Source organism: Triticum dicoccoides, chromosome 1A (assembly GCF_002162155.2).
Source record: "Triticum dicoccoides isolate Atlit2015 ecotype Zavitan chromosome 1A, WEW_v2.0, whole genome shotgun sequence".
Classification (NCBI taxonomy): Eukaryota; Viridiplantae; Streptophyta; class Magnoliopsida; order Poales; family Poaceae; genus Triticum; species Triticum dicoccoides.
The window spans coordinates 573,049,080-573,113,424 of record NC_041380.1 but is presented as its reverse complement, the minus strand read 5'-3'; the positions used below and the strand labels follow the sequence as shown (position 1 = coordinate 573,113,424).

Sequence of the window (64,345 nt, the reverse complement as noted above, 5' to 3'; positions counted from 1 at the left end):
GTGGAGGCGTGCAGCGGCGATGTGGGCGTGGGGCGCGGACCAACAGCGTGGTGACACGTGGCGGCGGGGTGGAGATTCGGACGTGTCCGTCGGTGGTGGCTCTGTCCGGCGGCGCGCGATGATGATTTGGATCTAGGGTTTTTTTTCGGGGGAAGGAGAAGGAGATCTTCGGGGGGGTGTCTTTAAATAGGCATAGAGGGAGCTAGGAGTGTCCAAATGAGGTGCGGTTTTCGGCCACGCGATCATGATTGAACGCTCTAGATGATGGAGAGGGTTGGTGTGGGTATTGGTGCGGTTTTCGGCTGAAACACACACGAGGCCTTTTCGGTCCCTCGGTTAACCGTTGGAGCATCAAACGAAGTCCAAATGGTACGAAACTTGACAGGCGGTCTACCGGTAATAAACCAAGGCCGCTTGGCAAGTCTCGGTCCAATCCGGAAATGTTTAATCCCCACACATGAAAGAAAGATAGAAATGACCACCGGAGGAGAACGAAGCGCCGGAATGCAAAACGGACAACGGGGAAAATGCTCGAATGCATGAGATGAACACGTATGCAAATGCAATGCACATGATGACATGATATGAGATGCATGACAACGATAACGACACATGGAGACAAAACCCGAACCCAAGAAAATAAAATAACTTAAGGCCGGAAACGGCAAGAGTTGGAGTACATATTGGGTAAGTTACATCCGGGGTGTTACAATGATGTTCGCAGAACTCTCTCTGAAGAATATGCATCCCTAGATACTGATGATTGGAAGAGGCTCCAAAGTGAAATGGATTCCATTCTCACTAACGGAACATGGGAAATCTGTCCACGACCGATGGGTTGTAAACCTATTGGTTGCAAATGGATATTTAAAAGGAAGTTAAGACCTGATGGTACCATTGAAAAGTATAAGGCTAGACTCGTGGCCAAGGCTTTTACCCAAAAGGAAGGTGAGGATTTCTTTGATACATACTCGCCTTCTGCTAGGATGACTACAATTCGGGTGCTGATTGCTCTAGCAGCATCTTATAAATTCCTAATCCATCAAATGGATGTGAAGACGGCTTTCCTAAATGGAGATCTTGATGAGGAAATTTATATGCAGCAACCTGATGGTTTTGTAGCAACCGGGCAAGAGAACATGGTGTGTAGATTGAAGAAATCACTCTATGGCCTCAAGCAGGCGCCGAAGCAGTGGCATGAAAAATTTGACAAAACTCTCACTTCGGCAGGCTTTGTGGTGAATGAAGGAGACAAATGTGTGTACTATAAATATGGTGGGGGTAAGGGTGTAATCTTATGCTTATACGTTGATGACATATTAATTTTTGGGACCGATATGGATGTTATAAATGGTGTTAAATCCTTTCTGTCTCAAAACTTTGATATGAAAGATTTGGGAGAGGCGGATGTTATTTTAAACATAAAGCTGCAAATGAATGAGAATGGGATTACATTAAGTCAGTCTCATTATGTGGAGAAAATCCTGAGTCGATTTGGTTTTGAGGACTCTAGAACATCTCCAACTCCCTATGACCCAAGTCTAAAGCTTTGTAAGAACAGAGGACAAGGGGTTGAGCAACTAAAATACTCCCAAATAGTTGGTTCTCTCATGTACCTTGCTGCTGCAACTAGACCTGACATTTCATTTGCGGTTAGCAAATTGAGCCGGTTTAATTCAAATCCGAGAAATGATCACTGGATTGCGCTGGAACGAGTAATGAGGTATTTGAGAGGAACCACAACGTATGGGCTCCACTATACAGGGTACCCTCATGTACCAGAAGGGTATAGTGATGCTAACTGGATCTCAGATGCAGATGAGATCAAAGCCACTAGTGGATATATATTTACTTTTGGCGGTGCTGCAATCTCCTGGAGGTCTCGCAAGCAAACTATCTTGACGAGGTCTACTATGGAGGCTGAACTTGTAGCACTTGACTCAGCCACTGTTGAGGCAGAGTGGCTGCGTGAACTCTTGAGTGATTTGCCAATGGTTGAACAACCAATTCTGGCAATCCTTCTGAACTGTGATAACCAAACCGTGATCAGTAAGGTTAAAAGTTCGAAGGACAATCTGAAGTCATCAAGACATGTGCAACGGCGCATCAAATCCGTCAGGAATTTGAGACGTAAAGGAGTGATCGCCGTTGATTATATTAACACTACCAAAAACCTGGCGGATCCCTTTACAAAGGGGCTATCACGTTCAGTGATAGATGGAGCATCAAGGGAAATGGGCTTGAGACCCACCTGAGTTGCACAACTACAGAAACCCGGCCTATGTGATCGGAGATCCCGTTAATTAGGAAAAGGGAAAAACAAGTTGTTGGAGCAACAGGAGAGAGTACATATGTATCTTCCATTTCCCGCTGAGATGAGTACTCTAAGTACTGCATGGGAGGCTGACTTCTGTCTTAATATGTTCTAATGCCGAAACACTTCGGAAGGATACCGTCCTGCAGGGTATTCTTGAAAGAACACACCTATGTGAGCTTAGCTGTGAGGTCGCAGTACATGAGATTTGGGTGATCTCTAATGAGCTCACTAAAGGACTAGGGAGCACGACCGTAATTCTTCAAACCTTAGGCGTGGATCAAGGCGGCCTAGTATCAGTGATGCCTTCAGGTGAATCTCTTCTACACAAGACTGGCAATTCAAGGCAGTGTCCATTGCCTAGTTGTAAGAGGAGTGGATCATGGAGTGCTAGGTATAGTTCAACCCGAGACGGGTCTATACTTTTAAAACTGGTATATAAAAGCCAGATGAGAACAAATTGCAGACCTTGACTTCTTGGTGGGGATTGTTGGAATTAATGGGCTTTATACAGAGATTGGGCCCAAATTAATTTCAGATTTGGAGAGAAGTCAAGGGGGTGGACAGCCATGTGGGAGTTTAGTCCCACATCGCTAAGGGAGCAAGAGTTTTACCTGCTTATAAGGGGGCCTCTCATGGTTCCATTGATTGGGATGACTAAACATGCAAGTGTACACCACACGCGCACACACGCGCGCGCGCTCGCTCGCATTTCATATTTATTCGCGTTTAATTATGCGTGACTTGTGACTTTGGGCTTTGGCGAGGCGAGCGCGACCGTAGCCTAATAAAATGCATTTTTTGTTATTTTTATCACGCAGTTTTTACTCTTATCCACCCGCGTCTGTCTCACGCACGAACCGAGGATAGACTCGCACGTTTGCGTGCGGTTACAGGTTCGTTCGTGATGGAGATATCCCAGGGGGCGGATCCTAGGATATAGGCAAATCATGCTGCGTGGGGTTTATCCATCCGAGTCTATAAGAGGGAGACGTCCTTCTCGCCAGAGACACTCGAACAAAAACACAACCCTAACCCGTCCTCATCTGCGCCGCCGCCGTTGACCTTCGCCGATCCTCTCCCTGCCGTGCAGCAGGGCGAGGAGAGCAGTAGTCTCCGGACTTTCCCCGGCATCGGCGACCTGCACGGGTAGCCGGGCGATAAAGTTTCTGGACAGTACATCTGCACGGCTGCTCAATCTTCTTCGACTACGTCCGTCTGCACTGCGATCAGTTCATCATCAACTCTCCATCGACATCCCTGTCTTCACTGCGATCTCATCATCAACCCCGCTTTAAGATATCCTTTGTGATCGGTTATATTTATGTGATCTTGTTATGGGACTTCAGTCCATGTCGATTTCATTTACTCTGCTAGATTTCATCTAGGTGATTGCATGTATAAATCTTTTAGATCTGTCTTTGTCATCAGTCTCACATAAATTTGGAATTATATTAATTGTAATACCTGCCATATTTCCAACAGTCCAGAGACTTTATTACTGTGCAATGGCTGGACCAAGCGATGTGATGAAACCTGAGAGGTTTGGGGGTGAGAACTTCAACAGATGGCAGACCCGTGTGAAGTTTTGGCTTATGAGCATGAACTTGTGGTGGGTGATTTCACCCACTGTTGAGAGGCCACTCACGCAGGAACAACAGCGTGATTTTGAGGTGTCTTCAGACACGGCCATGGGTTGTCTTCTCTCCCTCATGACCGATTGGCTTTGTGACGTATATATGAACTTTGCTAGTCCTGCCCTTGTTTGGGAAGCGCTCGACAGGAAATATGGAGAGTCGGATGCTGGGCGTGAACTGTATGTTAATGAGCTGTATCACGATTTTAAGATGGCCGATAATAATTCGGTTATGACACAAGCCCATGAGATCCAGCTCCTGGTGGGGGAACTCGCTGGTTTTGGAGTCGTTCTGCCTGACAAGTTTGTGGTGGGGGGCATTATTGCCAAGTTACCTCCATCTTGGAGGAGCTTTTTCAACACTGTCAAACACAAGAGGGAGGTGATGACCGTGGAAAGTCTCATCGCCACTCTTGATGTTGAGGAAAAGGCCAGAGCGAAAGATGCGGAAAAAGTTCCTCCCCAGCCGGTTCTGAATGCCAATGTCATGCAAAGTGGGGCTGGCAGTTCCGGTGCAAAGAATTACAAGAACAAAGGGAAGGCAAAACAAACCACCGGCTTTAAGAAGAAGAAGAAAGAAAAGGGTGACTTCAACTGCTTCGTGTGTGGTGAGCCTGGGCACATAGCCAGGAAGTGCCGCATGCGCAAAGGCAGGAAGGAAGGAGGCCAGCCATCTGCGAATGTTGTCGTTAGCGAGGCAGGTGGAGGATCTAGGTATGTCCCTAGTGTCCTTCTTGCATGTCAATCCACTGATTGGTGGATAGATACTGGAGCTAATGTGCATGTTTGTGCTGACTACAACTTGTTTTCTTCTTATCAAGCTTGCAGCGGTTCCACCATCGTGATGGGGAACGAAACAAGGGCAACCGTTCGTGGAACCGGTAGAGTTGACCTGAGGCTTACCTCGGGGAAGACTTTGTCGCTGAAGAACATTTGGCATGTCCCAGGAATAAATAGGAACCTGCTTTCTGGTTCACTGTTGTGCCGTGATGGCTACAAGCTGGTGTTTGAGTCGAATAAGTTTGTTATTTCGAAATTTGGTTTGTTTATTGGAAAAGGCTATAACAACGGAGGCTTGTTCCGCCTTTCTATTCTAGACGACTGTAATGTCGTAAACAATCTATCTTGTTCTTCACATTCTGGAATAAATGTTGGAGATGTTGCTGTTTGGCACTCTCGTTTATGTCATATAAATTTTGATCGCATTATTTGGTTATGCAAGCTTAATTTAATTCCGAATTTCTCGATAGTCCATGGATCTAAGTGTCAGGCTTGTGTGCAAGCAAAGCAACCCCGAAAACCGTTTAAACCTATTCGGGAGAAAAGCCTTTCACCTCTAGATTTAATCCATTCAGATTTGTGTGAGATGAATGGAGTTTTGACTAAGGCAGGGAAAAGATATATGATGACATTGATAGATGATGCGACTAAGTGGTGTCATATTTATCTAGTGAAAACGAAAGATGAGGCATTGAACTGCTTTAAGACCTACAAAGCTGAGGTAGAAAACCAATTAGAGAAGAAGATCAAACGCTTAAGGTCTGACAGAGGGGGAGAGTATGTCTCACATGAGTTTGCTGAATTTTGTGCGGAGCATGGAATTATCCATGAGGTAACCCCTCCCTACTCGCCCCAATCAAATGGAGTGGCTGAACGCAAAAACCGAACACTTACGGACTTGGTAAATGCCATGTTGGACAGTGCCGGTTTAGCTAAGTCATGGTGGGGAGAGGCTGCGTTGGCTGCATGTTATGTTCTCAATAGAGTTCCTTCATCAAAAGGAGATACAACTCCACATGAAGGATGGAAAGGACACAAACCAACTCTGCGTTTCTTACGTGCTTGGGGCTGTTTAGCCAAGGTTAATGTACCTATATGCAAGAAACGAAAATTGGGACATAGGACTGTCGATTGTATCTTTCTAGGTTACGCACATAATAGCAATGCTTATACGTTCTTGCTAGTCGAGTCCGAGTTTTCTAATGTGCACACTAACACTGTGATAGAATCTCGAGACGCTACCTTCTTTGAGAACATCTTTCCAATGAAGGAAAATAGAGCATCCACTAGTTAACCAACTATACAAAGAGAATTTGAACCTGAGCCTTAACCGGAAAGTACTCCTTTTGTAACTCCGTATAATCCAACTGAGGAGGATGATAGCGAAGTAGCTCCCATAAGGAGCAAGAGACAACGGACTAAAAGGTCCTTTGGAGATGACTTCGCTGTGTACCTCGTGGATGATGTTCCCAGAAGTCTCTCTGAAGCATATGCATCCCTAGATGCTGATGATTGGAAGGAGGCAGTCCAAAGTGAAATGGATTCCATTCTCACTAACGGAACATGGGAAATCTGTCCATGACCGATGGGTTGTAAACCTATTGGTTGCAAATGGATATTTAAAAGGAAGTTAAGACCTGATGGTACCATTGAAAAGTATAAGGCTAGACTCGTGGCCAAGGCTTTTACCCAAAAGGAAGGTGAGGATTTCTTTGATACATACTCGCCTGCTGCTAGGATGACTACAATTCGAGTGCTGATTGCTCTAGCAGCATCTTATAAATTCCTAATCCATCAAATGGATGTGAAGACGGCTTTCCTAAATGGAGATCTTGATGAGGAAATTTATATGCAGCAACCAGATGGTTTTGTAGCAACCGGGCAAGAGAACATGGTGTGTAGATTGAAGAAATCACTCTATGGCCTCAAGCAGGCGCCGAAGCAGTGGCATGAAAAATTTGACAAAACTCTCACTTTGGCAGGCTTTGTGGTGAATGAAGGAGACAAATGTGTGTACTATAAATATGGTGGGGGTAAGCGTGTAATCTTATGCTTATACGTTGATGACATATTAATTTTTGGGACCGATATGGATGTTATAAATGATGTTAAATCCTTTCTGTCTCAAAACTTTGATATGAAAGATTTGGGAGAGGCGGATGTTATTTTAAACATAAAGCTGCAAATGAATGAGAATGGGATTACATTAAGTCAGTCTCATTATGTGGAGAAAATCCTGAGTCAGTTTGGTTTTGAGGACTCTAGAACATCTCCAACTCCCTATGACCCAAGTCTAAAGCTTCGTAAGAACAGAGGACAAGGGGTCGAGCAACTAAAATACTCCCAAATAGTTGGTTCTCTCATGTACCTTGCTGCTGCAACTAGACCTGACATTTCATTTGCGGTTAGCAAATTGAGCCCATTTAATTCAAATCCGAGAAATGATCACTGGATTGCGCTGGAATGAGTAATGAGGTATTTGAGAGGAACCACAACGTATGGGCTCCACTATACAGGGTACCCTCATGTACCAGAAGGGTATAGTGATGCTAACTGGATCTCAGATGCAGATGAGATGAAAGCCACTAGTGGATATATATTTACTTTTGGCGGTGCTGCAATCTCCTGGAGGTCTCGCAAGCAAACTATCTTGACGAGGTCTACTATGGAGGCTGAACTTGTAGCACTTGACTCAGCCACTGTTGAGGCAGAGTGGCTGCGTGAACTCTTGAGTGATTTGCCAATGGTTGAAAAACCAATTCTGGCAATCCTTCTGAACTGTGATAACCAAATCGTGATCAGTAAGGTTAAAAGTTCGAAGGACAATCTGAAGTCATCAAGACATGTGAAACGGCGCATCAAATCCGTCAGGAATTTGAGACATAAAGGAGTGATCGCCGTTGATTATATTAACACTACCAAAAACCTGGCGGATCCCTTTACAAAGGGGCTATCACGTTCAGTGATAGATGGAGCATCAATGGAAATGGGCTTGAGACCCACCTGAGTTGCACAACTACAGAAACCCGGCCTATGTGATCGGAGATCCCGTGAATTAGGAAAAGGGAAAAACAAGTTGTTGGAGCAACAGGAGAGAGTACATATGTTTCTTCCATTTCCCGCTGAGATGAGTACTCTAAGTACTGCATGGGAGGCTGACTTCTATCTTAATATGTTCTAATGCCGAAACACTTCGGAAAGATATCGTCCTGTAGGGTATTCTTGAAAGAACACACCTATGTGAGCTTAGCTGTGAGGTCGCGGTACATGAGATTTGGGTGATCTCTAATGAGCTCACTAAAGGACTAGGGAGCACGACCGTAACGCTCCAAACCTTAGGCGTGGATCAAGGCGGCCTAGTATCAGTGATGCCTTCAGGTGAATCTCTTCTACACAAGACTGGCAATTCAAGGCAGTGTCCATTGCCTAGTTGTAAGAGGAGTGGATCATGGAGTGCTAGGTATAGTTCAACCCGAGACGGGTCTATACTTTGAAAACTGGTATATAAAAGCCAGATGAGAACAAATTGCAGACCTTGACTTCTTGGTGGGGATTGTTGGAATTAATGGGCTTTATACAGAGATTGAGCCCAAATTAATTTCAGATTTGGAGAGAAGTCAAGGGGGTGGATAGCCATGTGGGAGTTTAGTCCCACATCTCTAAGGGAGCAAGAATTTTACCTGCTTATAAGGGGGCCTCTCATGGTTCCATTGATTGGGATGACTAAAGATGCAAGTGTACACCACACGCGCACACACGCGCGTGCGCGCTCGCTCGCATTTCGCATTTATTCGTGTTTAATTACGCGTGACTTGTGACTTTGGGCTTTGGCGAGGCGAGCGCGACCGTGGCCTAATAAAATGCATTTTTTGTTATTTTTATCGCGCAGTTTTTACTCTTATCCACCCGTGTCTGTCTCACGCACGAACCGAGGATAGACTCGCACTTTGCGTGCTGTTACAGGTTCGTTCGTGATGGAGATATCCCAGGGGGCAGATCCTAGGATATAGGCAAATCATGCTGCGTGGGGTTTATCCATCCGAGTCTATAAGAGGGAGACGTCCTTCTCGCCAGAGACACTCGATCAAAAACACAACCCTAACCCGTCCTCATCTGCGCCGCCACCGTCGACCTTCGCCGATCCTCTCCCTGCCGTGCAGCAGGGCGAGGAGAGCAGTAGTCTCCGGACTTTCCCCGGCATCGGCGACCTGCACGGGTAACCGGGCGATAAAGTTTCTGGGCAGTGCATCCGCACGGCTGCTCAATCTTCTTCGACTACGTCTATCTGCACTGCGATCAGTTCATCATCAACTCTCCATCGACATCCCTGTCTTCACTGCGATCTCATCATCAACCCCGCTGTAAGATATCCTTTGTGATCGGTTATATTTATGTGATCTTGTTATGGGACTTCAGTCCATGTCGATTTCATTTACTCTGCTAGATTTCATCTACGTGATTGCATGTATAAATCTGTTAGATCTGTCCTTGTCATCAGTCTCACATAAATTTGAAATTATATTAATTGTAATACCTGCCATATTTCCAACAATCCAGAAACTTTATTACTGTGCAATGGCTGGACCAAGCGATGTGATGAAACCTGAGAGGTTTGGGGGTGAGAACTTCAAAAGATGGCACCCCCGTGTGAAGTTCTGGCTTATGAGCATGAACTTGTGGTGGGTGATTTCATGCACCGTTGAGAGGCCACTCATGGAAGAACAACAGCGTGATTTTGAGGTGTCTTCAGACACGGCCATGGGTTGTCTTCTCTCCCTCATAACCGATCAGCTTTGTGACATATATATGAACTTTGCTAGTCCTGCCCTTGTTTGGGAAGCGCTCGACAGGAAATATGGAGAGTCGGATGCTGGGCGTGAACTGTATGTTAATGAGTTGTATCACGATTTTAAGATGGTCGATAATAATTCGGTTGTGACACAAGCCCATGAGATCCAGCTCCTGGTGGGGGAACTCGCTGGTTTTGGAGTCGTTCTGCCTGACAAGTTTGTGGTGGGGGCATTATTGCCAAGTTACCTCCATCTTGGAGGAGCTTTGGCACCACTCTCAAACACAAGAGGGAGGTGATGACCGTGGAAAGTCTCATCGCCACTCTTGATGTTGAGGAAAAGGCCAAAGAGAAATATGCGGAAAAAGTTCCTCCCTAGCCGGTTCTGAATGCCAATGTCGTGCAAAGTGGGGCCGGCAGTTCCGGTGCAAAGAATTACAAGAACAAAGGGAAGGCAAAACAAAGCACCGGCTTTAAGAAGAAGATGAAAGAAAAGGGTGACTTCAACTGCTTCATGTGTGGTGAGCCTGGGCACATAGCGAGGAAGTGCCGCATGCGCAAAGGCAGGAAGGAAGGAGGCCAGCCATCTGCGAATGTTGTCTTTAGCGAGGCAGGTGGAGGATCTAGGTATGTCCCTAGTGTCTTTCTTGCATGTCAATCCACTGATTGGTGGATAGATACTGGAGCTAATGTGCATGTTTGTGCTGACTACAACTTGTTTTCTTCTTATCAGGCTTGCAGCGGTTCCACCATCCTGATGGGGAACGAAACAAGGGCAACCGTTCGTGGAACCGGTAGAGTTGACCTGAGGCTTACCTCGGGGAAGACTTTGTCGCTGAAGAACGTCCGGCATGTCCCAGGAATAAATAGGAACCTGCTTTCTGGTTCACTGCTGTGCCGTGATGGCTACAAGCTGGTGTTTGAGTCGAATAAGTTTGTTATTAAAAAATTTGGTTTGTTTATTGGAAAAGGCTATAACAGCGGTGGCTTGTTCCGCCTTTCTATTCTAGACGACTGTAATGTCGTAAACAATCTATCTTGTTCTTCACATTCTGGAATAAATGTTGGAGATGTTGCTGTTTGGCACACTCGTTTATGTCATATAAATTTTGATCGCATTGTTCGGTTATGCAAGCTTAATTTAATTCCGAATGTCTCGGTAGTCCGTGGATCTAAGTGTCAGGCTTGTGTGCAAGCAAAGCAACCCCGAAAACCGTTTAAACCTATTGGGGAGAAAAGCCTTTCACCTCTAGATTTAATCCATTCAGATTTGTGTGAGATGAATGGAGTTTTGACTAAGGCGGGGAAAAGATATATGATGACATTGATAGATGATGCGACTAAGTGGTGTCATATTTATCTAGTAAAAATGAAAGATGAGGCATTGAACTGCTTTAAGATCTACAAAGATGAGGTAGAAAACCAATTAGAGAAGAAGATCAAACGCTTAAGGTCTGACAGAGGGGGAGGGTATGTCTCACATGAGTTTGCTGAATTTTGTGCGGAGCATGGAATTATCCATGAGGTAACCCCTCCCTACTCGCCCCAATCAAATGGAGTGGCTGAATGCAAAAACCGAACACTTACGGACTTGGTAAATGCCATGTTGGACAGTGCCGGCTTAGCTAAGTCATGGTGGGGAGAGACTGTGTTGGCTGCATGTTATGTTCTCAACAGAGTTCCTTCACAAAAAGGAGATACAACTCCATATGAAGGATGGAAAGGACACAAACCAACTCTGCATTTCTTACGTGCTTGGGGCTGTTTAGCCAAGGTTAATGTACCTGTATGCAAGAAACGAAAATTGGGACATAAGACTGTTGATTGTATCTTTCTAGGTTACGCACATAATAGCAACGCTTATAGGTTCTTGGTAGTCAAGTCCGAGTTTTCTGATGTGCACACTAACACTGTGATAGAATCTCGAGACGCTACCTTCTTTGAGAACATCTTTCCAATGAAGGAAAATAGAGCATCCACTAGTCAACCAACTATACAAAGAGAATTTGAACCCAAGCCTGAACCGGAAAGTACTCCTTTTGTAACTCTGTATAATCCAACTAAGGAGGGTGATAGCAAAGTAGCTCCCAGAAGGAGCAAGAGACAACGGACTAAAAGGTCCTTTGGAGATGACTTCGCTGTGTACCTCGTGGATGATGTTCCCAGAACTCTCTCTGAAGCATATGCATCCCTAGATGCTGATGATTGGAAGGAGGCAGTCCAAAGTGAAATGGATTCCATTCTCACTAACGGAACATGGGAAATCTTTCCACGACCGATGGGTTGTAACCCTATTGGTTGTAAATGGATATTTAAAAGGAAGTTAAGACCTGATGGTACCATTGAAAAGTATAAGGCTAGACTCGTGGCCAAGGGTTTTACCCAAAAGGAAGGTGAGGATTTCTTTGATACATACTCGCCTGTTGCTAGGATGACTACAATTCGGGTGCTGATTGCTCTAGCAGCATCTTATAAATTCCTAATCCATCAAATGGATGTGAAGACGACTTTCCTAAATGGAGAGCTTGATGAGGAAATTTATATGCAGCAACCTAATGGTTTTGTAGCAATCGAGCAAGAGAACATGGTGTGTAGATTGAAGAAAACACTCTATGGCCTCAAGCAGGCGTCGAAGCAGTGGCATGAAAAATTTGACAGAACTCTCACTTCGCAAGGCTTTGTGGTGAATGAAGGAGACAAAAGTGTGTACTATAAATATGGTGGGGGTAAGGGTGTAATCTTATGCTTATACCTTGATGACATATTAATTTTTGGGACCGATATGGATGTTATAAATGATGTTAAATCCTTTCTGTCTCAAAACTTTGATATGAAAGATTTGGGAGAGGCGGATGTTATTTTAAACATAAAGCTGCAAATGAATGAGAATGGGATTACATTAAGTCAGTCTCATTATGTGGAGAAAATCCTGAGTCGGTTTGGTTTTGAGGACTCTAGAACATCTCCAACTCCCTACGACCCAAGTCTAAAGCTTTGTAAGAACAGAGGACAAGGGGTCGAGCAACTAAAATACTCCCAAATAGTTGGTTCTCTCATGTACCTTGCTGCTGCAACTACACCTGACATTTCATTTGCGGTTAGCAAATTGAGCCGGTTTAATTCAAATCCGGGAAATGATCACTGGATTGCACTGGAACGAGTAATGAGGTATTTGAGAGGAACCACAACGTATGGGCTCCACTATACAGGGTACCCTGATGTACCAGAAGGGTATAGTGATGCTAACTGGATCTCAGATGCAGATGAGATCAAAGCCACTAGTGGATATATATTTACTTTTGGCGGTGCTGCAATCTCTTGGTTGTCTCGCAAGCAAACTATCTTGACGAGGTCTATTATGGAGGCTGAACTTGTAGCACTTGACTCAACCACTGTTGAGGCAGAGTGGCTGCGTGAACTCTTGAGTGATTTGCCAATGGTTGAAAAACCAATTTCGGCAATCCTTCTGAACTGTGATAACCAAACCGTGATCACTAAGGTTAAAAGTTCGAAGGACAATCTGAAGTCATCAAGACATGTGAAACGGCGCATCAAATCCGTCAGGAATTTGAGATGTAAAGGAGTGATCGCCGTTGATTATATTAACACTACCAAAAACCTGGCGGATCCCTTTACAAAGGGGCTATCACGTTCAGTGATAGATGGAGCATCAAGGGAAATGGGCTTGAGACCCACCTAAGTTGCACAACTACAAAAACCCGGCCTATGTGATCGGAGATCCCGTGAATTAGGAAAAGGGAAAAATAAGTTGTTGGAGCAACAGGAGAGAGTACATATGTATCTTCCATTTCCCGCTGAGATGAGTACTCTAAGTACTGCATGGGAGGCTGACTTCTGTCTTAATATGTTCTAATGCCGAAACACTTCGGAAAGATACCGTCCTGCAGGGTATTCTTGAAAGAACACACCTATGTGAGCTTAGCTGTGAGGTCGCAGTACATGAGGTTTGGGTGATCTCTAATGAGCTCACTAAGGGACTAGGGAGCACGACCATAACGCTCCAAACCTTAGGCGTGGATCAAGGCGGCCTAGTATCTTTGATGCTTTCAGGTGAATCTCTTCTACACAAGACTGGCAATTCAAGGCAGTGTCCATTGCCTATTTGTAAGAGGAGTGGGTCATGGAGTGCTAGGTATAGTTCAACCCGAGACGGGTCTATACTTTTAAAACTGGTATATAAAAGCCAGATGAGAACAAATTGCAGACCTTGACTTCTTGGTGGGGATTGTTGGAATTAATGGGCTTTATACAGAGATTGGGCCCAAATTAATTTCAGATTTGGAGAGAAATCAAGGGGGTGGACAGCCATGTGGGAGTTTAGTCCCACATCGCTAAGGGAGCAAGAGTTTTACCTGCTTATAAGGGGGCCTCTCATGGTTCCATTGATTGGGATGACTAAAGATGCAAGTGTACACCACACGCGCACACATGCGCGCGCTCGCTCGCATTTCGCATTTATTCGCGTTTAATTACGCGTGACTTGTGACTTTGGCGAGGCGAGCGCGACCGTGGCCTAATAAAATGCATTTTTTTGTTATTTTTATCGCGCAGTTTTTACTCTTATCCACCCGCGTCTGTCTCACGCACGAACCGAGGATAGACTCGCACGTTTGCGTGCGGTTACAGGTTCGTTCGTGATGGAGATATCCCAGGGGGCGGATCCTAGGATATAGGCAGATCGTGCTGCGCGGGGTTTATCCATCCGAGTCTATAAGAGGGAGACATCCTTCTCGCCAGAGACACTCGAACAAAAACACAACCCTAACCCGTTCTCATCTGCGCTGCTGCCGTCGACCTGCACGGGTAGCCGGGCGATAAAGTTTCTGGGCAGTGCATCCGCACGGCTGCTCAATCTTCTTCGACTACGTCCGTCTGCACTGCAATCAGTTCATCATCAACTCTCCATCGACATCCCCGTCTTCACTGCGATCTCATCATCAACCCCGCTGTAAGATATCCTTTGTGATCGGTTATATTTATGTGATCTTGTTATGAAACTTCAGTCCATGTCGATTTCATTTACTCTGCTAGATTTCATCCACGTGATTGCATGTATAAATCTGTTAGATCTGTCCTTGTCATCAGTCTCATATAAATTCAGAATTATATTAATTGCAATACCTGCCATATTTCCAACAGTGCATGTGTGCGGAAGCCGGCGAGGCGGCGGCCTGTCTTCCTCGCTCGTTTCCCTGTTTTGATCGATCGCCCAGTTAACCAGGCAAAAAAGACCAAATGGCAAAATCGTCCACGATATTATGACATGTAGCCCCATATCTGAGAATTGAGAAAAAAAGTCAGTTTGTGCCATTTTATCTAGCCATGAAGAAAAAGTGTGCCATCTAGCCAAATGAAAAGAAAGGTGTGCTATTTTATCAAGGTACGAGAAAAAACGTCCTATTTTATAAACTGGCAAAAATGCCCGTGCGTTGCAAAAATGCCCGTGCGTTATAACAGGAGAAAATTTAATTAAGTTCCCTAGTCTAGGCTAAAATATAAATCATTATTTGATTTATGACCCACAACAAATTTTCCCAAAATAGAAAAGAATGATGCTTTCAATCATGCTGTCTTTGCAAAATGATTACAGTTCAGTTTGCGACTTCGTGATTCCATTCTCACGTCCATGCCACGATCAATTGAAAAGAAAGAAAAGGATGTTTTGGAATAGGGCCATCTCAACCCATGTAGGGACGAAACAAAAACATATTATTTTTCGCTGATCCACAACTGAATCAAAGAAAGAAAAAAGTGTGGAGCAGCCTAGCTCGGCCCACGTGTAGGAGAAACAGAAATGTCTTATGGTCCATTGGGAGATAGATGATGGATGAAACTAAAATTGGAGGGAAGAATCATTCCTTCCTTTAATATTGATATATAATAATTAGTATATAATATTGATATATAATAATTACTATGTATGACGATTTTGAATCACCGAACATTTTTTGAACTGATGAACTTTTTTTCGTAATTCATGGTTATTTTTTCTAATTTTGTGAAGATTGTTTTAAAAATTCATGAACATGTTTTAAATTCGTGAAATCTTTGTTCAAATTCATGAACATTTTACTACTTCTGAAACATTTTTAAAATTTTACATTTTCTTTTGAAATTTGAAACATTTCTGAAATCCCAAATTATTTTCAAGAAGAAAACAATAAAAAGAAAAAACAAAATAATAAAACTGGTGTCGTCCCTCCCCGCTCATGGGCCAGCCTAACAGGGCTCATGGTTTTCTGAAGCATTTTCAAAATTCATATTCCCTTTTGAAAATTTTCTGAAATCGCAAATTATTTTAAATAAGGAAAAAATAACGAAAATGGAATAAGAAAATAGGGGCTCCCCGCTAATGGGCCGGCCCAATAGGGCGCGCGCTAAGAAAGCATGTAAATATAGAGCTTCCTACCTACTGTGTGCAGTATGTTTGGTACGTGGACTGGTTGGTGTTGTGCTGCTGAAACTAAGTGGACATGGTTCGAGTCCGATATAGAGTAATTTTTATTTTTTTAATGTAAAACGGTGACAGACGAAAAAATGTAAAACATTCTAAAAACATCTGATGGACCAAAAAAAGTGGAGAAACAATCCGTCCTTTCATATTAGGTAAAGAGGTAAAGATAAAGATAAAGATAAAGATAAAATTTGCTCCCCTTCCGCGCCCCGGCGCCCTGTTGGGCCGGCCCATGCGCGGGCCGGGGCACCCACTTTTATTTTCGTTTTCGTTTTTATTTTTCCTTTTTCCTTTTTCCTTTTTTATTATATATTAAAATAATACGGTATTGGTTCGAAAATTTAAAAACATTTTGAATTGTGTATTGCCAAAAAATTTCTTTGACTCAAAAAATGTTGGCGATTTAAAAGAATGAACTTTTTCAATTTTCACGAACAAATTTTTTATAATGATAAACATTTTTATATTTCAAGAACAAATTCTAAATTCAATGAGCATTTGGTTGAAATTTATGAACAAAAATTGTTTTCAAAAACATTTTTTTGGCAAAAATGGATGAAGAAATTTTCATTTCAATTAACTTTCTTTGAATTTGATGAGCATTTCGGAAAATCTATATAAAAATTGTAATTTGATGAACATTTTTGCAATTGAGTGAACAAATTTTGACTTTTAATGAACATGTTTTAAATCATCTGAACAAACAATGAATATGATGAACTCTTTTGAATTGTTGAACATTTTTTTACATTGATGAATATTTTTTTAAATTCAATGAACAAAAAATGTTCCCGAATTTCAAAACAAAATTCGCAAAATAGTGAAAAGTAAAATGTACGTAATTTCAAAAAATATCATGTGTATGAAAAACTGTTAATGATTTCAAAAGACTGTTCACAATTTCAAAAATTGTTTAAGAATTTGAAAAAATATATTTGCAAATTTAAAACGAAAAAGGGAAATAAAAAAGAAAAATATCACGAATTTAAAATATTTTCGCAAATTGAAAAAACAAGAATAAAAATGAAAAAGAAAAACAGAAAAAAAAAAGAAAATCAAAAGGAAAACAGAAAAATGAACAATAGAAAGACTAAAAAGATAGCAAAATCAAACTGACATGATTACCTTAAATAAGAACCAAATTTTATTGACTCCACCGACAACAATAATAATGCTTCGTCGGTGCTTCAAAAAAATTCTTAAGGCTTTTCCTATCTTTTTCTGCGTCTTGCAGAAATTTTGCCTAACAACTAATTATGGTCGCGCTTGGGTCTAAAATAATGCCAGGTTTTATGATAAGTCCGGCTGGCTGCATTGTTATCCGCTTCTGTCCGGGTTCAGGCCTTAAACCGCATCTATTTTGATTAAGAAATTATAGTATGTATGATCAATTATAGTATGTATGATCGATACATAGCGATGCACGGGGTACTATACTAGTAAAATATAATGTTGAGCTAGAGGTTCTGACATCACAGTGGACGCCAGAAGCAAAGTCCACTAGTGAAGCTTTTTCACAACAATTTAAAACATTCGTATGCAATACATCAAACATGGTGGGTTTTTTATTGTGACATATGATGGGTCTTTTGTAAACATGCTTGGAAAAGAGAAGTTTATTGAGGAATTTTTAGTATCTTCTCAATTGTGCTCTCAGCTAGACTTCTCCAAGAAAGCATGGAGCAAATTACAAATCTCAGCAAATCAACAAATTGTGTGGGAGAACCTACACCTTGAAAGATACGATGATATATAAGGAGAAAACTTTATTATAAGTTTCAAACTATTTTTTACAAAGTTTGTGCAGGACAAACATTTCTCAGCTCAAGCCCTCACATTATAGATCTTAGAAGGAAGTTATAGTGAAGGCAGAAAAATGAACTAAATCCATTGCTTCCTCCTCATAGTACCCATATATCAAGCATGATTAGGAATGGTGTCGACTGAAAAAACATTCAATACAAAAATATTTGTCAATCATATGAATTCAAAAGAGCATCTCTATATAACATGAAGAAATATGCATAAATCCAAATTGTATTATTTGAATATGGCTAACATAGCATTAATTTCACTTACTTCCACACTTGGATCCAGGCGTGAATGGCATCTTGCAATACTTGACGACAAACACAACCTTCTCCATGCATAATACCTTCATTTTATCCTTGTTGACATCTTTGCAAAGGCAAGGTACGCTTGCCCTCTGCCACATGGCGCAACATGCCTATGATGGGATGAGTTTTGGCTCAGCTGGCCATGTATGGTAGCGCCGACACTCCCGTTTCATGTCTATTCGGTCCTGCTCGCATTCGTCAGCAGATACGGTTACTGATACGATGGCAAGGACCAACATTATGCTTAGGAGTTTCGCCATTGCTATGTATAACTTTTCTCTTAGCGACACTAGCAGGGCTCTTGGATTTTTCAATTAATATAAAATTGGTAATGCAAGAGTTGTGTGCTTTTGGTGAATGTTTTAGGTGGGATATTAGAATTCTTATATAGGAGAAATATTGATAGATATCATAGCACACATAATTAACTGTCTGTTCATTAATTGCATTAGTGGCTTGAAGAGGACATCAATACCATTGTTACACCCACAACCCCTGCTGCTATACAAACTGGACCAACTACTAGAGCTCGCACACGCCAATTAAATTATCAGGTACTTCCGTTTCTTGGTAATGATTCTAATGTTCATGAGAATATGATGCTACCTAAATTGGATACATTTCTTTTGTTTACAAATGAAGGGCCTAGCTTGGAGAAGGATGAACATTGGAGTAAGTACAAGCATGGAGTTGATGGCATGCGCAAGGGAAACAAGAACGGAGTTTCAAGTGATGATTTCAGGACTTTGAAGCCACCATAATGAGTGCATGAAGCCTTGGACGAAATATACAATATGTCACTTCATAATTTTCGTCCAGAGGCTATTCTAGATGAGCGAGGACCATGTATTTTCGAAATACTTAAGTATATGCTGTTTTTAGAGTCTGTATGTGTGGGGAAACAAGAGTTAGGGTTGGTTTCGGAACCCTCCTCCAAGGGCCACGAAATTCCTCCCTCTTCCTCCATATATATAGCCCTTAGGGCGTCGTTTAGACTTTGAGTTTTGTTTAGATTAAAAGTTCGCCATAGCTGCAAGTTCCCGTACTTCGTTTGTGTTCAACGACCAGACAAAGGTGTCACAGAACCCCACCTTCATTAATAAAGTTTTTCTCTTATATTCGCAATATCCAGATTGCAATCTCAGTTTCTTGCTTATTCTTCGTTTGCTCGCAGGAAACAGACCCTCGTGGTTAGGTTAATCATGCTCCGGCGTGGTCAATAACCCCTCAAAAGTTGGTTTAGCGATTGCTAAGGCGCGATATCTCGTACATTCGTAGTCGGGTCGTCAAGGTCGACTCCCGCAGAAAACGATAGCCACCGTCTCATCAAAACATCAGGACACCTTCGCCTCTATCAAGTGGTAACAGATTTACAGGTTGCTTGGTGAGATTTTACAGTTTTTCGTAGTTTAGATCGAGTTTATTCTTTATACCTATAGTCCACGAAAAAGCCAAAAAAATTAGGGTTAGTTCATCCTATCCGAACCAATCTGAGCCTTTGCATAATGCTTTTCTGTATTTGCTTTGTTGAATTTGTGGTTGCATCGTCGTGTCAAGTTGCTGGTCTTAGCGTCTAGTCCTTTAGAGTTTCGAGTTCTGTTCACAGGTTTTCACGTTGCCGCTGCCATATATCACCACCGCATCATCATCATCATCACTGCTGTCGTATACCACCACCGCACCAACTTCATCGCCACTGCCATATAACACCACCACATATTCACCGCCAATCCGAGTCCATATACGCCACCACCTATTCGCTGCCATCACGCCAATCCGAGTCCACCTGCAACATATATCCGCCACCAGTCTGAGTTCCACCAGATTCATCGCCGCCACCAGTCCGAGTTCCACCAGATTCATCTCCGCCTTCAGTCCTAATCCGAGTCCAGTATTTTGTTACTCTGTTTTGGATTTTCATATCACGCCATACTCTGAGTCGTGACAAAGTAGGACTTTCTTGATACCCACAGTAGAAAAATAGTTCCAGTTTAAAAAAACTAAGTCTGAAAAACTCTGGCTAGGCAGTTTTGAGACCATTTGTAGACTTTTTCGAAAAAAAATTATTGCGGAGCAAAAAAAGGAAAAAAGAAGTGCAAAAAAAGTGAAAACAAGGAAAAAAATTCAGAGAGTGCTCCTCACTTGTTTACGTGCCGCGCTATGATTTTGTTCGTGTTCTAGGCTCGCGTCTCTGGTACGGTCTAGCCTAGGACCAACACAATACCGTCGTTGAGCGTTTATTCAACTTTTGCATCTCTGAATTGATTATTGCTGACCCTTTTTGCTACCATATTATAAGTCTTCCTAGCTCCACATACATCTACGTCGTGTGTTTGACTCTCCCTGGCAATCGCTCTATTCAAGCTTTTGAGAGTTTTGACTACAACGGTTGATGATCACCACCTGCTGCTTGGTAAGAACTGGTAAGATTTTGATATTTGCTTGACGGATTTGTGACACACCAGCACCACTTCCTAATAGTCTGTAGGATCATATTCTTGTGTGTTTCTATTGTTGCTAACCATGGCAGGATCACAAGCCGACGAGACTGACTGGGAGAACATGACGAACAAAGAGTTACATGATAAGTTTAAGCAAATGATGAGTGGACAGGTGGAAGATGTGCTAAATAGATTTGAAGAGGCCATGGAGAAGATAGATGGCATTGAGTAGGTGTTCGAAAGAAAGCTCGATAACAATTTTAATGAATTGCTTGCGCGTCTTCCACAACCACCGCCCGCTGCACCTGTCACACCTCTACAACAACAACAACAACAACAACAACAACAACAACAACAACAACAACGCCTTCCAAATCAAGTGGGACGAGCACAGCGCGTTCCCCTTGAGCCTGGTCAAACTTCTGGTGCCGCTGTACCTACTGTTAATTCTTTTGTAGCTCCTGCGGCTACTACATACGTGGAGGACCATTACGAGGATGAGGTTGATCAAAATCAGAATTATGTGCAACCACCAGCACCACCATCACCAGGTCATCCTCTTGCATATCATCGCAACGGTACGAGTGCACCACCTGAGGTACGAGATCATGACCATCTTCCTAAACTAAAATTGAATATTCCACCATTTGAGGGTAGATATGTTCCTGATATATATCTTACTTGGGAGTTAGAAACTGAACAACGATTTACATGTTTACTATATCCTGAGGAGAGACGTGTTCCTGCTGCTGTTTGTGCTTTCACTAGCTTTGCATGTGTTTGGTGGTCTGAAAATTGTAGATTATATCATATTCCAGCTACTTGGGCAGCTTTGAAAACCACTATGCGTACTCGTTGGGTTCCACCATATTATCAACGTGAATTACTTCAAAAATTGCAGCGTTTAAGACAAGGGAAAAATTCTGTAGAAGAATATTATCAGGAATTACAAACTGGCATGATTAGATGTGGTATTGTTGAGGATAATGAAGCTATACTTGCACGTTTTATGGGTGGATTAAATAAAGAGATTTAGACCATTCTATAGTATAAGGAGTATAATAATATCACTCATTTATTCCATCTTGCTTGTAAAAATGAACGTGAAGTGCAGGATCGACAAGCATTGGCACGAACTAACTTTTCTGCAGGTCGACCTTCATCATGGACACCGCGTGCATCCTTTACTTCCACACGTTCTGCTGCACCGGCGCCTCCGCCAGCTGCCACCGCCAACCATGATACAAGAAAGTAGGCATAACCATCACTATCTGCCAAGAGCACACCTTCTGGGCCTGCACAAAGCTCTTCTTCATCCATGGCATCAATAGGGCAAACACATGATATTATTTGTCGTTGTTGCACGGGTGGAGGTCATTATGCGAGACAATGCCCATCTAAGCGTGTGATGATTGTTACTGAGGATGGTGGGTATGAGTCCACTAGTGACTATGATGAGGAGACTTTGACTCTTATTACAAGTGAAGAACACAGTGGAGATGATTCTGATCATGAGACACAATACATGGCTACTAAAGATGCTGATAGGTATGAATGTTTAGTTGCTCAACGTGTTTTGAGTGTGCAGGTTACACAAGCTGAGCAAAATCAGAGGCATAATTTGTTCCATACAAAGGGAGTTGTGAAGGAACATTCTGTTCAAGTCACCATAGATGGAGGGAGCTGCAACAACTTGGCTAGCATGGAGATGGTGGAGAATCTATCTCTCACCACAAGACCACATAAACATCCTTACTACATCCAATGGTTCAACAACAGCGGCAAGGTTAAGGTAACACGTACTGTTGGTGTGCATTTTAGTATATCTACATATGTTGATTATGTTGATTGTGATGTGGTACCTATGCAAGCATGTTCCTTATTACTTGGTAGAACATGGCAATTTGATAAAAATCTTGTACACCATGGTAGAAACAATCATTATACTCTTGTTCATAAGGATAAAAATATTGCTTTGCTTCCTATGACTCCTGATTCCATTTTAAAAGATGATATTAATAGAGCTAATAAAGCAAAACATGAGAAAAAAAAGAGTGAAAATCAGATTGTGGCAAAAGAATTTGAGCAACACATGAAACCTGATAATAAACCATCTAGTGTTGTTTCTGAAATTAAATTTAAAAGTGCATGTTTACTTGCCACAAAATATAATACTGATGAGCTAGATTTCAGCATATTTATTTGCTATGCTTTTGTGTGCAAAGAGGCATTATTTTCATTCGATGACGTGCCTTCCTCTTTGCCCCCTATTGTTAGTAACATTTTGCAGGAGTTCGTTGACGTCTTTCCACAAGACTTGCCACCGGGATTATCACCTATTCAAGGGATTGAGCATCAAATTGACTTAATTCCCGGTGCATCACTACCAAACCGTGCACCATATTGTACCAAACCGAAGGAGATTATACGTCAAGTACAGGAGCTGCTCGACAAAGATTATATACGTGAATCTCTTAGTCGTTGTGCTGTTCCTATTATAATAGTTCCTAAAAGGATGGTACGTCGCGTATGTGTGTTGATTGTAGAGGCATTAATAATATTACTATTCGTTATCGTCATCCTATTCCTAGGCTAGATGATATGCTGGATGAATTGAGTGGCTCTACAATATTCTCCAAAGTTGATTTGCGTGGTGGATACCATCAAATTCATATGAAATTAGGAGATGAATGGAAAACAACATTTAAAACTAAGTTTGGTTTATATGAGTGGTTAGTCATGTCTTTTGGGTTAACTAATGCACCTAGTACTTTCATGAGACTAATGAACGAAGTTTTACGTGCTTTCATTGGACCATTTGTGGTAGTCTATTTTGATGATATATTTATTTATAGCAAATCTTTGGAAGAACATTTAGAACATTTACGTGCTGTTTTTATTGCTCTATGTGATGCATGTTTGTTTGGTAACCTTGGGAAGTGGACCTTTTGCACCGTCTGAGTATCTTTTCTTGGCTATGTTGTTATTCCACAAGGAATTGAAGTTGATAAAGTCAAGATTGAAGCTATTGAGAGTTGGCCGTAGCCCAAAACGGTCACACAACTCAGTAGTTTTCTTGGACTTGCTGGTTTCGATAGGTGTTTTGTGAGAGATTTTAGCACCATTGTTGCACCTCTCAATGAGCTTACAAAGAAGGATGTGTCTTTTGTTTGGGGTACCGCACAGGAAGAAGCATTCACGGTATTGAAAGATAAGTTGACCCATGCTCGTTTACTCAAACTTCTTGATTTTAATAAGACTTTTGAGCTTGAATGTGATGCTAGTGGAATTGGATTAGGAGTTGTGTTATTACAAGATGGCAAACCTATTGCATACTTTTCTGAAAAATTGAGTGGGCCTAGTTTGAACTATTCTACTTATGATAAAGAATTATATGCTCTTGTTCGGACCTTAGAAACATGGCAACATTATTTATGGCCCAAAGAATTTGTTATATATTCTGACCATGAATCTTTGAAACATATTAAAAGTCAAGCAAAACTGAACCGTAGACATGCTAAATGGGTTGAATTCATTGATACTTTCCCTTATGTCATTAAACACAAGAAGGGTAAAGAAAATGTTATTGCTGATGCATTATCTCGTCATTATACTATGCTTTCACAAATTGACTTTAAAATATTTGGTTTGGAGACCATCAAAGATCAATATGTGCATGATGCTGAATTTAAAGATGTGTTGCAGAATTGTAAAAAAGGTAGAACATGGAACAAGTTTGTCGTTAACGATGGATTTGTGTTTCGTGCTAACAAGCTATGCATTCCAGCTAGCTCTGTTCGTCTTTTGTTGTTGCAGGAGGCGCATGGAGGAGGATTAATGGGGCACTTTGGCATGAAGAAGACAGAGGTTATACTTGCTACACATTTCTTTTGGACAAAGATGAGACGAGATGTTGACCGTCTTGTTGCTCGCTGCAATACATGTCAAAAAGCTAAGTCGCGACTCAATCCTCATGGTTTATATATGCCTTTGCCTATACCTAGTGTTCCTTGGGAGGATATATCTATGGAATTTGTTTTAGGTTTACCTCGAACAAAGAAGGGGAGGGAAAGCATATTTGTTGTCGCCAAGGTAGTCAGAATCCCGACTCGACTCCTAGAATCCTACGACTTCACGACCCTACGGAACAATGTTGATCCAAGTCCCACTATGAATCCGGATCTGGTAGAATCCATGTTGAGTCACGATCCAAATCATAGAATCATGTACAAAACTGTAGAATCCCGACTGTTGTATGGACTATGCCCGATTCTACTAATTTATCTAAGCTGTTTGTTTAGTTGTAGCAGAATAGTATGCCATCATCCAAACCATTTTTGCATGCCTCATGGCCCTTTATTCCCCTCCCAAGCCCAAATGCTTAGGCGCCGACACCTTTGATCTGGCTCTCAAAACCTAGATCAAAATTTAGGATCAGACTTGTCGACAAATGGAATTGGCGTGGGAAGGAGGATGCATCAAGATTAATCAGAGAAGGAGAGCAAGACCCTTCAAGGTTAAGCACTACAGGGTGGATATACAAGTGATCGGCTATTCACGTATTGTAAAAAACTCGTAAGTAAATTTCATGCGTCAAAGATTTCAATGTTTTATATATTTGCCTCTCATATATGTTACATACATCCAAGCTAATAGTAGGTTAGCCATAAAAGAAGTGGAATAGAACTAGCATTGATGTGTACGTCTTTGCTCCATATTTAGTGTCAAAACTCTATAGAACCCATATAAATTTCTTCCGTGGATACAAAATATCTTATTTGAGTAAATCTAGTAGAATCCTCGATTCCACGACTCGATACTACGACTCGATTCTGTCTAAGGAAAATCGATCCGACTCCGAATCCCGACTCTGACTACCTTGATTGTCGCGGATAGATTCTCGAAAATGGCACACTTTATACCATGTCATAAAATTGATGATGCTGTTAATGTTGCTGATTTGTTCTTTCATGAAATTATTCGCTTGCATGGTGTGCAAAATACTATTGTTTCAGATCATGATACTAAATTTCTTAGCCACTTTTGGAGATGTTTATGGGCTAGGTTGGGGACTAAATTGCTTTTTAGTACTACTTGTCACCCCCAAACTGATGGCCAAACTGATGTAGTCAATAGAACATTGTCTACTATGCTTAGGACTGTTTTGAAGAATAATAAGAAAATGCGGGAAGAATGCTTACCTCATATTGAATTTGCTTATAATCATTCGTTGCATTCTACTACTATGATGTGCCCTTTTCAAATTGTGTATGGTTTCCTACCTCGTGCACCCATTGATTTGTTGCCTCTTCCATCTTCGGAGAAGGTTAATTTTGATGCTAAAAAATGTGATGAATTGTTCTTAAAAATGCATGAGTTAACTAAGGAAAACATTGAGCGTATGAATGCTAAATATAAACTTGTTGGAGAAAAGGATAGAAAACATGTTGTGTTTGCACCTGGAGATCTTATTTGGTTACATTTGCGTAAGGATAGATTTCCTAATTTGCGCAAATCAAAGCTAATACCACGTGCCGATGGTCCTTTTAAGGTGTTAGAGAAAATAAATGATAATGCATATAAACTTGAGCTGCCTGCAGATTTTGGGGTTAGTCCCACTTTTATAAATGCAGATTTGAAGCCTTATTTGGGTGAGGAAGATGAGCTTCCGTCGAGGACGACTTCATTTCAAGAAGGGGAGGATGATGAGGACATCAATACCATTGTTACACCCACATCCCCTGCTGCTATACATACTGAACCAATTACTAGAGCTCGCGCACGTCAATCAAATTATCAGGTACTTTCGTTTCTTGCTAATGATTCTAATGTTCATGAGAATATGATGTTGCCTAAATTGGATACATTTGTTTTGCTTACAAATGAAGGGCCTAGCTTGGAGAAGGATGATCATTGGAGCAAGAACAAGCATGGAGTTGATGGCTGCGCAAGGGAAACAAGAACGGAGTTTCAAGTGATGATTTCAGGTCATTGAAGCCACCATAATGAGTGCATGAAGCCTTGAACGAAATATACAAGATGCCACTTCATAATTTTCATTTCAGAGGCTATTCTAGGTGCTGCGTCAACTTATTATTGGGCCAGGCCCATGTATTTTCAAAATACTTAAGTATAGGCTGTTTTTAGAGTCCGTATGTGTGGGGAAACAAGAGTTAGGGTTGGTTTCGAACCCCTCCTCCAAGGGCCACGAAATTCCCCCCTCTTCTCCATATATACAACCCTTAGGGCGTCGTTTAGACTTTGAGTTTTGTTTAGATTAAAAGTTCGCCATAGCTGTAACTTCGCGTACTTCGTTTGTGTTCAACCACCAGACAAAGGCGTCACAGAACCCTACCTTCATTAATAAATCTTTCCTCTTATATTCGCAATATCCAGATTGGAATCTCAGTTTCTTGCCTGTTCTTCGTTTTCTCGCAGGAAACAGACCCTCGTGGTCAGGGTGATCGTGCTCCGGCGCGGTCAATAACCCCTCGGAAGTTGGTTTAGCGATTGCTAAGGCGCGATGTCTCGTACATTCGTAGCTGGATCGTCAAGGTCGACTCCAACAAAAAATGATAGCCACCGTCTCATCGAAACATCGGGGCACCTTCGCCTCTATCACGGCTTGATTTCTAAATTGATTTGATGTGAAAAATCCGTACTTAATATACTTAATTAGTTGCAGGTGTGATGAATTGTCTGCCTATTAATAGCATGAATGGCTTGATTTCCAGATTAATTTGATGGCCGATTTGCCGTGAAAAATCCCTACTTAAAAAGACTCAATTAATAGCACATGTAATTAATTTTCTGCCTATAATTGCATTAATGGCTTGATTGCCAAATTGACTTGATGTGATTTTTTACTTAAACATACTTAATTAATTGCATGTATAATTAATTAGCTACCTATTAATTGCATTAATCGCTTGATTTCAAAATTGATTTGGTGCTCGGTGGTGGGAGGAGTGGTGGAATGGTATTTTTATTGTTTCTAAAGAGATAAAACCAGTGGGAGGGGTGGTGTGAGGTGGGACGAAAATAAACCGTACCAGCCTACCAACTCCCCCTTTAGGAGCAGAGACTTCGGATCCTTGGTACTGTAGGACTTTGGCTTTGAAGATCCAACTTCTCATAGTTTATATTTTTGAACATCCAAAGCTTTTTCATGTGAAAAGGTTCTCAATTCAACTGAAATAACTCGGCAAAAATATATTTCTACTTCTATAAAAATTGGACTTGGTGAATGCTTAGTTCACACCCGACCAATCTGAACAGTTGATCTAATCAAATAGTTGTGTTGCTTCTGCACCGACAGGTGGAGCCCATGGTAGGCGGACCTGGCCGGGACAAGCTATCAGCTTGGGATTTCGGCCTTTATTTCTCTTTCCATGGAGGGATGGGGATCCGCGTGTGCTCACATGCCATGGAATATGGATGGGCATATTAAAAGGATCGAGAAGAGGTGTCTAGAGGGGGGGGTGATTAGACACTAAGTGCCAAAAGTTGCAGTTTTTAATTTCTTTAAGTTGAAGTGGAGTTTAGGCACTAGTTTAACAAACACAATACATATCAAGTAAGAATGCAAAGAGTATATGAGCAGCGGAAAGTAAAGCATGCAACTTGCAAGTATGTAAAGGGAAGGATTTGGAGAATTCAAACGCAATTGGAGACACGGATGTTTTTGTCGTGGTTCCGATAGGTGGTGCTATCGTACATCCACGTTGATGGAGACTTCAACCCACGGAGGGTAACGGTTGCGCGAGTCCACGGAGGGCTCCACCCACGAAGGGTCCACGAAGAAGCAACCTTGTCTATCCCATCATGGCCATCGCCCACGAAGGACTTGCCTCACTAGCGGTAGATCTTCACGAAGTAGGCGATCTCCTTGCCCTTACAAACTCCTTGGTTCAACTCCACAATCTTTGTCGGAGGCTCCCAAGTGTCACCTAGCCAATCTAGGAGACACCACTCTCCAAGAACTGACAAATGGTGTGTTGATGATGAACTCCTTGCCCTTGTGCTTCAAATGATAGTCTCCCCAACACTCAACTCTCTCTCACAGGATATGGATTTGGTGGAAAGATGATTTGAGTGGAAAGCAACTTGGGGAAGGCTAGAGATCAAGATTCATATGGTAGGAATGGAATATCTTGGCCTCAACACATGAGTAGGTGGTTCTTTCTCAGAAAATGTGTAGTGGAAGTGTAGGTATGTTCTGATGGCTCTCTCCATTAATGAAGAGTGGGTGGAGGGGTATATATAGCCTCCACACAAAAACTAATCGTTACACACAATTTACCAATCTCGGTGAGACCAAACTGAAAAACTCAGTCGGACCGATTTAGCAAACCTAGTGACCGTTAGGCTTTTCGGCGGGACCGACTGGATCAACTCGGTGGGACCGATGTGCTAGGGTTAGGGTAAATCCAAAACTTGGTTTGACCAATTACTCAAACTCGGTGGGATCGATTTGGGTAATAAGTGAAACAGAGAGTTGGCCAAGCAAACTCGGTGAGACCGAAAGTATTGCAATAGGTAACAGAGAGTTTGCAAGCCCATCTCGGTGAGACCGAGATCCCATCGGTGAGACCAAACTGATTAGGGTTTCTGGCAGTGGCTATGTCAACTGAACTCGGTGGCTCCGGATAGAAAGAATCGATGGGGCCGAGTTTGATTTTTGGTTTAGGACATATTTGGAAGTGATAAAGTGGTTGAGGGCTTTGGAGCATATCACTAAGCACTTTGAGCAAGCAAGCCATTAAGAAACACCTCATCCCTTCTTAATAGTATTGGCTTTCCTATAGACTCAATGTGATCTTGGATCACTAAAATATAAAATGTAGAGTCTTGAGCTTGGAGCTTGGGCCAATCCTTTGTCCTTAGCATTTTGAAGGGGTTCCACATCCTGTAGTCCATGCCACTTCATTGTTGAACTTTATCTGAAACATACTAGGTAAAAGTGTTAGTCCAACAAGAGATATGTTGTCATTAATTACCAAAATCACCCAGGGAGCACTTGTGCTTTCACATATCCAGGAAATTATTGGGTTGTAGGTTGCTACGGTGTCACATAGCAGGATTACAAGGCCCCGTCATGTCCCTTATCTGGCTACGATGTGATACAACCACAAGCACTAGTATGTACGCATCTTGTCACGCTCACAATTGTAGGCTTGGGACGACGTCTATCCCAAAACCAAAGAACTTAAAAAAGCTAGAATGAAAAGCAGGGTTAATGAAAAGATCAAAGCCAAAGTGCAAGCACGACTAGTCCTCACAGTAGATGCAAGGGTAGACGCAGCAGTTCAGAAGAACTTAGCTGAACTATTTCCACACGGCACACCGAGTCCTCCCCAAATGGCCAGGCAGTCTAGTAACGGTTAACAGTCACCAACATCACAATATATCTCATGGTGGTTGTTTGCCAAGGTGGATGGTGTGACGACAAGGATTCCCAGGGGCAAGTCATCCCGTTTACAGATGGTACTAGAATGATGCACGGGGTTGCTCGACCACTACGCATGACGAGGGTCCAGGTGCTAAAGGTAATCATGGGCTTTGAATCATGGACGTTGCCTCAACCCCCCCCCCCCCAAGAGGATGTCATTACATTAGAACAAGTGGCCCCACAGGTCCACCTACTTAAGTGGCCACTTATTGATATAGAGGAGATTACCCGCAGATTGTCTGCTAATGATGGCGGTCCCGGCTTCACGAACCTTGACCCTATTCTCATCCTTGCCGCGCCACAAACATAGTCGAAGATATTCCGCCATCATTGGAGAAGGATCAGCTTGACAATTCTAGACCATCCATAGACAAACCATTTGTGCCTATTGTCGTCTATGAAAGGCGCACATGGAATGTGTATAAGCCCGGTGAAGTGAGCCTATCAGACTCTATGTTGTAGAACCTCTCGACCGAACTTCATGTTCTACGCAAAGACGTTTTAGATAAGTCAAAAGAAGGTACACAAAGTTACACAACCAAGGTTATAAATGGTTATAGTTTTGTTGTGGAGTTTCCGACCAATACGCTTGATCTGCCCTTTAATGAGGTGATCCATGCAAATATCTTCTATGTCGGCGTAGTCTCCCTGCAGTTAACAATGCTTTGGGAACTTCATCGAGCTTTAGATCCCCTACTCTGGCATGCTAACGTGGCCTTACCTCATCCTTTTTACATGCATTGTCACAACATGGAATCCACAACAAGCCAGAACCTCATCGCAGACTACCTGTTCCCATGCATGACTATGAATCATCCGCATAAGGACGCATATCTCGTGCCATACTACGAGAAGTAAATCTTTAGCGTTCACTCCTTTATTCTAAAACATATACATGACCTTGTGGTATGATCTCATTCATGTTGATTTCTTCTACATTCTTCGCAGGGACTGCCAATGGATCATAATCGCACTAATGCCGACGCAAGGGTTGGCTTATTTATTTGACTTGAACAGAGACCCTCAAAAGTGTTGGAACATATTGAAGGAGAGTCTGAATGATGATCTATGCAAGTGTAAGAAGTTCAAAGAAACGTTCACACATCATTCAGAATTCAAGTTCATCACTAGCGCTTATTGTCATCAAGAGCCAAATGTTAAAACCTGCCAAAGGTCTGGCTACTGTGCCATGGCCATCATGGACGACATTTTGAAGAAAAGCCAACATTTGTGTAATCATAGACAGATCATAAAGTGGTTCGAGGAGATGGAGAGGTACATGGACATATGGGAATTATTAAGAGAGCATGAACACCTCCAAAAGGTGTGGGCCAAAATCATCAACAAGGAGGTTGTAAATGAGGACGTGAAGTTTCACTGCTAGGCAGAGCCATACGAAGAACGACTTCACCAAGTCGAAGACATATTTTGGTCATCGATTGCCAGCAACTAGCCAAGTTGGTAGATACACTGCTTTGAAACAACTTGTGAAACTATTCATCATGTGTTGAGACGTGCATGTTTATTGCCCTGCACTTCTTATACTATATGTTTCCTTCACTAGTACTCTTAATTATTTTATTGACGTTGTAATGCAATGTGATGATCAAGTACAAAATGTTGCAACCGCGTCATTAAAATGTTGCCACGGTAGCAAAAAATGATGTTGCGGTAGGAATTCTTCTATAGGCCTAGATCACTACCGGTGACGGGCGCCAAAAGTGTCTGCCCCTGCTGCTACACACAGTGGGAAATGCAGCAATTGCTAGCTACAGTTGTTGTGGCGGGCGCTAAACTTCATCCGCCACTACAATAGACCCATGCGCTCGCCGCTGATGGTATGTTAGCAGTGGTGGGAGGTTAGTGGCGGGCACCCCTGAGAGCCTGGCCTGCCACTGTTTGGCATTTTCATCCCGCCACTACTGTTCATTCCCAAAGTAGTGCGGGAATCATGTGGAAGATGGCATTTTACATGTTTATCTCAATTGCGGTGTCGTACTGGGCAAACAACGTGGTTAGCCTCGACCTCGTCGGTAAGTGTGTGAGATTTGTGCTCCACAACTTCATCTGGCCAGAATATGGGTGCTATTGTTACGCAATCTCGGGTCCGTTAACACCAGCGTTTCCGACCCACCTGCGTCATCAGGTCCAACCGGTCACACATGGGCCCGCTCACACCAGCATTTCCAGCCCATTAACCATGACCGACCATCCGTGAGTTCACCGAGATTTATTCGAAGCACCTGGGCTCTGAGACCAATTGTTACGCAATCTCGGGTCCGCTAACGCCAGCGTTTCCGACCCACCTGCGTCACCAGGCCCAACCGGAGAGCAACACAAACTTATAAGAGGCCTCGGGCCCTCTCCCTCCAAAAGCGTAGCCTGTTAGAAGGGGACATCCCCATCCTTATAAATCGTGTTATGTCCATCCCACAATCGATGTGGGATTAAACCCAACAGTTATACATGCCATCACCGGCGTTTTCTTCTACAGGGCATAGATTTGGTATGCAGATCCACGGTCGCAGGGATTTTAAGGGGCTGTACTGCTTAAAATATGGTCCTTGGCCTTTTTGATAGAAGAAACATATATTGAGAGATGATTTGGTCGATAACTTGATATCCGCTCCAAATCCTTCGTTTCCAAGGCGGCAGGCGTAGCCGGGTGGTTGCCGCACGACACTGGCACGGAGTGCCCAGATCTACTCGCAATGCAAACAACCAGCTAGCGCAAGAGGTTCACTGCACGACGACAACATTCATGTGTTTGGAATGCATGCATTCTTGTTGTGTGCACAACCGCTGGTCCATTGGCTCAATTGCTTACCACCGTGAGGCGAGGCGACACACCTCCAGCACAGACGACACAGAGCAGGACGCACTGTCCGCATGAGCTCCTCGGTCCAGCACGAGCGGTTGTACCGGCTTCTGGTGAGCAGCATGCTCCCCATCGTGGCAGTGCTCCTCATGCTCAAGGCGGCGGAGCTCCGGCCCGTGCACGTGTTCCTGGCCGCGTTCGTCCCGGCCGCGCTGGCCGCCGTCTACCTCAGGCTCCGCCCGCGCGTCGTGTACATGGTGGACTACGCGTGCTTCTGCCCCAGCCCTGGCCTCCGCGTCCCGTTCGCCGCGTTCCAGGAGCACGCCAGCACGTGCGTCGACGAGCGCAGCCTCCGGTTCATGGTGCGGCTGCTCGAGCGCTCCGGTCTCGGGGAGGAGACCTGCCTCCCCGATGCGCAGCACTACATCCCGCCGGAACGCGATCTCGGGTCCTCCCGCGACGAGGCCGAGCTCGTCGTCTTCTCCGCCATCGACGACCTGCTCGCCAAGACCAAGGTCTCCGGGGAGGACATCGACATCCTCGTCGTCAACTGCAGCCTCTTCGCCCCGACGCCGTCTTTCGCCGACATGGTCGTCAGCCGGTACAAGCTCCGCGAGGACGTGCGCAGCGTGCACCTTGCCGGGATGGGCTGCAGCGCGGGGCTCATCTCCGTGGAGCTCGCCAGGAACCTGCTCCAGGTCGCGCCTGGGGGCTCCAACGCGCTGGTTGTGTCCACGGAGACCATCACGCCCAACTACTACACGGGTAAGGAGCGCGCCATGCTCCTTCCCAACTGCCTGTTCCGGATGGGCGGCGCCGCTGTGCTCCTGTCCACCCGCGGCCGCAACGCGCGGTTTCGGCTCGCGCACGTGGTGCGGACGCTGACCGGTGCCAAGGACAGTGCGTACCGATGCGTGTACCAGGAGGAGGACGACCGCGGCAACGTCGGGATCAACCTGTCCAAGGACCTGATGGTCACCACCGGCGACGCGCTCACGGCGAACATCACGGCCATGGGGCCCCTGGTCCTGCCGGCGTCGGAGCAGCTGCTATTCGCGCTGTCCTTCGTGGCGCGCAAGGTGGTCGGCAGCAGCAGGATCAAGCCGTACATCCCCGACTTCCGCACGGCGTTCGAGCACTTCTGCATCCACGCGGGCGGGCGCGCGGTGATCGACGAGCTCCAGCGCAGCCTCAGGCTGTCGGACGAGCAGGTGGAGGCGTCGAGGATGACGCTGCACCGGTTCGGCAACACGTCGAGCAGCTCGCTGTGGTACGAGCTCGCCTACATCGAGGCAAAGGGGCGCATGCGCAAGGGCGACCGCGTGTGGATGATCGGCATCGGCTCCGGGTTCAAGTGCAACAGCGCCGCCTGGGAGTGCATACACCCGGCGCCCGTGGCGGCCGACGGGCCCTGGGCCACCTGCGTCCATCGGTACCCCATCGACGTCCCTGACGTGCTCAAGCATTAGTCGAGCCCCACCCAAGCTATCTCGTCTCATGCAATTTCAGACGAACGCACAACAAGCTATACCACACTATAGCCACACACTACTACTGCAGTACCTTTTTTTTCATGGTAACACGTCTCATTTGTATCATAAGGAACATTGTACAAGCCACGTACATACCGACCTGACAAAACTGAACAAATAGCAGAACACTAATCTTTGCACAAAAGAACACCAGCCAAGAAGGAAAACTACGAACAAGACCGAAAAAGCTCTGAGCTTGCCACCAATGCTCGTCACCTGTCTCTGGCACCACCACCGCAACCACCAAAAGAAAAAAAATGACAGATCACCTCCACACCTGAGCTCGACGCGGCTCCATCGCTGATATGCAGTTTTGCGGACCTTCACTAGTAGAAAAAGGGCCTAATGTTCAACTCATTAGTCCCGGTTTGTAATTGAACCGGCACTAATGTGACCATTAGTGCCGGTTCCAACGGCTAGGCGGGCGGTGCTCATTAGTCTTGGTTCGTGGTGAACCTTTAGTACCGGTTCGTGCCACGAACCGGGACTAAAGAGGCGATGGCAGGCTGGTGTCAGGTTGTGGCCCCACCAACACCTTTAGTCCCGGTTCGGGGCACGGACCGGGACTAGAGATGCATGTCGGTGTCAAAACCGGCGGATCTCGGGCAGGGGGTCCCAAACTGTGCGTCTAAGGTCGATGCTAACAAGAGAAGGGGACACAATGTTTTATCCAGGTTCGGGCCCTCTCTATGGAGGTAATACCCTATGTCCTGCTTGATTGATCTTGATAAATATGAATATTAAAAGAGTTGGTCTACCACGAGATCGTAATGGCTAAACCCTAGAGGTCTAGCTTGTATGGCTATGATAATGTCTATCTTCCGGACTAAGTCCTCCGGTTTATATAGACACCGGGAGGATCTAGGGTTACACAAGGTCGGTTACAAAGAAAGGAATCTACATATTTAGTCACCAAGATTGCCTTCCACGTCAAGGAGATTCCTATCCGGACACGGGTGTAGCCTTCGATCTCCGTATCTTCACAGCCCATCAGTCCGGCCCATGGCTAACAGGCCGGATGCCCGAGGACCCCTTAGTCCAGGACTCCCTCAGTAGCCCTTGAACCCGACTTCAATGACAAGGTATCCGGCGCGTAGGCCTATCTTCGACATTGTAAGGCGGGTTCCTTCTTCCGAACTCCAAAATAGTCTTCGGATGTATCCACATGTCCGGACGTGTAACACATACACCACACACAACCGCAGAGAGAATATAATATTCCAGGAGTCCAATCTGCTGACAACTTTTTACAACGCGACATCACGCTTGCTCGGTTTTTTGAACCGTTTCCTGTCCCGCCGTTCCATGTTTTAAGGCGCGGTTACTATTGGCACGTTCTGTCGAAGCAGAGATCGTATCCCCTCATTACGGGATTCTCATTAATACGAGCGCGGGTAACCCAACCGTTCTTTTGGAAAGATTCCCTAGGAATAGGCAAGCTTTCAGGCTCAGGAGGAGGCGTTTAATCCCCGCTACCTTTATATAAAGGAACCAAGGGCCGTCCTTTTTGACGCCAAACTTCTCCTCAGCCTTTCCAACCTCGAGCTCTAGCACCCAAGGTTTCGACTTTGTTGCTCCGAGCTTCCCCATTATGTCCGGACCCAGCCCTCAAGGCCGATGGGTGTCTTCCTCCGTTATAGAGGAGGATATTGCGAAGCTTCGAGCGGCCAGGTACCTGACCACGGAAATTCACCACAGGCTTCCTGCTCAAGGGCAGGTTATCCCGACCACCAGATCCGGCGAGAGGGTCGTGTTCATCTCACACTTCCTTCGAGGGCTAGGGCTCGCTCTTCACCCCTTTGTCCGGGAGCTAATGTTCTATTATGGACTAGATTTTCACGATCTAGCCCCGGAGTCTTTCGTCCATGTCTCGGCGTTCATCATTACGTGCGAGGCCTCCGAATCCCCCCACACTTCGGCTTATGGCTCAAGACCTTCAGTGTGAAACCAAAGGTAGTCGACGGGGAACAGGAGGAGTGCGGCGGTGCTGTAGTCAGCCTGCTCACCAACACTCCTTGGCCAAAAGGCTCTTTTACCGAAACTTCCAATCAATGGCAGCGAAAGTGGTTTTACGTTATGGAACCCCGCAGCACCAAGTGGGTAGCTGCACCCACGTTTCGCCCTAGCCCACCGTCACAACTTGCATCATGGGCCAACAAGGGGCTGGATTGGGGATCCGTTGATGAAGTGCGAACTCTACAAAGCCGCATCCGAACCCTCCTCGAGAGGGGCATCGATCTGGTCAGCGTGATTCAAGTAATGCTGATTCGCCGAATCCTTCCATGCCGGCGTAGGCCTCTCCGTATGTGGGAGTTCAATCCAGCAGGACCACGAACCCTCCAACACTTCTTCGGCATTACGCATAAAGGGATGTGGTAGTTGTTTTCGGAAAACCAAAATGTTGGCCGAACACTACTGAGGACATAAGCCTCGACTGTAACCGTCCGGATACCCCGGTAAGCACTTGACTTCCGAACACCTCCCCCCCTTTTAAGTATGCCATAATACTTTACTGAGCAAACTATCTCCTTCCAGGGCTGGATAAAGAAAGCGGAGTTGATTAGGTGTCCGGCCCCTCTTCCCGAGGGTTCAACGGATCCTATATTAGCAAGGATGCTAGCCCCGGCACCATACCAGATGCCTGTGAAGGAGGGCAAGGCAGAGAGGACCAAAGATGGCTCCCATCCCAAAGATGCACCAGACATCGCGTCCAGATGAATCAATATTCCATCGTCCGAAGACAAAAATGAAGGGGAAGTCAACGTCTCTTCCCTCCATGGGAAGAAAAGGGCCGCCTCCGAAGATTGGGAGGAAAAGGCTCCTAAGCGAGGCAAGATGCCTTCGTCGGGTGGCTCGGGCTTGGAGGACAACATCATCGCGCAGTCCCAAGACAAGGACAAGCCTTAGGTCAAATTGTAAGTGAACAAGGGTATTTTAAACATGTCCTGTCCCTTTCTTATAACGTCTAGAATATATGTTTTTTTTGCAGTTCGGCACGCAGTCTTCTTCAACAATCCTCTTCCTCGGGGGATCTTCTTTCGGAGATGATGGAAAGAGAGACGTCTCCACCAGTCTCCTCGCCCAACAGGGCGGACGACTTCGAGGTGTCGTGCTGAGGGTCTCTCCCGATCAAGCGGTGTGAGGGATGATGAAGACACAACCTGAAGGTGATACTTAGGTGGCCCAGGGTCCGGGAACCAACAATAAAGGCCCCGAACATTCCGGTCTACAGCCGGATATGAATAAACGGATTCCTTCAACGGGAGGCCGTACTCCTACGGCAGCCTCCGGAGACCGAGAGGCGTCGGATATATTGACGAACATGCTGCGACAGGCGTCTGTCTCAAAGGAACATCGTACCTTGATGGGCACGGTGGTCGAAAAGGTCCTGGCCACGAAAAGCAGATTGAATGAGGCCTTCGTGAGCCTGCTAAGAGGCTTCGAGGTTTGTACCGTAATCTGTTCGATTGTGTTTTATTCAAGAATACACCTGTGTATAGAGAGTAGCCCCTAAGACTCTGATTGGCTTCCCGAGGGAGGCGATCAAAGGATCAAAAGATATGCCCAGGAAGTAATTTGATTAATTGGAACACACGCTGTAACCTCCCCGGAAACTGTCCGGACTGTAGAGATTGTGAATTTGCAACACAAGATTGATGAGGCAGATGCTGATATCGCACTTATCAATAAGCGTCTTGAAGAGTCGCAAGGTATGTATTCGGAGCAATCCTTACATATACGTATTTGTAATATAAGCGTGACGCTGAAAGTTGCATACTGGAATGTGTATGGCTGCAGATGGTGCTGCTGCTGTTGAGGATCTTCGGGCGGAGCTGGCCCGGGCCAAGGTGCAGGCCTGGTCTAGTAATGCGGCTGCCGAAAAGGCATCGACCAAGTTAAAGGCTGAACAAGCTGCTCGACATCAAGACGAGGAGAAAATATCCTCAATGGCGCTCGAACTGAAAAATGCTACGAGCCTCTATGAATTCCTGGAGGAGGAGAATAAAGCCAAAGTGGCTGGGCTTGACAAGGCCTTGCGAGAGGCGAAAGAAGCGCGGTCTGAATCTAGAGCGGCCCGTGAGGAGATCCGGCAAGCCGGCAAGATTGCGGATGGTAAGCCATTTTTATTACAGACGAAGTTCGGCGATCCAAATTATGCTCAGCTTAACAAAGTGTGGAGTTCTCCAGACGTGGGATAACCCACAAGTATAGGGGATCGCAATAGTTTTTGAGGGTAGAGTATTCAACCCAAATGTATTGATTTGACACAAGGGGAGCCAAAGAATATTCTCAAGTATTAGCAGCTGAGTTGTCAATTCAGCCACACCTAGAAACTTAATATCTACAGCAAGGTATTTAGTAGCAAAGTAATATGATAGTAGTGGTAACGGTGGCAAAAGGTAACGGTAGCAAAAGTAATATTCTTGGGTTTTGTAGTGATTGTAACAGTAGCAAAGGAAAAGTAAATAAGCGAAGAACAATATAGGAAAAGCTCGTAGGCATTGGATCAGTGATGGAGAATTATGCCGGATGCGATCGATCATGTAACAGTCATAACCTAGAGTGACACAGAACTAGCTCCAGTTCATCAATGTAATGTAGGCATGTATTCCGAATATAGTCATACGTGCTTATGGGAAAGAACTTGCATGACATCTTTTGTCCTACCCTCCCGTGGCAGCGGGGTCCTATTGGAAACTAAGGGATATTAAGGCCTCCTTTTAATAGAGTACCGGACCAAAGCATTAACACATAGTGAATACATGAACTCCTCAAACTACGGTCATCACCGGTAAGTATCCCGATTATTGTCACTTCAGGGTTAACGGATCATAACACGTAATAGGTGCCTATAGACTTGCAAGATAGGATCAAGAACTCTCATATATTGATGAAAACATAATAGGTTCAGATCTGAAATCATGGCACTCGGGCCCTAGTGACAAGCATTAAGCATAGCAAAGTCATAGCAACATCAATCTCAGAACATAGTGGATACTAGGGATCAAACCCTAACAAAACTAACTCGGTTACATGATAAATCTCATCCAACCAATCACCGTCCAGAAAGCCTATGATGAAATTACTCACGCACGGCGGTGAGCATCATGAAATTGGTGATGGAGGAAGGTTGATGATGACGATGGCGACGGATTCCCCTCTCCGGAGCCCCAAACGGACTCCAGATCAGCCCTCCCGAGAGAGTTTAGGGCTTGACGGCGGCTCCGTATCGTAAAACGCGATGATTCCTTCTCTCCAATTTTTCTTCTCCCCGAAAGTGAATATATGGAGTCAAGGTTGAGGTTGGTGGAGCATCAGGGAGCCCACGAGGCAGGGGGCGCGCCCCCCACGCTCGTGGACAGGGTGTGGCCCCCCTGACATGGATCTTTCTTCCAGTATTTTTTATGTATTCCAAAATAATTCTCCGTTGATTTTCAGGTCATTCCGAGAACTTTTATTTATGCACAAAAATAACACCATGGCAATTCTGCTGAAAACAGCGTCAGTCCGAGTTAGTTCCATTCAAATCATGCAAGTTAGAGTCCAAAACAAGGGCAAAAGTGTTTGGAAAGGTAGATACGACGGAGACGTATCAACGTGTTTTTGGACTTGCCGAAGAGTTCATCCGATGCGGCGCAATTTTACCAAGCGCAAGAGGGATATGCAATGGAGAAGCTTTTCTGGTCACAGTTCGGCGCCTCAAAATGCCCTCTGCTGCTGAATGAACAGATGTCCCAATGGGCTGATCTTCATAGGATGTCCGGCGCTGCCATGAAGAACGTCATACTTCAGCTGTGGCTGACTGAGCTGATTCTGAATAGCTATTTCGGCTTGGTGCGGCAGCTTGCTGATGCAGTGCCATGTATCGATGTCGTGAAGCGGTCAGCATTCATTGAAGGTGCACGGATGGCCTTTGCCCGAGTCAAGACATACTGGGGGAAGATGAAGGCCGCCGAAGTTGCAGCGCAGGGTCCACCCAAGGGCAAGGACCATCACGCACCAGAGCATTACTTTGAAGACGTCTTAGAGGCTGCCCGCTTGATAGAGGGTCAATGTTTATATGCATAATATTCGAGTGAACTCTTTACGAATTGTAAAAGACAATTGTTATGATCAGTCTATATTTTTATTTTTCCTAAAGGCTTTTGTTCCTCCCGTGCGGCCGTTTGTATATGATCAGAAAGTTTTCCAGTCGTCGGCTTCAGCCCCCTCGTAGGAAGTACGGGGGTGTTCGAAAAAGCATCTGATCACTCTTGACCCAACGTCTTGGTCCATGAAGGAGGTGTCAATGCGGCGAACCAGGCAACCAAACTATAGGGCGTTAAGACTTTCACTTAGCCAGAGGAGTTTTATGGTGGGTCTACAACATAGCCCCTGGTATGTATGCAGCTTATTCATGTGATGTGTTTACATATTTGACCGGAAAGAGGTCCTTCGTGTGACACGGAGGGAATCGCGAAAGATTGCGATAAGTCATCGAGTGGTTGACTAGCTCTCGCCACATCATGACAGTCAGTTTTTGGCTTTCTCTACTAAGGTGCTTAACCGGGTAAACCGAAAGCACAATCGCAGTAGTTCTCCCTTTACTACCCTAGCCGATAGAGCGGAACGTAGGATAGCAAGCACAGGAGCCGGGCAACCCAACTATTGACCCAAGACATGATCCGGAGCTGATGCATATAAGGCCAAACTCACGACGCTGAATGATACGTCTTCGTCGTATCTACTTTTCCAAACACTTTTGCCCTTGATTTGGACTCTAACTTGCATGATTTGAATGGAACTAACCCGGACTGATGCTGTTTTCAGCAGAATTGACATGGTGTTATTTTTGTGCAGAAATAAAAGTTCTTGGAATGACATGAAAATCAACGGAGAATTATTTTGGAATATATAAAAAATACTGGAAGAAAGATCCACGTCAGGGGCCCACCACCTGTCCACGAGGGTGGGGGGCGCGCCCTACCCCCTGCCTCGTGGCCCCCCTGACGCTCCACCGACTTCAACCCTGACTCCATATATTCACTTTCGGGGAGAAAAAAATCAGAGAGCAGGATTCATCGTGTTTTATGATACAGAGCCGCCGCCAAGCCCTAAACTCTCTTGGGAGGGCTGATCTGGAGTCCGTTTGGGGCTCCGGAGAAGGGAATCCGTCGCCATCGTCATCATCAACCTTCCTCCATCACCAATTTCTTGATGCTCACCGCCGTGTGTGAGTAATTCCATCGTAGGCTTGCTGGACAGTGATGGTTTGGATAAGATTTATCATGTAATCGAGTTAGTTTTGTTAGGGTTTGATCCCTAGTATCCACTATGTTCTGAGATTGATGTTGCTATGACTTTGCTATGCTTAATGCTTGTCACTAGGCCCGAGTCCCATGATTTCAGATCTGAACCTATTATTTTTTCATCAATATATGAGAGTTCTTGATCCTATCTTACCAGTCTATAGTCACCTATTATGTGTTATGATCTGTCAACCCCGAAGTGACAATAACCGGGATACTTACCGGTGATGACCGTAGTTTGAGGAGTTCATGTATTCACTATGTGTTAATGATTTGGCCTGGTACTCTATTAAAAGGAGGCCTTAATATCCCTTAGTTTCCAATAGGACCCCGCTGCCACGGGAGGGTAGGACAAAAGATGTCATGCAAGTTCTTTTCCATAAGCACGTATGACTATATTCGGAATACATGCCTACATTACATTGATGAACTGGAGCTAGTTCTGTGTCACCCTATGTTATGACTGTTACATGATCGATCGCATCTAGCACAATTCTCCATCACCGATCCAATGCCTACGAGCTTTCCATATATTGTTCTTCGCTTATTTACTTTTCCGTTGCTACTGTTACAATCACTATAAAACCCAAAAATATTACTTTTGCTACCGTTACCCTTTGCCACTGTTACCACTACTATCATATTACTTTGCTACTAAATACTTTGCTGCAGATATTAAGTTTCCAGGTGCGGTTGAATTGACAACTCAGCTGCTAATACTTGAGAATATTCTTTGGCTCCCCTTGTGTCGAATCAATAAACTTGGGTTGAATACTCTACCCTCGAAAACTCTTGTGATCCCCTATACTTGTCGGTTATCAAGAACATTTTCTGGCGCCGTTGCCGGGGAGCATAGCTCTATTCTTTGAGTCACTTGGGATTTATATCTGCTTATCATTATGAAGAACTTGAAAGATCAAAGAACCAAGATTTTTTCCCTCAACTACAAGGGGATGTAAGGAACTGCCATCTAGCTCTGCACTTGATTCACCTTCTGTTTTGAGTAAGCTTGCGACACATAAACCTGCTTCTGCTATTAATTCTGATATGTCGCATGTTATTGATGATGCCACTTCTGCTATGCATGATATTTATGATGAAACTACTTCCATGCTTGATACTACTGTGCCACTTGGTGAATTTCTTGATGAACAACTTGCTAAGGCTAGAGAGAATGAAATTATTGAAACTGATAATATTGACGAAAGTGATGATGAAGATTCACTCCCTAGATATGAATTTCCTATTGTTCCTGAGGGTTATTGTCGGTGTCAAAACCGGCGGATCTTGGGTAGGGGGTCCCGAACTGTGCATCTAGGCTGGATGGTAACAGGAGGCAAGGGACACAAAGTTTTACCCAGGTTCGAGCCCTCTTGATGGAGGTAAAACCCTATGTCCTGCTTGATTAATATTGATGATATGGGTAGTACAAGAGTAGATCTACCACGAGATCGGAGAGGCTAAACCCTAGAAGCTAGCCTATGGTATGATTGTTATTCTGTATGTTGTCCTACGGACTAAAACCCTCCGGTTTATATAGACACCGGAGAGGGTTAGGGTTACACAAAGTCGGTTACAATGGTAGGAGATCCACATATCCGTATCGCCAAGCTTGCCTTCCACGCCAAGGAAAGTCCCTCCCGGACACGGGACGAAGTCTTCAATCTTGTATCTTCATAGTCCAGGAGTCCGGTTGAAGGTATAGTCCGGCCATTCGGACACCGCCTAATCTAGGACTCCCTCAGTAGCCCCTGAACCAGGCTTCAATGACGACGAGTTCAGCGTGCAGATTGTCTTCGGCATTGCAAGGCGGGTTCCTCCTCCAAGTACTTCATAGAAGATTTTGAACACAAAGATAGTGTCCGGCTCTGCAAAATAAATTTCCACATATTGCCATAGAGAGAATAATGTTCACACCAATCTAATCTGCTGACGTATTCCGTAACATGACAACACCACGGCCAAGCCTTTATTCAAATCGTTTTATTATCCCACCTCAGTGTGTCATGCGAGGCGGTTTCCTTGGCACGTCTTGTTAAAGCAAAGATCGTGTCCCCTTATTCCGGGATTCTCATCGATACGGGCATGGGTAACCCAACTGCTTCTAGGACTCCTAGACTATAGGCAAGTCCAAACGGCCACGGAGGGGACGCTTGATATTCACCCTCTTTATAAAGGGACAAGGCTTTTATTTTTTCCCTCCCGTGCTCAATCGAATCCTTCCCCCACCTCAAGCTCAAACACCCAAAGTTCAGGTCAGGTGCTCCGAACCTTCAATCATGTCCGGATATAGCCTTCAAGGCCGATGGATGCCTTCCTCCGTCACGGAAGAAGACATCAAAAAGTTGAGGGAGGCGAGATATCTGACCGCCGAGGTTTCGCATCGGCTGCCTGCCCGAGGGCAGGCCGTCCCCTCCCCCGAACCCAACGAGAACGTCGTGTTCGTCCCCCACTTCCTCCGAGGTCTAGGCCTTGCTCTGGATCCTTTCGTCAGGGGTTTGATGTTTTATTACGGGCTAGATTTCCATGATCTAGCTCCGGACTCCTTTCTTCATATCACGACATTTATTGTCGTGTGTGAGGCCTTCCTCCGGGTAACCCCTCACTTTGGCCTGTGGCTCAAGACCTTTGAAGTAAAGCCGAAGATGATCGAGGGGCAACATGCAGTGTGCGGAGGTGCCTCAATATGCAAGATGACGGGAGCTCCATGGCCCAAAGGTTCCATTCTAGAGGTGTATGAATTATGGCAACAGGAGTGGTTCTACATCACGGATCCTAGAAGTGCCAAGTGGGCGGCCGCCCCTGTTTTCCGCTCGGGCCCTCCCCCACAACTGATGTCATGGATTAGCAGAGGTCTGAGCTGGGGTCCAGCCAAGGACGTGCCTATACTGCAAAGCCGCATTCGATATCTCTTCAATGGAGATTTTAGTTTGGTTGCAGTAATACAAGTTATGCTGGTTCGTCAAGTCCAGCCTTGCAAACGCCGGCCCCTTCACTTGTGGGAGTTCAATCCCGAGGGACCGCGTGTCATTCAAAATTTCCTCGGCCTGATGCACGAGGAGATGTACAAGTCATTCTTCGGACCTCAGGTAGAGTGTCTGGAAATCACCGAGGACGTGGGCCTGAGCAGTAACCGCGCCACCGAACAGGTAAGGAATCTTCCGGCCGAACATACTATCTCTCATTTGTTACGAAGTTATTTATGAGAATTCGCTTTTGACCAGGACTGGCTAACAAAGGCGAAGTTGATTCGGTGTTTGGCCCCCCTCCCTGAGGGTTTGGACAATCCGGTATTGGAAAAGATACTGGGGAGGATAATACGGGCAGACGTGGGCCCCCAACGCTGCCCATTATAACCGAAGGAGCGAGCGTCTCCATGAAGGGAGACGACCGGAGGAGGAAAATGACTGCACCCGGGGATTCGGAAGCCGAAGCTTCCAAACGGGAGAAGAAGTCTCCCACAGAGGGTCCTACCTTGGGGGGTGCTTTTGCCGCACAAAGTCCGCGGGGGGGTCAATTCTCCAGCGAGTCGTAAGTGACCCGAAATACATTAATAGTACAGGTATGCCATCTTTTTCTTCTGAGAAAAATAACCACCGCATATATCTTTGCAGTTCGGGCCTTAGCCCCTCTCAAATGAGCTCGTCTTAAGGCGATCTTCTTCCAGAGATGACGGAGAGCGAAACGCCTCCTCCGGACTCCTCCGCTCCGAAAGCGGGCAACCCCGAAGTGTCGTCGCGGAGGGCCTCTCCGAGTCCGGTGAGGCCAGAAGATAATCCCATTAACCCCCGAAGCTCGCAGTGTCCGACTCTAGAAGAGAGCAGACAAAAGAGTCCGGCACCGTCTGGTGTGCGATCGGATGTCCTGAGGGAGTTGGTGGGGCGAGCGGCCATCTTAGATGAACATCATATGCTGATGAATACGGTGATGGAGAGAATCTCGTCCACCGAAAGCGGATTGCATGAAGCTTTTATGAGTCTACTGACAGGCTTTGAGGTACGCAAAATAATGTATGATAGTCCTGCACATGCTAGGTCTGCCCTGTGTAGATAGTAGCCCCTGAGACTCTGGTTGTCATTAGAAACGACGACGAACAGAGGATCATATTCCCAGGTAATAACCATATTGCCTCTATGTGCAGGTGATGGAAGCTCCGGTGGCTAGCCGGACTAGCGAGTTTGCCCATTTAAAACGGCAGTTGGATGCGGCAGACGCCAACATCGAGCTTGTTAACAAAAGGCTTGATGAGGCACAGGGTAAGTGTCATTATCTGGTAAACACCACATAGTAAGAGCAGCATGATGCCAGTATCTTTAATATGTTGTGACTGCAGATGGAGCTGCCACTGTTGAAGCCTTGCAGGCAGAACTTGCCCGAGCCAAGGAACAAGCGAGGTTTGGTAATGCGACTGCTTTGAAGGCGGCCGAAGAGTTGAAAGCCGAGAAGGCCGCGCATGGCGAGAGCCGAGATAAGATGGCCAAGATGGCCATAGAATTAAAAGCCGCCGCCGACCGTTGTCGGGTTCTTGAAAAGGAAAACCTAGCGAAGGCATCGGACCTTGAGAAGGCTGCTGCGACGAGAAAAGACATCCGCTCTGCTATGAGGGCGAAGAAGGAGGAGCTGCGGGAAGCCGGGGATATTGTAGCTGGGAAATCCTTTATGTTGCGGAGGAAGTTCGGAGATCCACGGTATGCCCCTCTGGATCGGCTGTGGAGTTTGGAGGATGTGTATATGGATTTCGCGGCGAGCGCTGCCGATGCGGCCATGTACTTCCAGGGTCAGACGGCCCGTGAAGTGGACCAGCTGTTTTGGACACAATTCCATTCTCCCGAGCGTCCGCTTTCATTGACTGACCAATTTGCCGAATGGGCCGAACTGAATAGTTTGTCTGGACTCGCCATGAGGTCTGTTGTGGATTAGCTATGGCCGGAAAGGCCAAAACCGAACAGCTATTTCAGCTTGGTGCAGCAGTTCCTTGACATGGTGCCACGCATTAATGCGATGAAGAGGTCGACGTGCATAGAGGGCTCACGGATGGCCTTTGCCCGTGTTAAAGCATGCTGGGCGGAGATGGATGCTGCCACTGTTGCAGCGCGGGATTCGGCCATATGCCGAATGGCTGCTGAGCACTACTTTGAAGAAGTTCTTGAGGGTGCTCGTTTGATAGAGACCCAGTGCTCAAAAAATATTATGTTTGAGTGATATGTAATCTCATTGTAAGCGAAATGCTTTTATAAATTTTTATAAGGCTATTTTTATACTTTTGCCTGAAAGTAATATGATGCCTCCTGGGCGGCCGTTTATGTATACATTTCTATAACCTAAAAGATTGCAGCCGTCGGCTTCAACCCCCACGCATATAATGCGGAGGTGCTCGCAAAAAACACGCATTCACACTTAACCCAACGTCTTGGTCCTATTAAGGAAGTGATAGCGCAGCGAGCGAGGCAACCGGACTATAATGCTTTAGCACTTTCACTTAGCCATAGGAGTTTGACAGTGGGGCTACTAGATAGCCCCTGGTGGTTCCGCACTCTCCCGATCCCGGGGTGCGTACATGCCTGGCCAGAAAACGTCCCTTCGTTAAGGCGGAGGAATTCTAACATTCCAACAGGTCATCGAGTGGTTGACCAGTCTCACGCTATATCATGATAGTCAGTTTTCGGCTTTCTCTACTGAGGTGCTCGTCCGGATGAACCAGGGCATAATCGCAGTAGTTCTCCTGGTGCTACCTTAGCCGGTAAAGCAGAACGTAAGGCACCAAAACACAGGATCCGAGCAAACCCAACATTTGACCAAAGACAATGATTCGGAGCTGATGCATATAGGGCCAAACTCGCGACGCCGAACACTCCCTAAGGTATTCGGTCTTTGTGGTATAAACCGGGCCTAAATAATGGCCTTTGTAAGAAGCCCCTTGTGTCCAGGTACGTGCATTGTTCTGGCGTGGCCACATGCCAAGACGTCAGCATCCTTCTCAACGGTGGATATGTATCAACAAGAGACAGTAAAAAAAGGTTTACGCAGGGTCTTAATCTAAAAAGAATCCTTGGAGCGGATCCCTGCTGCACGTCTGCGCATGTGTCTCCGTTATGCCGTATCCTGGACGGGTGTAGCACGATGATCGTCTGTAAAAGAGAGGAATTTAGGTGAAAAAGTTGTCGTGCAAAAAGATAGTTTTTAAAGAAACCATGTATAATTCAAGATGAGAAAAAATTGCCACTTGTCTGCGCGCGTTGAGCCCCTGTATTGAAAAATAGGGGTGTGACCATTTATTCGGTATAAATAGCGGCGCCGGACTTGATTAGTTGTGTCTGAGGTCTTGATGACCTATTGGATGCTTTCGCTGGTCCGGGCGCCTTTAGTGTGCGGCTGCCAAGGCAGCCGCACTCTCTTCGGCGCGCAGAGATCGCTTGATATTTCCATTCACTGAAATGATGCCATGTGGACCGGGCATCTTGAGTGTGAGGGAGGCGTAGTGTGGTATTGCATTAAAGTGAGCGAAAGCTTCGCGTCCGAGCAGTGCTTGATAGCCACTTGGGAACGGAGCGATGTGGAAGGTTAAATGCTCGCGACGGAAGTTATCGGGGGAGCTGAATATAACTTGTAGTAGGAGGGAGCCCGTACAACGAGCCCCTGGGCCTAGCGTTACTCCTTAAAAGGTAGTATTGCTATGGCGAATTTTTGTTGGGTCTAACCCCATCCCGTGGATTGTATCCTGATATATTAGGTTTAGATTGCTGCCACCGTCCATCAAGACTCGTGTGAAGTAATATCCGCCAATTACTGGGTCTAATACTAGGGCAGCCCATCCTGCGCGTCGGATACTTGCTGAGTAATCGCGATGGTCGAAAGTGATCGGTTGAGATGACCAGTGGCAGGACTTCGCGGTGACAGGCACTTGGGTATATTTTCCTGGGAGTGCCACGTTGTTTTTTCCCTTGATCACGTGTAACACGTTTACTGTTTTGACTTTTGGTGGCAATTTCTTTTGTTCCCCAGTGCCTTTCTTGGGAGGCTTGTCCTCGTCTTCACTTGGTGTATCCTCCCCCTTGTGTACGGCGTTGAGCTTGCCGGACTGCTTGAATACCCAACATTCTGTGTGGGTATGATTAGCAGGTTTACCAGGGGTACTATGTATCTGACATACTTGGTCCAGAATTTTGTTGAGGCTGGACAGTTCATCCCTGGTGCCTTTAGAGGGCGGCTTTTGCTGACCTGGCCGAGAGCTTTTGAATCCGGCGTTTACTGCCATGCCCTTCGTGTTGTCTTCTTTATTTCAGCGTTTGTTATTGCTGTTGCGCCGTGATTTCCCGTTTCCATCTCTAACTTCAGATGTACTGGGGTCGCTGGTGCTGCATCTGGCTAGCGAGCTGTCCTCACCCGCGCAAAAGCGGGTCATGAGGTTTGTTAATGTGGCCATCGTTCTCGGCTTATTTTGACCGAGGTGTCTAGCGAGCCATTCGTCACAGACGCTATGCTTAAAAGCTGCCAAGGCTTCGGCATCCGGATAGTCGACAATCTGGTTCTTTTTAGTAAGAAACATGTTCCAAAGCTTTCGGGCTAACTCTCCGGGCTATTGAGTTATATGACTCAAATCGTCCGCATCCGGAGGTCGGACATAAGTCCCTTGAAAATTTGCCCGAAAGGTGTCTTCGAGCTCTTCCCAACTTCCAATGGAGCTTTCGGGGAGTCCTTTAAGCCAGTGACGAGTTGGCCCTTTGAGCTTGAGGGGTAAGTACTTGATGGCATGGAGATCATCTCCTCGAGCTATGATATGAAGGATGTAGTCCTCAATCCAGACCCCAGGGTCTGTTATTCCGTCGTATGTCTCTATGTTTACGAGTTTGTATCCCTCTCGAAATTCATGATCCAGCACCTCATCGATGAAACATAGGGGGTGTGCGGCACCCCTGTAGCTGGGTGTACCTCGTTGTTCGGATGTTTGTTGTGTTGCATTGTATGCTGGGGCGCGCTTGCGTGGTCCATAGATGGATCTTGTTGCGCCGTCCTTTGGGTGCGAGCCCTCGCATGGGTCGCGTGTTGTATTGTGAGTGGCGTTGTATGCCGCTCTGTGTTGGCAGAGGGGTCGTCTATCCGGCCAGGTGGCTGCTTTGATATTTGGTTGTGGGGGGTCTGAGGCCTCCTCATCGAATTAAGGTAGCAGCTTCCGCTTTGGGTAGCTCTTGGAGGGGCGATTGTCGCCGTACCTCACTGCTGTGTTGAGTATTTTACTCCATCTGATTTGGAGTGTGTCTTGCGCAGCCTTGAGCCTTTGCTTCTGCTTTTTAAGACTCCTCCCGGTGGCAACAAGCCTTTTACGGGCATTCTGCTGCTCCAGGTGCCTGTCCGGCGTTATGTCGTCCGGACTATTATCCTTGATAGAATTTGTTTGTTCGGTTTGATTATCCGGATTGCCGTTGTTCGGCAGCGGTTCGCCCTGCTCCAGCACTGGGTCTGTGTGATCGTTATTTCTGTCGAGGCGGGATTTGGGGCGGCGCTTGTGTCGCCGCTTTGACTGCTTCTCGAGGGAACAAGCCTTTGGTGCGTCCTTCCGCTCCTCGTCATCATCTTTTGGTGCGTCCACCATGTATACGTCATATGATGAGGTGGGCGTCCAGCGCCCTGTGGGCGGTGGTTCTTCTTCGCCTCCCGCATCGTCGTCCATACCGTCGATGTTTTCAGAGTCGAAATCGAGCATGTCGGTTAAATCGTTGACAGTGGCTACAAAGTGGGTGGTGGGTGGGCGTCGAATTTCTTCATCTTCCGCATCCCAATCCTGCTGGCCATGATCCAGGCAGGGCTCTCTTGACAGAGAGAGAGACTTTAGTGATTTCATAATATCGCCGACGGGCGAGTGCTGAAAGATGTCCGCGACGGTAAACTCCATGATCGGCGCCCAATCGGATTCGATTGGTAGGGGCGCGGAAGGTTCGGAGTCTGGGGAGGAGTCCGGCTCCTTGGAGTCACGAGTCTCGCGGAGTGCGGGGCTGGTGTTCGGCTCGATCGTCATTGCGATTGCATCCCCCGGGGCGGCGTCCAACCACCCATCCTCGATCGACGCAGTTGGCTCCGAATTAAGGGTCGAAGCCGATGAGGGTGCGGCCTCCAGGGCACTGTTCGGCGGTAGAGCTAGATCATGCCCGTCGTGATAGTGCGGCGCGCTCGGCAGTGGCTCGACTCCGTCGAAGATCAAGTCCCCGCGGATGTCAGCCGTGTAGTTTAAACTTCCAAACCTGACCTGACGGCCAGGGGCGTAGCTTTCGATTTGCTCCAGATGGCCAAGCAAATTAGCCCGCAGTGCAAAGCCGCCGAAGACAGAGATCTGTCCAGGGAGAGAAGTTTCACCCTAGATCGCATCACTATCGATGATAGTAGGAGCCATCAAGCCTGACGGCGACGACACAGAGGAACTCTCAATGAAAGCACCAATGTCGGTGTCAAAACCGGCGGATCTCGGGTAGGGGGTCCCAAACTGTGCGTCTAGGCTGGATGGTAACATGAGGCAAGGGACACGAAGTTTTACCCAGGTTCGGGCCCTCTTGATGGAGGTAAAACCCTACGTCCTGCTTGATTAATATTAATGATATGGGTAGTACAAGAGTAGATCTACCACGAGATTGGAGAGGCTAAACCCTAGAAGCTAGCCTATGGTATGATTGTTGTTCTGTATGTTGTCCTACGGACTAAAACCCTCCAGTTTATATAGACACTGGAGAGGGTTAGGGTTACACAAAGTCGGTTACAATGGTAGCAGATCCACATATCTGTATCGCCAAGCTTGCCTTCCACGCCAAGGAAAGTCCCTCCCGAACACGGGACGAAGTCTTCAATCTTTTATCTTCATAGTCCAGGAGTCCGGCTGAAGGTATAGTCCGTCCATCCGGACACCCCCTAATCCAGGACTCCCTCAGTTATGTTATGGATGAAGAAACTTCTAGAGAGTATCTTGCCTGCAATGATAGAAGTTATCTTAAGAAATTATTAGCTATGCTGAAAGAAAAGACTTTGAATTCTAGAATGAAATATGATCCTGCTTATGCTACTTCACCTATCTTTATTACTGATAAGGAATATGATTTCTCAGTTCATCCTGAGTTAATTAATTTGGTTGAATCTGATCCTTTCAATGGCTATGAATCTGAAACTGTTGTGGCACATCTTACTAAATTAAATGATATAGCTACCCTGTTTACTAATGATGAGGAAACTCGTTACTATTATATCCTTAAATTATTTCCGTTCTCATTAAAGGGTGATGCTAAGATATGGTTTAATTCTCTTGATCCTGGTTGTGTGCGTAGTCCCCAGGATATGATTTATTACTTCTCTGCAAAATATTTCCTCGCTCATAAGAAACAAGCTGCTTTAAGGGAGATATATAATTTTGTGCAAATTGAAGAAGAGAGTCTCCCACAAACTTGGGGGAGGCTTCTCCAATTACTTAATGCTTTGCCTGATCATCCTCTCAACAAAAAATGAAATACTTGATATCTTTTATAATGGACTAACCGATGCTTTGAGAGATTACCTGGATAGTTGTGCTGGTTGTGTTTTCAGGGAAAGAACACTTGATCAAGCTGAAATTCTATTGAATAATATGTTAACCAATGAAAATAATTGGACACTTCCTGAACCAACTCCTGAGCCAACTCCAAAGAAAAGGGGTATTCTATTTCTCAGTCATGAAGAAAGCAAGAGGCAAAGAAATCAATGCAAGAAAAAGGTATAAAGGCTTAATATGTTAAGAATTTATCACGTATTGAAGAAATACATGGTCTTAATTCATCACCTATTGAAGAAACACACGGTCTCGATAAACCGACACTGGTAGTAAAGGTAAATTCTCTCAATACATATGATAAAGCTGAAATCCCTCCTGCTAAATTTGCTAGCCAATGTTTGAATGAATTTGATAACTTTATGGTTAAGCAAGAAGATTTTCATGCTTATTTTGGTAGCCAATTGAAACATAATGCTTATATGATTGAACACTTGAGTGATTATATGGCCAATGTTAAAGGTGAACTTAAACTTATTAGTAAACATGCTTCTATGGTTACCACTCAAGTAGAACAAGTACTTAAAGCTCAGAATGATTTGCTCAATGAATTAAATAAGAAGAAGAATGATAATGCTGTTAGAGTTATGAGTAGAGGTGGTAAAATGACTCAGGAGCCTTTGTATCCTGAGGACCATACTAAGAGAATTTAGCAAGACTCTCATAGAAATAATGTTGATGCACCTAGTCCTTCTAAAAGGAAGAAAAACAAAAATGATAGGACTTTGCATGCTTCTAGTGAACCTGTTAGTGACACACCTGAGAATCCTAATGATATTTCTATTTCTGATGCTGAAACACAATCTAGTAATGAACATGAACCTAGTGATAATGTTCATGTTGATGCTCAACCTAGTAATGACAATGATGTAGAGATTGAACCTGTTGTTGATCTTGATAACCCATAATCAAAGAATCAATGTAAAGATAAGAGAGACTTTGTTGCTAGGAAGCACGGTAAAGAAAGAGAACCATGGGTTTAGAAACCCATGCATTTTCCTCCTAAACCATCCATGAAAAAGGATGATGAGGATTTTGAGCGCTTTGCTGAAATGATTAGACCTATCTTTTTGCGTATGCATTTGACTGATATGCTTAAAATGAATCCTTATGCTAAATATATGAAGGAAATAGTTACTAATAAAAGAAAGATACCGGAAGCTGAAATTTCCACCATGCTTGCTAATTATACTTTTAAGGGTGGAATACCAAAGAAACTTGGAGATCCAGGAGTACCAACTATACCATTATCCATTAAAAGAAACTATGTTAAAACTATTTTATGTGATCTTGGAGTCGGTGTTAGTATTATGCCTCTCTCTTTATATCGTAGACTTGATTTGAGTAAGTTGATACCTACTGAAATATCTTTGCAAATGGCTGATAAATCAACTGCTATACCTATCGGTATTTGTGAGGATGTGCCTGTTGTGGTTGCAAACATTACTATTTTAACAGACTTTGATATTCTTGGTATTCCCGAGGACGATAGTATGTCTATTATTCTTGGAAGACCCTTTTTGAATATTGCAGGGGCTGTTATTGATTGCGCCAAAGGCAAAGTCACTTTTCATGTTAATGGTAATGAGCATACGGTACACTTTCCGAGGAAACAACCTCAAGTCCACAGTATCAATCCTATTGGAAAATTTTCAACAATTACTATTGGAGGTTTTGAATGTCCTCTTCCTACTGTCAAGAAGAAATATGATATTCTTATTGTTGGGGATGTGCATATCCCCGTTGAGGTAACCTAGTGTTATTCGAAAATTCTCCGGTTTCATGTTATTCGAAATGAGTTTGTTAACAAGAATTTTTTAATTTCTGTTATTTATATTAAATAAACCGAAATAGTATTTTTTCCGTCTGTTTTCTGAATTATCCATGCAATAAAAAATATACCCCAAAAATAAAAGTTCTCGAAATGCCCTGAAAATTAAATATGATTTTTTCTAGAATATTTGAGAATATCTGGCACTGAGAACACAACAGGGGGAGCAAGCACCTGGCCACGAGGGTGGAGGGCGCGCCCTACCCCCCTGGGCGCGCCCGCTGCCTCGTGGGCCCATGGTGACTCCCCTCCACTTATTCCAGCCACCACACACTCCTTCCTCCCAAAAACATCACTAACCAGCTCAAGCACGAGTTCTAGCTCATCTTGCTGCCATTTTCGATCTCCTTGCTTAAAGCTCCATTCAAAAAACTAGTTTGGGGGATTGTTCCTTGGTATGTGACTCCTCCAATGGTCCAATTAGTTTTTGTTCTAGTGCTTTATTCATTGCAAATTTTTGCTGCTTAGGTGACCCTGTTCTTGAGCTTGCATGTGAAATTTATATGGGCAAAAGTAGTTTTAATGCATGATATATCCTCTAGGCACTTGTAGGAGTAGTTGCTATCAATACTGTTGAGTTTGTTCGCTTTTATTTTGAAGTTACTAAAAATTTCAAAAAATTTCAGAAAAAGATGAAGAGGTTTTTGAGGGGCTCATCGAGCCGAAGCTCGAAGGATAAACAAAGTGAAGAGAACAAGAAGCCCAAGTATAATCTCCCTCGCATCACGGAGGTTCGGCCGTGTGAATTTCCTTGTGATGATTTCTTCAGAGTAGCCAAGATTTATGATGATTTCTATGAATTGGCGGAGAATGCAGGCCTCACCGCCTTCCTCCACGACCAACACGAACAGCAAGTACCTTGTTCCACCAGAGGCCATTCACGCCTACCGAAACCCCACACCAGCTACAGGGCCAGAGCCGGAACCACAATTTGATCCTCACCGGTAGTCTGTTTATCAGTGGAATCTGGAAGAGATCGCCAACCAGTGGCACCAGGGCGATTCTTCTCAGTACGACCCCAACTATTACTTTGGATATCCACTAGGCCAGCCATGGCCATAGACCAACTTAGTCCAAAAGCCTAAGCTTTGGGTAGTACGTATTTCTCACCGACATTACATTCATGTTCACACACTCATGCTAGTTGTCGGTGCTCATACTTTTTCACTATAATATCCATGCTAGTTTATTTCCCTTTTTATGCTTTCTTCTTGTGTGTTTGATAAACCTTAAGAAAAACAAAAAAAATTAGTTGTAGCTTTTAGCTAGTTTACTTTCCATGCCTGTAGTGGTAGTAACTAAAAAGAAAACCTAAAAAGATTTCTCGTTATTCTTTTGCTTGTTGGGAGCTTTCCCGTGTAAATAGTTTTGTTTCATTTCTTTCCTTTGGGGCTCGAGAGGAGAAGACCATGATTAAAATGTTGAGTGGCTCTTATTTGTATTATTGTTGATCTAATAAAGAGCCCATATTACCTTGTCTTCTCTCTTGAATTGAATGCTTGCCGATTCCAGCTTAGTCCAATGCACATGCACTACTATTATTATCGACACTATTCGGTCGTGCAAGTGAAAGGCAATAATGACGATTATATGATGAACTTATTGAGATGAGAAAAGCTGGTATGAAATCGACCTCTCTTGTTTTTGTAAATATGATTAGTTCATCGTTCCTGATTCAGCCTATTATGAATAAACATGTTTGCAATGACAATTAGAGATTGTAGTTGCTTATGCCATGCTTAATTAGCTAGGAGCTTATAATGGTTTACCTTGCATGCCAACATGCTATTAAAATGGTTGTGATGTGGTATGATAGGGTGGTATCCTCTTTTGAACGATTCGAGTGGCTTGACTTGGCACATGTTCATGCATGTAGTTGAAACAAAATCAACATAGCCTCTACGATATTTATGTTCATGGTGCATTATATCCTACTCATGCTTGCATTCGATGTTAATTAATTTTAATGCATGTTCATGACTGTTGTCGCTCTCTAGCTGGTCGCTTCCCAGTCTTTTTCTAGCCTTCACTTGTACTAAGACGGAATACTGCTTGTGCATCCAATTCCATAAACCCCAAAGTTGTTCCATATGAGTCCACCATACCTACCAATATACGGTATCTACGTGTCGTTCGAAGTAAATTTGTGTGTGCCAAACTCTAAACCTTTGAATAAACATTCTATTTTGTATGCTCGAATAGCTCATGTATCAACTAGGGGTGTCTGTATCTTCCATGCTAGGTGGGTTATTCTCAAGAGGAGTGGACTCCGCTCCTCACTCACAAGAATATGGCTAGTCACCGGGATACCCAGACCCATGGTTTATGCAAATCAAATCAAAATAACTGCAAAAAAAACTCCCCCAGGACTCTTGTTAGTTGGAGGCACTCGTTGTTTCGAGCAAGCCATGGATTGTTGCTTGTTGGTGGAGGGGGAGTATAAACTTTAACATTCTATTTGGGAACCGCCTATAATGTGTGTTGCATGGAACATATCGAGATCTCTCAGTTGTTATGTTGATAATGAAAGTATACTGCTCAAAATATTATTCATATCTATTTCAAAACCGATCTCTGGCACCTCTACAAATCCCTGCTTCCCTATGCGAAGAGCCTATCTATTTACTTTTATGTTGAGTCATCATCCTATTATTAAAAAGCACCAGTTGGAGAGCACCTTTGTCATTTGCATCCATTACTGTTAGTTTACATTGAGTATGACTTGACTGGATCTCTTTTACCATGAATTACAATGTCTAGTCAGTCCTTGATCTTTAAAGGTGCTCTCCATTTATGTTTTGCGGTCTCAGAAAGGGCCAGTGAGATACCATCTTGTCATATCATATCATGATTGTTTTGAGAAAGTGTTGTCATCCGAGATTTGTTATTATTGCTCGCTAGCTGATTATGCCATTGATATGAGTAAACATGAGACCTAAATGTTATTGTGAATATGGTTAGTTCATAATCTTTGCTGAAAACCTGAACGCTGACTTTACATATTTACAACAACAAGAGCAAACAGAGTTTGTAAAAGTTTTTCTTTATCACTTTCAGTTTATCAACTGAATTTATTGAGGACAAGCAAAGGTTTAAGCTTGGGGAAGTTGATACGTCTCCATCGTATCTACTTTTCCAAACACTTTTGCCCTTGTTTTGGACTCTAACTTGCATGATTTGACCGGAACTAACCCGGACTGACGCTGTTTTCAGCAGAATTGCCATGGTGTTGTTTTTGTGCAGAAATAAAAGTTCTCGGAATGACTTGAAAATCAACGGAGAATTATGTCGGCGTTCTGGGAACGGGGGTCCCCAGACTTGCCTGCCTGTGCAGCCTGCGGCGTGGCTCAAAAGGGGGCCCAGCGCGGCCCATCTTCATCAACAAAGACCCAAGACCCTCGCGAGGGGCCAAGCCACGCGGGGCGGACGACACGGAGCTTCCTCAGGCACGGCCTCATCAGGCTGGCTCGCGAGGAGGCGGAGAGATCAAGGTGGGGTACCTCACGAGGTGCCCGTGACGCAAGCCATGACGACCAAAGGCACCAGGCGTGCGCCAGCCGCGCAGTGTCCTCCTTTCCTCTTTGGTGCAAAGGGAGAAAGCGCAGGCGAGAGCATCAAGCAAAGGCACCCGTTTCGGGTCAACGAGACCAAGACCAGTCCAACGGTAGGGAGGAAGTCATTGTGGAGCCCAAGCCAGCGTCACCACCAGAGCCTTTGGCAGGCGAGGACCAACTTTAGTCAGGATACGTGTACCAGATGTTCCCCTTCAAAATGGCCAATTGTTGGCACCCTTCCCGCTCAATATTTGGGAAGAGGCCCAGGGCCTTTGCCTATAAATAGGACTAGCCACCCCTAGGGTAGAGGGGTAATCAAGAAGGGAGAATCTAGAAGCCAAGAGAGAAACTAGCTAGGATCGGATCGAGTAGCATCACACAGAGAGAGAGAGAGAGAAGGGCGACTGAACTCCTCCTAGCAGTTCATTCCCCCAGCCAAGAACAGACCCTCGCGAGGCTGTTCTTCCTTGTATTTCTCATCATCATCAGCCCAAGAGGCAATCCACCACACCACACACTGGAGTAGGGTATTATACCACAACGGTGGTCCGAACCAGTATAAACCCTGCGTCTCTTGTGCTGTTCTTTCCATAGCTTAGATCTTAGCGAGGTGGAGGGGTGCAGGTAGGTAGAAGGCGAAATCTCCAGGCGCACCCCAGTGTTCGAACCTCAAGGGTCTGCCGCAACCCAAAAACCGACAAATTATTTTGGAATATATAAAAAATATTGGAAGAAAGATCCATGTCAGGGGGCCCACCACCTGTCCACGAGGGTGGGGGCGCTCCCTACCCCCCTGGGCGTGCCCCCTGCCTCGTGGCCCCCCTGACGCTCCACCGACCTCAACCCTGAATCCATATATACACTTTCGGGGAGAAAAAATTCAGAGAGAAGGATTCATCGCGTTTTACGATACGGAGCCACCACCAAGCCCTAAACTCTCTCAGGAGGGCTGATCTGGAGTCTGTTCGGAGATCCGGAGAGGGGAATCCGTTGCCATCGTCATCATCAAGCTTCCTCCATCACCAATTTCATGATGCTCACCGCCGTGTGTGAGTAATTCCATCGTAGGCTTGCTGGACGGTGATGGGTTGGATGAGATTCATCATGTAATCGAGTTAGTTTTGTTAGGGTTTGATCCCTAGTATCCACCATGTTCTGAGATTGATGTTGCTATGACTTTGCTATGCTTAATGCTTGTTAGTAGGGCCCGAGTGCCATGATTTCAGATCTGAAGCTATTATGTTTTCATCAATATATGATAGTTCTTGATCCTATCTTGCAAGTCTATAGTCACCTATTATGAGTTCTGATCCACTAACCCCGAAGTGACAATAATCGGGATACTTATCGGTGATGACGTAGTTTGAGGAGTTCATGTATTCACTATGTGTTAATGCTTTGGTCCGGTACTCTACTAAAAGGAGGCCTTAATATCCCTTAGTTTCCAATAGGACCCTGCTGCCACGGGAGGGTAGGACAAAAGATGTCATGCAAGTTCTTTTCCATAAGCACGTATGACTATATTCGGAATACATGCCTACATTACATTGATGAACTGGAGCTAGTTCTGTGTCACCCTATGTTATGAATGTTACATGATCGATCACATCTAGCACAATTCTCCATCACCGATCCAATGCCTACGAGCTTTCCATATATTGTTCTTCGCTTATTCACTTTTCCGTTGCTACTGTTACAATCACTATAAAACCAAAAAATATTACTTTTGCTACCATTACCTTTTGCCACTATTACCACTACTATCATATTACTTTGGTACTAAATACCTTGCTGCAGATATTAAGTTTCCAGGTGCGGTTCAATTGACAACTCAACTGCTAATACTTGAGAATATTCTTTGGCTCCCCTTGTGTCGAATCAATAAATTTGGGTTGAATACTCTACCCTCGAAAACTATTGTGATCCTTTATACTTGTGGGTTATCACTGAAGTATGCTATAGAGCTGTTCGGACTTGTCGGCAACTCGTTTGTTCCCATACCGAGCCCTTGGCAAGGTATGCCGAGGTGTACGTTTGAGACAACCGTAGGGGAAAAACTCGGTACTTTTAGAAAAGAGTGGATTATTTTTACTAGGATCTGAGTGATGTGCCAATCATGTATATAGATAACAAAGCCGCAACCCCGGCTATTTGATATGCCAGGGGTCGGAGGCGGAGGAAAAAGGCACTTTACAGGCTCGAACTAGAGAGTATGGTCTACAAAAAGTTATTTTGGACCTCTCGTCGCACGTCTGCGCCGCCTGTCCTCGGTGAAGGGACTCCTTGACAAAAATAGCCCTTAGGTGAGTGTACGGACCCGGACTTCGATAGAGTCCGAGGCCAGCCATTGAGCCACCTGTGGAGGGAAACAAGAAAAAAATAATTAAAAAAGGAAAGTTATGGGAGTACTTTCAGGTCTGTCCGTGTTGCGCTTCTGCCGTTGCCTAGGGTATTTTAAGTGCGTAGTTATGTATGCGCGGTACAGATTTTCTAGGTATATGAGGCGGACTGTGGGAGCCGAACTGCTAGTAATGTATGGGATTTGAACGGTCATGTTGAATAGAGACCGGTGGCTTGATGGCCGACGAGGTATGTGGTGTAATGCCCCCACTGTGTTGTGATGACCCACAAGTATAGGGGATCTATTGTAGTCCTTTCGATAAGTAAGAGTGTCAAACCCAACGAGGAGCAGAAGGAAATGATAAGCGGTTTTCAGCAAGGTATTCTCTACAAGCACTGAAATTATAGGTAATAGATAGTTTTGTGATAAGATAATTTGTAACGAGCGACAAGTAAATAAAGTAAATAAAGTGCAGCAAGGTGGCCCAATCCTTTTTGTAGCAAAGGACAAGCCTGGACAAACTCTTATATAGAGAAAAGCGCTCCCGAGGACTGATAACCCGCAAGTATAGGGGATCGCAACAGTTTTCGAGGGTAAAGTATTCAACCCAAATTTATTGATTCGACACAAGGGGAGCCAAAGAATACTCTCAAGTATTAGCAGCTGAGTTGTCAATTCAACCACACCTGGAAACTTAATATCTGCAGCAAAGTATTGAGTAGCAAAGTAATATGATAGTAGTGATAACGGTAACAAAAGGTAACAGTTGTAAAAGTAATGTTTTTGGTATTTTGTAGTGATGATAGCAATAGCAATGGGAAAGTAAATAAGCGAAGAACAATATATGGAAAGCTCGTAGGCAATGGATCAGTGATGGAGAATTATGCCGGATGTGGTTCATCATGTAACAGTCATAACCTAGGGTGACACAGAACTAGCTCCAGTTCGTCAATGTAATGTAGGCATGTATTCCGAATATAGTCATACGTGCTTATGCAAAAGAACTTGCATGACACACTACAAAAAAAATACACTTCCGTGATGATACGTGTGTGTCACAGTAGGTCGCGTTTTTTTTCATACATGTACATCCATGACAAATTTATGACAGAATCAATATAGTCATACCTGTGCTGTCGTAGAACTGTTCCATGACATTACCAAAATTATCATCACGGAAGTGTCCACTTCCATGACGATAAATCGCGTGTCACAGAAGTGCTTTCATCAAGGGTGACCGACATGTGGCATCCATCGTAACAGAACACCGTTAAGCTATCGGGTCGGGTTTTGGATCCGATAACCCGTTAACAGCCCCGACCAATGGGGATTTTCCACATGTAAAATCATCATTGGCTGGAGGAAATATGTGTCGGCTCATCGTTGGGACAGATGTCATCCACTCATTGGACAGAAGGCGCCTATGATACGTCGACACATGGCACGGCCCAATAGAGGCCCATTCCTGTGAAAAGGCCGGCCCGTTTGACTTGGTCAAAAGGTGGCGGGCCAGACCATGTAAAGCCTGTTAACGGCATGTTCGCATATAGCCCATATACAGCCCGCTAACCCAAGGCCCGTTACGCCCTATCCGAATTAGGTCCAGTAGCGTCATCTGGGCCACCCAATATTATTCCAGCCCATTTTCACTTCTGGCCCATGTATGGCCCATGACGTCTTTCGGCCCATATGAGGCCCTATGTAACTCTTGGCCTATTAACGACACGTGGTGAAACTGGCCCGTAATGAACAGTGTATCACTTTACAGCCATTAACGGACCATGGTGAAACTAGCCCGTTATGAATAGTGTATAACTTTATACCCATTAACGGCCCGTTATTCCGTTGGGCCATTTCTAGTCCATGTTATCTTTCGTCCTTCTCAGATCCCATTTATTCTTGGGCTCATTTCCAGCATTCGTTTACTTACGGCCCGTTACTGTCATTTTCTGCTTCTGGGACAAATTCAGCCCGTGGTTACAGTCGGCCCGTTTGTGGTCCGTTAATACGTTGGGCCGTTTTCATAGCGTCATCAAATACGGCCTATTAACGATGGCCCATTATGGTCGGCCCATGAACGGACGATTCCAACTCTAGCCCATTTACGGCCATAATGCGGCCTGTTATTGGCCCATGTTTGGCCAATCGATGATACTGCCCGTATAAGGCCCATTGATGATACGGCCCGTAGAAGGCCCATCATTTCTATGGCCCGTAGAAGGCCCATTGTTTCTATGGCCCGTAGAAGGCCCACTGTTTCTACGGCCCGTAGAAGGCCCGCTGTTTCTACGGCCCGTAGAAGGCCCATTGTTTCTACGGCCCGTAGGAGGTCCAGTGTCACTACAGTAAATATTAGCCCATGGTTATTGTGGCCTAGTTTTAAAAAATAGGTTATTGCAGCCACTAGCAAACCATGGAAAAAGAACTGCATTGACTACAATCAAACAAATAAACAAGACAACAAGGAAATAAATAAGTAAGCAACTTACGCTAGGCTATCATGGCTATCACACATATTACATCCACTGGGCATCAAAGTTCGCCACCAGTGCAAATAAATGCGCGACAAAAGAATATACAAAACTGAGAGCACTTCAGAAGGCACAAGGATTGGCCAGGTCGTGCCCCCCAAATAGCTGAAGAAGCTGAGTAGACCTTAGTTATGTCAATGATAGATGCATCAACACTAGATTTAAGGCATGATGGTGCGCACGGCAGTCCTCTGACATCTTCATTGCATCTTTGACTTCAAGTCGGAGCTGAGCTGAAGCAAGCCTTTCCGCTTTAAGTTGAGACTAAAGAAGTCGAACTGATTGAGGCAGCGATTGCACAAAGGTTGTCTCACACCTGCTGCTGAGTAGCTTCAACTCACTGTCTTCATCAAGACAGGACCTTGGGGTCATCTCGCTGTCCTCAAGATGGTTTGGCTCACTATCTTCCCTAAAGTTCTGCCTGGCATAAGAGATACGAGTCTGAAAGAGAAACAAGGAGACACATAACAGGTTTCACAATTATATAAGCAAATAAATGGATCTGTTCTGCATAAGGAACATGTTTTTACAACTACAATTTGAAACTGGTAGTTGTTGCAAACATCCAATCAGATGTAAACAGCAAAGCAAACAGCAGTGGAGGAAATGATGCCTATCCAAATCTATACTAGAACAAAGTTTGAAGGCTTGAGAAGGATGAACTTACATTACATGTTAACACGGGCTGGATAAAGCCCTTCTCCATGTTGATGGAAGGATAATTCAATAAATTCCCCAAAGAAAATTCTTTATAAGCGTTGCCATTATTCTACATTTTGCAAAGAGTAAATATAGATCAAATAATATTGGAAGAAATAGAGGATAATGAAGCTCAGGTGCAGACTGATGATACATAATCAAATAGCAATTAATTAAGTACAGCGTTACAAGGCAAAAGGGAGAGAGGTACTGACAAGAGCAATGCAGAGCCCATTATTGTTTTGAGATCGTATGATCCTTTGAGCAAGGAGATTCATCTGAAATTAGTTTTCATACAAGAGAGAAGGTAAGGCAAAAGCAGAAATTTAGGAATTCAAATTTTGAATTGATATCATAGACAGTACCTGACGCTGGGCTCCCAGCAGTTCTAATAGGGGTTTGGCCACAGGAGTAGGGGTAAAGTGTGGTACAGTTGGGCATGTGTTTTCTTGCTACTGATCTATCTGATTTAACAGGTATCACTACCTCTTCCAAATACCTAGTTTGTACTACTTGACGATCTGCACTCACCCTCTTCCTTTTGGACATCTATTACGAAAGAACAACATTTGACTGGAATAACATAGTGTGGCGACACATGGAATAGGTACAGAAAATGGATAGGTATGGCATATACTCATATATGATGCTTAAACTAAGCAGATGGTGTAACAAAGTAGAAGTAATGCAAGAGGTCAGATGCGAAATATGTGCGACCAATACAACTTTGCAAAGTTAGAGCAAGCACCTTGATGGGTGAATAAGATAGGCCATCCTCCACCATGCCAAGTTTGTTAGCCAGTGGATCGTTCCACAATATTCCTCTCGTGCGCCCATTCTCATATTCATTTTTATAATGTTCAATATCTGACATGCATGGAAACATAAAAACAAGTGAGATTTTCTTTGTAATGCAGAAGTGATTCTAATCCAATATTGCCTCCCTGCAAACCCCTTTGTGCTATCTCTGCAATTCTTTTAAAAGATGCCATGCATGCTGTAATTTGTTGTGTGCATTAATATAATGTGGCCTACTACTCAAAATATGAGAGCTCCAGAAGTGATGACACTTCGCAGATGATAGCTTCAACATATAGTAAAGAAGAACAAGTCGACCTGACCTGACAGATTCAAAATATACTAAGGGAGAACAACTCGACCTGACCAGTCGACCGCAAGAGAAGAG

At 44.7% G+C, this 64,345-nt stretch overlaps 1 protein-coding gene and 1 pseudogene across 1 annotated transcript; one reads left to right on the top strand and one right to left on the bottom strand.

Moving 5' to 3' along the window:
- Positions 1–3,822: 3,822 nt before the first annotated feature.
- LOC119337759 (3-ketoacyl-CoA synthase 5-like) lies at positions 3,823–34,479 on the top strand. Its single transcript, XM_037609977.1, has 7 exons — positions 3,823–3,857; positions 4,458–4,664; positions 19,286–19,326; positions 21,011–21,150; positions 22,141–22,344; positions 24,369–24,419; positions 32,911–34,479. The coding sequence occupies exons 1-7, from the start codon at positions 3,823–3,825 to the stop codon at positions 34,288–34,290; spliced, it is 2,058 nt and encodes a 685-aa protein (XP_037465874.1). The 3' UTR covers positions 34,291–34,479.
- Positions 18,066–18,371, bottom strand: LOC119357302 (annotated as a pseudogene).
- Positions 34,480–64,345: the final 29,866 nt, after the last annotated feature.

Excerpts from the sequence above, each read along its gene's own strand:
- LOC119337759 (XM_037609977.1), top strand. The coding sequence starts at position 3,823 with ATGGCTGGACCAAGCGATGTGATGAAACCTGAGAG. Across the intron at positions 4,665-19,285 it reads GAGGCAGGTGGAGGATCTAG|GAAACAGACCCTCGTGGTTA; the intron begins GTATGTCCCTAG and ends GTTTGCTCGCAG. Across the intron at positions 21,151-22,140 it reads GTACGAGTGCACCACCTGAG|GTTACACAAGCTGAGCAAAA; the intron begins GTACGAGATCAT and ends TTGAGTGTGCAG.